The 70177-nt window shown below is 52.2% G+C and overlaps 2 protein-coding genes across 2 annotated transcripts; one reads left to right on the top strand and one right to left on the bottom strand.

The window, feature by feature from the left end:
• Positions 1–8432: 8432 nt before the first annotated feature.
• Ptges (prostaglandin E synthase) lies at positions 8433–19922 on the top strand. Its single transcript, XM_057755483.1, has 3 exons — positions 8433–8607; positions 11368–11450; positions 18721–19922. The coding sequence occupies exons 1-3, from the start codon at positions 8479–8481 to the stop codon at positions 18968–18970; spliced, it is 462 nt and encodes a 153-aa protein (XP_057611466.1). The 5' UTR covers positions 8433–8478; the 3' UTR covers positions 18971–19922.
• An 11935-nt stretch (positions 19923–31857) lies between these two features.
• On the bottom strand, positions 31858–69917 carry Prrx2 (paired related homeobox 2). The gene is made up of 4 exons (XM_057755500.1): positions 69583–69917; positions 34847–35034; positions 33517–33695; positions 31858–32264 (listed from the first exon to the last, which is right to left on the bottom strand). Exons 1-4 carry the CDS (start codon positions 69824–69826, stop codon positions 32129–32131), a joined length of 747 nt encoding a protein of 248 aa, XP_057611483.1. The 5' UTR covers positions 69827–69917; the 3' UTR covers positions 31858–32128.
• Positions 69918–70177: the final 260 nt, after the last annotated feature.

The raw sequence follows: 70177 nt of genomic DNA, 5'->3' as shown, positions 1-70177 counted from the left end.
AGGCAGATCTCTGTGAGTTCGAGACCAGCCTGGTCTACAGAGCTAGTTCCAGGACAGGCTCCAAAACCACAGAGAAACCCTGTCTCGAAAAACCAAAAAAAAAAAAAAAAAATTTTTGTTTTTGAGACAGAGTATGTAGCACTGACTGTCCTGGAACTCGCTCTGTACACCAGGCTTATAGAGATCCACCTGCCTCTGCCTCCCGAATACTGGGATTAGAGGCACAAGCCACACCTGGCACAACTGTATTTATTTTTAAATTCCATTTACAACATACTTTAATCTTTACGTTATTATTGTTATTGCTGCAAAATTTGGAAAACAATGTTAACAAAGTAGTTTTAGACAAAAGCTCAGGAGGCTATATTTAAAGCACAGGAAGTATGGTATCTCAGATATCCAACAGCTACAAACATGGTACACTGCATTAATAGGTGTTACTTCACTTTATTAATTTTGGACGAATCAAAAGTAAAATAATAGCCGGGCGATGGTGGCGCACGCCTTTAATCCCAGCACTCGGGAGGCAGAGGCAGGAGGATCTCTGTGAGTTCGAGACCAGCATGGTCTACAGAGCTAGTTCCAGGACAGGCTCCAAAACCACAGAGAAACCCTGTCTCGAAAAATCAAAAAAGAAAAAAAAAAAAGTAAAATAATGTTAGGGCCAGGCTTGGTGCTGCATGCCATTAGACACACAATGAAACCCTGTATAGAAAACCAACAATACACATGCGTGTGTGCACGTGCAAAAAAGCTACAACCCAGGCTTTTGATCAGTCACAATTGACTTTGAGACCACCTGGGATGGGATCGGGAATATTAATTGTGCTCACGTCTCTTGGGTGGGACTTTGCTGTACGCCTGTGAACTTCCAGCTGCCGGCTGACAACCACGAGGCTGGTGCGGAGAGCTCTAAGGGAGATTGGTTCTGCCCGCCCTTCCGCCCACTCTTTGCTGCTGGTGCTGCTGGCCTCATTTTCTCAGGGACACCAGCCATGGGCAGTACCCGTCGTACCTTGGGCCACTGGCGGCTCTTTCCAGAATCCTAGACTCTGCCTGTGTTCTCCTCCTCCGGGACTGTTGAGGGTGATGCAGTAGAGACACCTCAGTGTTTCTCTCCAGGACTGGTTGTGAATCTCAATGCTTGCTGTTGGGGCATGTCAGAGGTTAGCATGTAAGACGCAGTTACTTTGGCAACTTCCTGTTTTCCTGTTGGGGCTCAGAGAGGGCGCTGAGTGGGACCAAGGCCACACAGTCCAGCCAGATGCAGTGTCAAGTGGCTGAGATTTCTGGTTCCAACTCCAACTCTGGACAGGCAGCTTGGCTGTGTCCCCAGTGGCTTGGGAAGGAGAGACTTGCAAAGAGGGTATGGGTATCTGGGTCCCCAGAACTTGAGAACATGGCAGCCTCAGGCCTAGGATGCTGCCACCGCCACTACCTATAGCCAGTGTGAGGACAGGCGTCTCCAAGCGATGACAAAATGGATCCTCACAAGGCTGCCTTAGTGTTAGCACCTGCTCTGTGTCCAGAGGTGACCCACAGGCCGTGCAAAGTCGCTTTGTCACATTGTTGGTCTTCCTAGGGTGACAGAACCTGCCTTGAACCTTATTTTATCGCTGCCATTTTGGAGGCAGGTACTTCCTGCATCTGTCTGTCTTTCTACAGCCTGCTGGGTCACTGGGCCTTTCCTGGTGACTTGGGACCATCCAAAGACACTGGTAGGTGGAGCCATCCTGCCCCAAGGAGAGACTTCAACCTCTGTGCTGAGGATTATGATGTTGGGTCTTGTTTGGTCTGTTTTTTTTTTTTTGTTTTTTTTTTTGAGGCAGAATCTCAGGTAGCCAGTCTGGCCTTGAACTCCTGATCCTCTGGCCTCTACCTCCAAGCCGCCCCACTGCTGGGATTATAGATATGGAACCACACATCCAGTTCAGAAAGTTACCGGAGTTGTTGGGGAGGGGGTGCAGTACTGAGGACTGAACCCAGGGTGTATGCTGGGCAAGCAAGCGCCCTATCACTTTGTTTTTGGTTTTCTCTGTTATGGGTCACCAGTCGCTGTTTTTAGACACTGTCGTGCTCTGTAGCCCAGGCAGGTCTTGAACTAACAGCCTCCACCACCTGCCTCTACCTCCCTGGTGCTGGAATTACAGGCATGTCCCACCAGGACCTGCTCCTCCCTGCTGAGGTCTTGGGTTCCCTGCCCTCAGGCTGTCAGCAGTGACTTTTCTTGGTCATCCTGGCTGCCGCTGCTTCCAGCTGCCTTTCTGCCTCCCTGGACGTTGCTATGGGAATGAGGAGGCCCAGGGTTCTCGTGCACAAAAGTGAGGACGGACATCCAGGGTATGGTGGGGAGCGAGGTCATGGGGAGATTCAGGAAGGTGGAGGACATTGTCTAGAATGGCAGCCTCACAAGTAAGAGGGATACAGGCATGTGGGGGGGGGATGTGTTTGTGTCTGTCCCAGGCTACTTTCTAGCAGATGACTTGGTGCTCACAACTTGTTCCATGTCAGGTCTAGCCATCCTTCCACATAAACCAATTAAAAGTAGAAAACAGAGCTATGTGGTGGTGACAAATATCTATAATCCCAGCACTCGGGAGGCAGAGGCAGGTGGATCTCTGTGAGTTCGAGGCCAGCCTGCTCTGCAGAACTAGTTCCAAGACAGTCAAGGCTACATAGAGAAACCTTGTCTCAAACAAACAAATAAACAAAAAATCCAGCAAACAAGCAAGTAAACAAACAAACAAACAAAGTAAAAAGCAGAAAAGGGAGATTTATTCAATGTGGTCACACTGGGAAGTGGGAAACAGAGATCCAGCAAACCCTTCACGTCCACCTTTAGGGTCCCAAAGTAAGAAAAGGTTTAATGGAGAAAAGGATGTGAATATCCAAGCAGCCCACCTCTGACTCATCCCATTGGCTTTAGTCCCCACCCTGTATGGTGTCTCTGCAGTCTTTCAGAAAGACAAGTCCCCTCCCTCGCTGACACCCTTGCCTTACCCTGAATGAGATCGCAGGGAAGCCCCACTAGCCTTGGGCCCATTCTTTCAGCAGGCAAACACTCAGACTGAGAGACAGAAATGTGTCCTCAGAATCTGCATGTCTGTCAGACCGGCCACTGGCGATCAGGGTTTGTGAAGATGTTCTCCAGAAAAGCTGTGTGTTATATGATCTGCGATAGAATGTGGACAGGTCGAGGGAAACGTCTAGTTTTGATATGGGTGGATGCAAACATTTAGTGGGTTTCTTGTTAGAAAAACAGACCCCCCCAAAAAAAATGAAAAGAAAAAACAAGAAAAACAGAAACAAAGGAACACAGAACCCATGTTTAACAGGATCGACCAGTCAAATAAAAGACAGGAAAACTTACCAAGATGTTTGAAGATGGGTCTCAGTGAGTCTCAGGGATGTTGTGAGAGACACAGACTAAGGTTCATTTATCTTCAACAGCTTGAGGTGGTCCCCTAACTGTGGGGCTATTCCTGCTGGCTGAGCTGAGAGTCTTTACAAATTTATTTATTTATTTATTTATTTGGTTTCAAGACAGGGTTTCCCTGTAGTTTTGGAGCCTGTCCTGAAACTAGCACCTAGAACTCACAGAGATCTGCCTAACTCTGCCTCCCAAGAACTGGGATTAAAGGCATGCACCACCACCGCCCAGTTTACAAATTTATATAGTAAAGATGCTTTAATGTAAGCAAAGTCAAAACAAAAACAAAAAAGTTGCTAAGGGAAACTGCAGAGACCTAGTGGTGGTGGCGCACGCCTTTAACCCCAGCACTTGGGAGGTAGAAACAACAGATGGTTCCCTGTGAGTTCGAGGTCAGCCTGGTCTACAGAGTGAGTTCCAGGACAGCCAGGGCTACACAGAAAAACCATGTCTTAACAAAAAAAAAAAAAAAAAGAAAGAAAGAAAGAGAAGAATAGGGGGTAACCTTTAGTTGATATAAATGCTAAACGTTCCTTTGATTAATTCTCTAGTTTTGTTTCTAACTTAGCTTCTGCAGTTTTTAAGAGCTCTTTTTTATTAGGTGGTACCAGTTTTATCAGGGTTTTGCTGTTGCTGAGGAATAGTTTACATTTTAATTAAAGCAGGCTGCCTGTTTGTGGATTTTTTTTTTGTTTGTTTAAGGAAACAACTTGATTGCCTAGGACTTTGTTAAGCAAGCAAGATAAACCAGTTTGGGGTACTTACTTTTATATATTTTTTATTTTCCAAAATACCTGCAAGTTAATAATTTCCCCACACCCGGCCAGCTAGAGCACCGAATGGCAATTGGGCTTGAAGTATTTCTTCCTTCCTTCTTTGAAACCTTGTTCTCCACGTCTCTGTTTTCCTTTTCTCTGGAAAAGTTGCCCAGCTACGCTAGCTAGGGAATGTGTTTTGGATCAGATTTATGTGCTGCTTTTGGGATCGACTTTCTCAGTTTCACCCTGAGATGTCTTCTCCCACTGGGTCTTGGGGTATCCTGCACTGGGTGGCCGGTCCTAATTTGTGTTTTCCAGGTTGAGGCAGTACAGCTCCTTCCGACCCAGGCACGGGGAATGTTTGTTGGTTTTCCCTACAAGGCCAAGGCCATTGCGGGTCCTGGAGGTCCCTCTGACACCTCCACACTCTTGGGTGGGAGAGAATTTTGTTTTGGTGTCTTTTTTATCATCAGGCACCCATAAAATTCCTAGGCTAAAGGCTTTGACAGGTCACAGAAAAACAGAAGAAAAATCAGAGTTGTGCATCTAAGGAGGAATGTCAGGTGACAAAGGCGGGAAGATAGCAAGTGAAAACATTTCAAAGACACTGAAAACCAAGACAGCTAAAACAAAACCCAAAATGCCTTCAAAGTTCCAAAAAGTGAACAAAAGCTCCGGAAACAAGCTGGGCAGCCAGAGTCTAAAACACCTGTCGAGGGCCAAAGGCAAGCCAAGCGGTTCAGACCGAAATGCTTTCAGGGAAAATAAAGGAGATGCCTCCACCAAACACTCTGAAAGCAGACCAAAAAGAGATCTGTCAGAGTAGGAGCTCAGAGGGACCACGACCTGGGAACACAAATTTCACAGATTTAGGTAACCAAAAATCCCATGCTCCAGCAAGGAAGCAGTTTCATGGAGTTTGTATAGTTTTAAAGAACCGAGACAGCCATCCACTAAAGCAAGTTTAAAACGCATTAGCGGATACTTCAGGAAGGCAAGAACAGCGAGATGGCAGGAACTATCCCATAGGCCTGGCGGTAGGCCTGCGTGTTACCCGATGACGACCTTGGCTTTCGGGTTGGTAGGGGGTTGGTAGGAACTAGTTGCCGGCAAAGTCAGTAGATCAGGTTTTTATCTATAGTCACAAGACGGAGGTTCTGATACAGGTGATAAGGGATTCTAGACCAGCAACATTCCAACTTCTCCACAGACTCAGTTTCCAAAGACATAGGCTCCTTGGGGGGGGGGGGGTTTCCTTAGTCTGGCAGATGCAGCTTCTTGTTGTGCCCAGTCCGTGGGGACCCCAAAAGACTACCAGGGAGACAGACTCACCGAAATGCAAAAGCAAGGTTTACTGTGTGCACAATGCAAGTTGGCAGGGACCTCGTGAAAGCATCTGGCACAGCAGCAGCAAGAGGAGGTCCCCTGCCCTTCTAGAGGGCATTATTTAAAGGCAAAACACAGAAAAGTTACATTAGCAGGGTGTGGGGTGACGGGTTTCTAAGGTTTAGGACCCCTGATTGACTGACATTTGTCTAGGTTGTTATCGCTAGGTGAAAAGCGATGGGTGTGTGCTGCCCGTGATCTTATCTACAACGGTTGGAACATTGGGAATTTCCTTTGGATGGCCTGGGTAGTCTCAGTTTGTCATCTGTTTCTGAACCAGGTATTGCCTCAGGGTAAACTACGGAGACTCAGGCCTCTATTGAGCTTGTCATGACTGGGTCCTACACTTGGGGTCACGCTGTGCCTGACTCAGAGCATGTAGCTTGTTTAAGAGAGGGCCAAGCAAGGTGCAGCTGTCCCCCTGTCCCCCTGGCCCATGGAGGGTGCACACTAAAGGTCACTTCGGTGGGTCTGTTTATGATCTAGGGGACAGTAGAGCCTACAGACAGCAACCTCACGACTGAGGATTGTTTGGTTTTGTTTGGTTTGTGTGTTTGTTTGTTTGTTCAAGGCAGGGCTTCCCTATGTAGCCCTGGGTGTCCTGGGCGTCACTCTGTAGATCAGGCTAGCCGCCTCGAACTAGTGTGATTTTTTTCTGGTGCTGGAGTGGGAATCCAGGAGCCTCAGAAACATTGGGCAAGTGCTCTGATAGGGAACCAGGGCCCTGGCCTTTGCCTGGAGGCTATTCTTTTGTTGTTGTTGGTGGTGGTGTGTGTCTGAAAGTGTGTATAATGTATGTGTGCAGTGTGTGTACATGTGCTTGTGGACAGAGGTGCACACGTCTGTGTACAAATGAGTAGAGGATGGAGGAGAACATCATCTCTCACCACACCCAGAGCAGTGCCCCTCCTTGCCTCTCCCCTGCAAGCCCAGTGCCTCTCCTGCCTTTGCCCTGGACAGCACTGGGGCTACTTACTGGCCTATACATGGGAGCTGAGGATTTGAACTTGGGTTCTCGTGATGCTTAGCAAGTTCTCTGAGCCTTGTGTAGTCCAGGGTGGCCTGAAACTCAAGATGTTAGCAAGGTTGGCCTTGAACCTCTGATACCCGCCCTGGCCTCTACCTCTGGAGTGCTGAGATTATAGGTGTGTGCCACCAGGCTGAGTGTGTGTGCATGTGTGTGTGTGTGTGTGTGTGTGTGTGTAAGAATGCATGCATACCCTCAAGTACTACGGCACAAATACGGAGGTCAGAGGAGACCCCTCATTGCTGACAAGGTCTTTTACCTTTGTGAAGGTGGTTACCCGAAGCAGATCCCTAGCAAACAGAGCAGAAAGCTGGCTACCCGCTCAGCTCCCCACCCTGTAGCCACAGATAGATAAAACATGCCTCCTCCCCATCCTGTAGCCACAGATGATTAAACATGCCTCAGGACATGCAGACCACACCGTGCCCATTTTCCTGGGAGAGCTCTATCTGTCAAGAGCTCCTAAGCCTGGTGTGGTGACCCTGAACTTTGGAAACACAGACTCATCTTATCAAGCACTTCATTAGTTCTTACGTAAGGGGAAGCCTCACAATTTCCCACAGCAGCAAGGACTCCCCCTGCCAATCCAGCTGGGCAGGAACCATTATCCTCATTCTGAGGAGGGGAAACTGAGGCTCTGGGGCTCTAAGCAAGGGGTAGCGACTGCATGGCAGATGCTCTGTCACTGGGTCTTGTAGACAGAAGTATTTTACTGCTTTAATCCTTTTTACATTTATTTTATAATCTGTGTGTATGCTCGCGGTCAGACAACCTGCCTCAGTCACTTCTCTCCTTCCACCATGTGGGTCTGGGAACGAAGCCCACTTTCATGCTTGGTAGCAGGCACTTTTTCCTACTGAGCCATCTCACTAGCCCTCAGTTTTGAAGTAGGCTTTAATATGTCTCAGGCTGGCCTCAAATTCACTACGTTGCGGGGGATGACCTTGAGCTCCTGATCAGGCGCCTACATCTTGAGTGCTGGGATCACAGGCATACGTGATTTATGTGGTACCTGGTTTCTGTGGTGGCACACACCTTTAATCCCAGCACTCAGGAGGCAGAGGTAGGTGGATCTCTGTGAGTTCCAGGTCAGCCAGGGCTATATAGTGTTTGGGCCAATGAGACCTGAATTTTATCCCAGGAACTCACAAGGCATAAAAGAACCAACTATAGCAAGTTGGCCTCTGACTTTCACACAGCCTTGTGACGCCCGCGCTCACACACACACTAAATGTAATTTTAAAAGAAACTTAAAAAAAATAAATAAATAAGGTGGTGGGCGATTGAGGAAGTCATGTGAAGTCAGCTACTGGCTTCCACACACATTTGTACCCTCACCCACGTACACATGTACACACCCAGATGACCCCCCACACACACACACAGATTTGAACTGGGAAGTGGAGGTCTGTTCCTGGTAGATGGTGGAAGGACCTGTCTCACCATCCAGCTTGCAGAGGCAGTCCGCCTCCGTGACTGCGTGTCTAGCATCACAGAGACTTTAGCACAGATGGCCTGGTTCTCCTGCCCTCTACCTGCCCTCCTGCTTCGGAAGGTGGGCATGGGTCAGTGACAACTTCCACAGCCCTAGGTCGATGACCTGGAGTTAGGATGAGAAACAGATTAGGAAGTCTGAGGCCTTGCCAGGGAACAGTGGTCCAGAGCCAAGGATGGCGCGGGGGACACCTCCACTCCTCTGACTCTCCCAGCACTTGGAGCAGGGGGGCCTGCTGTGGTTTTTTCAGGGTGGGCGGGGAGTGGGCGGGGGGTGACCGCCTCCTCAGGGCTTGGCCCGCCTCCTCCTCCTCTCCACAGACTGCCTTGTGGGACAGTCTCAGTCTCAGTCAGTCCTGGAGTTGGAGCCCAGACCAGCTGAAATGCCTTCTCTGGGCCTGGTGATGGAGAACGGCCAGGCGCTCCCGGCCTTCCTGCTCTGCAGCACACTGCTGGTCATCAAGATGTACGCGGTGGGTGTCATCACAGGCTACACGAGGCTTCGGAAGAAGGTACGTGACCTGGGGTGTGTGTGAGCGGGAGTGTGTGAGGGGATTAGCACTCTGCTGGTTTTTCCCTGCAAGAAAGTCTGGGAACTGAATAACGTGGCGGAGATGTGTTTGCCAGAGTGCAGAAGTAGCTATTTCAAAGCTGCCGCCGCAGCCCTTCTGGATGCTGGGCTTTGGCTCCTGAACCTGCCGGCATGAGAGCACCCGGGGTTTCCTCTCTCAGCGCCAGGGGAAGCGACCTCCACCAGGAGACGCACGTGGAACACAGGAACTCACTCTGACAACAAGAGATAGGTGTTCTGACCTGGCGGTTTCCTGGCAGACAGGGAGGGATTCATATCTGGGTGGAGTGGGAACCGGTAAATCAGGAGCCCCAGAAGTCTTTCCGTGGAAATTCCCACTCCCCGTGGACGCCACACACAGACTCACGGCAGCCTCTGAGGTTTGGTCCTAGCCAGAGGGGTCACAGACAACACTCTGTGATCCCAGTCCAGGGAAGGAAACAGCAGCAAAAAAGCCCACACGGAGCTGGTGGGAGTGGCCAGGACACTCCGACCCATTCCTCCGCATTGGATGAATCCCTGGAAGCCGCTGGAAAGCAGAACTGCACGAAGTATTTGTTGCCTTTTCAAAACCAGCCTTTGTCCAGTCCAAAGGCAGCGTGGACAGGGTGCGGGTGGGGTCCCTGGGTGGGACTCTTGTCCTCCGGCGGGGTTCAGCCCCTAGGGCACGTACTGGTAGGAATAAAGACAAGGCCACCACTTACTGGCTGCCTCTGGTTCTCCTGTTTAGTCTGTCCTGGGATGCAGGACACAGATGCCAGGCAGAGATTGCTATACTCTGTCCTTGTCCCCTTTGCAGGGGCACCAAATCTGAGGCCTAAATTACCACCAGAGCCTGGAGGAGGCAGAGAAAGTTAGGTTACCTCAGTTTTCCCACGGGGCTGAGAGATGCTGTCTTTCTGGGGGCTCCCTCCATCCCCTGAAGCTTACTTAGTGTCTGGTTCCTGAGCCTCACTTCCTCCTGGTCTCCATCCCCCATAACTCCAGGGCCTTTGCTTTGGGCCCTGGGGCTCCTCGGGTGCCTCTCCTTTCTGCCAAGAGGGACCAGAGGATAACCCTCTGCAGAGAGAATGGGCACAGGCTCAACATCCTCTCCCCACAGGCCTGGGGACCTGGGCAACTGGGAGCTCAGTGTCCGGCTCTGCGAACCTAGAGACCTGAATGGTGAACGTGCCACCATTCTGGTCTGTAAGACTGCTTCCTGCTGGAATCTGATGTGAACAGCAGCCACGGTCCTTCCTGGGAGTCTATGCTCCTTGACCTACTAGAAGTGGCTCCCCGATAGCTGACCGCAGGGGCTCTGCTGGTGGCAAAGCCCGGCCCTCAGGGTTGGGGGACTTGGGAGCCAGCAGGGAGTAATTCTGGGTGGGAGTTCTCGGCCTTATAATGCCATGTTACATTTTCTTCAGAGCAGGGCAGGAGCAGGCCACAGCTGGGGCTCCAGGGACAGAGCAGAGGGAAGCACCATGTTTACCTCACAGTTTAGAAAAGTTGACTCAGCTGTCACCAGAGTTGATGGGGGGGGGGAGAATTTGCCTGGCGCTGCAGCAGGGAATAGCTGCGAGTGATTCATAAGTCCCCAAAGGCAAAAATGTGACCTTGGGCCTCTACTGTCTTTCCAGCCAGCTGCCCGGCTCTTCCATGGAGGCTCAGGTGCTCCTTTTTATCCTGAGCCTACAGATGACGACGTCCCGGAAGCCGGAAGCTGCAGAGCCTGGTGGTCAGGGAGGGGTTGAGTGTTTGATCAGGCTCTCGAACACCTCTCTAGCGTGTTTGTTTGTTTCTTTTTAATCTTTTGAGACAGGGTCTTACCACGTAGACCAGGCTGCCCTCGAACTCACAGAGATTGCTTACCTCAGTCTCCGGAGTGCTGGGATTAAAGGCATGAGCCACAACACTCTGCTAAATATTTTAAATTATTTTTTGAGATTCTGGGACTAGAGCCTAGGGACTCATGCATGCTAGGCAGACACAGTACTATGGATACATACCCTGAGCCCCTCCTGAGTGTGCTATGCTAGCTAGTCACCCTGAGCCCCTCCTGAGTGTGCTATGCTAGTTAGTCACGCTGAGCCCCTCCTGAGTGTGCTATGCTAGCTAGTCACGCTGAGCCCCTCCTGAGTGTGCAAAGCTAGCTAGTCACGCTGAGCTCCTCCTGAGTGTGCAAAGCTAGCTAGTCACGCTGAGCCCCCTAAGTGTGCAAGGCTAGCCAGTCACGCTGAGCCCCTCCTGAGCATGCAAGGCTAGCCAGTCACGCTGAGCCCCTCCTGAGCGTGCAAGGCTAGCCAGTCACACTGAGCCCCTCCTGAGTGTGCAAGGCTAGCCAGTCACACCAGCCCCTCCCGGGTGTGCAGGGCAAGCCAGTCACACCGAGCCCCTCTTGAGTGTGCAAGGCTAGCCAGTCACACCGAGTCCCTCCTGAGTGTGCAAGGCTAGCCAGTCACACTGAGCCCCTCCTGGGTGTGCAAGGCTAGTCACATTGAGCCCAAGATTAATGATCTCTTAACCTACAAGCCCAAGAGGCGGGCAGGAGAGTGCTTTTGCCGGCATAAGCTTGGTCCACAGCTCAGGAAAGAGGTTCAGGGGAGCAGGCTGAATGGTCTGTAGGGCATGTAGTATCTGTCCTGTTACCTAGCCCCTGAGCTCTGTCCTCGGACAAGGATCTCCTCAGGGATAGTGACCCTCAGCCAATGTGTTGCAGGCTTTTGCCAACCCGGAGGACGCCCTGAAACATGGAGGCCTCCAATTCTACAGGAGTGATCCAGATGTGGAGCGCTGCCTCAGGTGAGTACCCGAGAGTGTCTAGGACCTGGCTGCTACCTGTCTGGAGTCCCCTGTGTGTCTAAGGGCCTCCATGGGCCTGATTTCCTCGGACAATTATAGTTTACGCATTACATTTGCCTTGAAAAAAGAAAATCCTCACGATCTAGAATTAGAGTTAGTTCAAGGTTGCTGGTGTACGTCTAAGATGCCAGCACCTGGGAAGTGGAAGCAGGAAGCTCAACCAGAGCTCCAGACCAACCACAGAGTGAGACCATTTGAAGAAAGCATCAGATAAAGAAATACAAGTGGTATATAGTGGCTCACATCTCTGAGCCCAGCATTTGGGAGGAATGGGCAGGAATGTCGGGGGTTCAAGACCAGCCTCTGCTAGTAGAGAATCATCCCTGGAGGTGGATCTCTGACCTGTCTCCGTGTGCGTGTGCACTCCCTCACCCCAAATGTCAAGGTTTTAGAGTGAGTCTTAGATAGGTATAGTGACACACACCCATGACGCCAAGGCTGACACACAGGAGGATTGCTTTGGGTTCCAGGCTGGTATGGCTATGGGTAAAGCCCAGTCTCAAAAAGAAAAATAACCTTTAATCCCAGCACTCAGGAGGCAGAGGCAGGTAGATCTCTGTGAGTTTGAGACCAGCCTGGTCTACAGAGTGAGTTCCAGGACAGCCAGCCAGAGCTACACAGAGAAACCTTGTCTCAAAAAAAAAAAAAAAAAGAAGCAAAACAAAAATGTCCTGGCTGTGTAAATCTCTTCCAGACAAGAAAGCTGATTTTTAGCAGCTGGCTCAGTTTTTAGTTGGGGGGACATTTCTTTCCTGTCTCATCGGTGATCTAGAATGAGGAGGGGGCACTGGGGTGATGGAAGCAAGGAAGATAGGCAGCTGGATCTGGTGAGACGTGAAACAGACCACATACACAGCTCCCAGCAGATCCCCTGGCATCACAGGCCGGGATGGGTGGGGCTGTGCCATTTCCATAACAGAATTCCCCTCTGCAGAAAAGTTTGGGGAGGGTTTCCTTATTTGTGTTCGTCATTGTCAATAATGTACACACTTACAGCGCGGCCTAGGAAGTGAAACTCCAGGCCGCCCTATCCTTTCCAACGGAATGAAATATGTGTTTCGTCAGCCCATCGGCCATTCCTTGTTTAACGAGCGCCTTCTGTGGCAGGCACTGGCCTTGCACAACCATGACCCCATATTGGTGACTCGTGGTTGTCCGGGCCATTCTGAGGCACTGAGAGGGAAAGACTGAGTGGCCCAGGCAGCCATCCCAGCCAGCTGTCAGCAAGAGCTGACAAATTGTGTTTGTCCAGGGAAGACGAAGGAACTCTAAGGAACCCCAGTGGTCCCACCTACCCAGGAGGATTTTTCTCCTTCTTTTTAAATATTTGCTTTTATATTTTTTACTTTATGTGTATGAATGTTTTCCCTGCATGCAGGTCAAGGTACCCTTATGTGCCCATTGGATCCCCTGGAACTGGAGTTACAGATGGTTGTGAGCTTCCGCATGGGTGCTGGGAATTGATCCCAGTGATCCTCTGCAGGAGAAATAAGTGTGTCTGACCCCTGAGCCGTCTCTGTAGCTGGATTTGATTTCTTATACTCTCTAGTACTGAAGCTTAAGTGGTTGGTATTCAGTGAGCATTTTCTGAACATTCCTACCTAATAATGCTACTGTCCGTCCACCCGGTGAGGCTTCAGTCAGGACTTGCTAGGTGGTGGGGGGCAGCACTTGGGTAGCGAAGAACCCTCCTTACTCCATAGAACATCACAGACAGCTGAGGGTAGAAGATGAAGCCCAGGTTGGTAGATGGCTTGCATAAAATAGAGTTGGAGGCTAGCCTGGGCTACATGAGACCCTGCCTGACAAAATGAAGGAAGGAAGGAAGGAAGGAAGGAAGGAAGGAAGGAAGGAAGGAAGGAAGGAAGGAAGAAAGGAAGGAAGGAAGGAAGCTACTTGTGGTAGCATATCTTTTTAATCCTGGTACTTGGGAGATACAGGCAGGAGGATGTGTGTGAGTTTGAGTTCAATCTGATCTATACAGTGGGTTTCAAGCCAGCCAGAGCTGTGCAGAGATCAGACCCTGCACAGAGAAAGTGTGTCAGCTGAGGGTGCAGAACCGAGACTCACACCAACTGCCATCACTAGGAACTGGAGAGAGAGAGAGAGAGAGAGAGAGAGAGAGAGAGAGAGAGAGAGAGAGAGAGAGAGAACAGTTGAATATTAGAACCAGGGCAGGCGCGCCCTGGGCCACAGGGCTGTGAACACAGGAAGCATGTAGCCTGGATCCTGGGTCATGCATAAATCTGCCTTGTAGATTAGCACATGCTGGAGACAAACCAGGCTGGTCCTGGGGCAATCAGGAGCCAGGTTTAAGAATGGAACCCAGGGGGCTGGAAAGAGAGGGTCCTTAAGAGCATTCGTCACTCTTGCAGAGGACTCAGGTTCGAGTCCCAGCCCCCACAGGATGCCCTTGTCTGATGTCAGGTATTAGGCACACATGTGGTGCACATGCATATACGTGTAGGCAAAAGTACTCATACAGAAAATAAAATAGATAACTTTAACTTATTTTTTTTTCGAGATAAGAGTCTTTTTTTAAAAACAATAGGCAATTTTTTTAAAAAAATATTTTTATTTATTTATTATGTATACAATATTTTGTTTGTGTGTATGCCTGCAGGACAGAAGAGGGCACCAGACCCCTTTACAGATGGTTGTGAGCCACCATGTGGTTGCTGGGAATTCAGGACCTTTGGAAGAGCAGGCAATGCTCTTAACCTCTGAGCCATCTCTCCAGCCCTCGAGATAAGAGTCTTACTATGTAGCTCTGGCTGTCCTGGAACTAGCTCTTGTAGACCAGGCTGGCTTCGAGCTCACAGAGATCCGCCTGCCTCTGCCTCTCGAGTCCTGGGGGAAGAGTGGAACTGAGGCCACCTGTAGTGGCCTCACCTGGAATTCCAGCACTGAGGAGGTGGGGGCAGCAGGATCAGGAGTTCGAGGCCAGCCTTAGCTGTACAATATACCGTGGAGGCTCGTACAGCCTACATGAGGCAGGAAGGAGGCCCTGAGTGAGCATGTATTGTTGACATGGCATGACCGTGCCAAAGACTAAAGCCTCAGACCCATGAGGATGGCAAAACCCTCCTCAGGTGAGGCCCGGGGATGGCAAAGCCTTCCTTTGGTCCCAGTGTGAATGTTGGCAGGATGTATAAAGACTAGCAACTGTAGCCTCCTCAAGGGTTTACAGACAGAGACTGATTTGTTACACAGACCTCCTGACCCCTTCCCTGTTCTGTATAAGCGTCTGGTGGAGAGCGAGTGGCCCGCTGACCCCAGCTCTTCTGAGTGTGTGTGTCTCTTCTTCCCTTCATTCCCTTGCTTCCCCAGGCGGGGCCCAGCCTTGCTGGGCAGGTGCCAGCCACGTTCTTGTCCCCAGACACCTGCCTGCACTTGCAGCTGGAAATGTGTTCGCCTGCAGCTGTGTTAATTCGCACACAGGACTGCTCCCCCTGGAGGGACACCTGACCCAAATCTTATCTGTTTCTTACCGTTTGGGCTTTTAGCCTAAAGAAAGAAGCAGTTTGCCAAGAGATTTGGCCCCCCCGGTGCCGACTTCCTATGTTCTGAAAATGATATCCCGCCTGTCCATTTATCAGTAGGGGACATGGACTCAAGAGAGGAAGGGACACCTGCCTGTGGGCTCAGCTTCTTGGTGGCAGCCAGAGTTGGGGGCCTCTGGCGGAAACCCCATTCCTCACTAGGGTCAGCGAGGGCCTGTGACAGGTTGTCAGCCCAAGGAGAATGAGAAGCAGTCACAGTTGTGTCCGGGCCAGGGCTGGTGATTTGGGGGTGGCGATGATGAGGGTGTGGTAACAAACGTAAGGGTGCTTTTCCTTATTTTCTGGGTACCAACACCCACAGCACCCCAGCACTTCTAGGAGAGATGTTATCTATAGAGATAGAAGGGTGTGCCAGGGTCTGGCCCTGAGACTGTAACGCCTTCTGGCAGGAGGCAAAGCTTCAACCCTGGCCTCAGCCCCCACCCCTTTACGGATTTCCCTTCCCTTTGCACATCCGCCTTTGGCACCAAGCAGCCATCCTCCTTGCACCCTGACGTACATGTGCGGCATGGGTGATGAGCTGGGAGAGAGGGAACATGTTGCCGCCAGCTACTGTCACTGCCCTAACCCGGGGTCACCAGAGGTCTCTCCCCACTGAGCAGTAAGACAGCTCTGTTACAGAGGGAGGGTGAGGGGCAGGCCCGAAGCCACAGGGGGCTGTGCAAGTCTCCTCTGGTGGGAACTGGTTTTGGGTGACTTTTGCCTCAGAATGCTGGTCATTATTGGAGTGACACATTTCTCCCTGCCTCCCAGTACGTGACTCCTTCCACGCCTCTGTTTGGAGACTGTAGCAGGGGAGGAGAGGTGAGCCTTATTTTTTCAGCATCCGGATTTCCCCATTCTTCCCGGCCCCAGGCACCACCGTGGCATTGTGGGGCCCCATTGTAGTTTCTAACAGATGTGGGAGGGAGGCCCTGGGTGGGAGCTCCATCTGCTCCCGGCCACCTTTCCCACGTGGGCCACCCCTTTACTGCCTGGTGAGGAATCAAGGAGGTGGCCTGCCTCCCCAACCAGGGACCTGCCACAGAGCAGGGGTCATTCCTGTCCCTGCTCTTCAGGTTTGGTCACATTTGTTCTCAACCTGGTTTGGTTTGGTTTTTGAGATAGAGTCCCCCGTAGCCCAGGCTGGCCTCTAACTCTCCAGCTGAAGATAACCTTGGACTTCTGCCCCTTCTGGCTCTACCTCCTAAGTGCTAGAAATAGAGGCTTATGTCACCACTTCTGGTTTATGTGCTGCTGGGGACTGAAACCAGGACCTTTTAATTGCTAAGGCAAATGTTATACAGGCTAAGTCATATACCAAGACTTTTTAAAAAAATCATTATCTTTCCTTATGTGTATGGGTGTTTTATATTATATACATGCAGAGCCCAAAGGGACCAGAAGAGGGCGTCAGACAGTTGCGAGTCACCATGTAGATCCTCTGTAAGAGCAGCCGGTGCTCCCAATTGCTGAGCCATCCTCCGACATTATTTTCAGGATAGGGCCTTTCGTAGCTCCAGACTGACTTCGAAGCTACTAGGGTGTTGAGGCTGACTTTGAATTCCTGACTCATGGTAAACCTCCTGCCTCAGCCTTCCAAGTGCAGAATAAAAGTGCAAGCCAGCACAGCTGGCTCCTGACTCTCACTCTCTTATTTTGTAGGGGGAACAGGGAGGTTCAAGAGAGGGTGTCTCTCTGTGTAACCCTGGCTGTTCTGGAACTAACTCTGTAGACCAGGCTGGCTTTGAACTCACAGAGATCCACCTGCCTCTCCCTTCCAAGTGCTGGGATTAAAGGCGTGCGCCACCACCACCTGCTTTCTCTGTGTCCGGGTCACAAGTTCATGATCACAGTGAGAAGGAGAAGGAAGGGCATAGGGATGGGTCTCAAGGGGAGAGAGGCTGACTGCCATACCTGAGAAAGTTCCAGGCCTTGCCAGAAGAAGGGTGTGTGGGTGGCATGTGTGTGTTTGTGTGTGTGTGGCTGTAGTGTTTGTGTGTGTGTGTATAGAATCATGTGGGGGGTGCCTGTAGTGTTTGTTTATGGGTATGTCTGGTGTGTGTGTGTCTGAGAGAAAGAGAGAGAGAGAGAGAGAGAGAGAGAGAGAGAGAGAGAGAGAGAGAGAGACTTATACAGCCCAGGCCTGCCTCAACTCATTCACTAGCCGAGTATGACCAAGATTTATTTATTTTTATTCTACATGTGCTTACTTGCATGTATGTGTGTGTGCACCATGTGTGTGCCTGGTGCCTGGTACCCTCAGAGGCCAGAGGAGGGCATCAGATCCCCTGGAACTGGAATCACAGATGGTTGTGACCCTCTATGGGTGCTGGGGTACGAACCTGGGTCTTCTACAGACACCGCCGCTCTTCTCTGCCGAGCCAGCTCTCCAGGCCCTGACCTTGAACCCTTGGCTGTAGTTATTTTCCCACACACCCTGTTTTAAGCAGAGCTGGGGATAAGCACTCCACCTGCTAAGCTACATTCCCCCCCCCACACACACTTCTTAAGAATTTTTATGCCCTTGGCTGAATTTCTTTTCCTCCTGTTACCAGGCCTCTCTCCAGCTCACTTCCCTCTTGTGTGCTTCAGCAAACAGGTCAATTCTGAATTCTTGTGCTGTTCTTACCACTGGGCCTTTGTGTATGCTGGGTACTTCCCAAGAAGGTTCTTCCTCTGCCTGGCCAGTTTCTCATCATTTAGACTCTAACACATCTCTCCAGCCCTGACTACTGCCCCTGTCCCCTGCCACCCCACCTCCACCCCCGCAGCATTGGGGCGCTGGGTGCTCCAGGCCTCTTCCGGGCTCTACCTCTATTGCCTTTCACTGAGTAAGCTGTTGGTGGCTCTTGCTAAGACTCATTTTCCAGTGGTTCGTCACAGACGCGCTGGGGCCAGACTGGGCTCGCCAGTGGCCTGGTGCCGCTGGTCAGATGGGCTGCAGCTGGAAGCTGGAGTCCTCAGACTGAGCGATGGGGAAGGTCATGGCTCGGCCACTGTTTATCTAAGCGGTCATCGATGGCTCCAGGCATTCGCTGTTCCTAGTTGATGGGCTTTGACTGCCTGGTTCGTTTTTAAATGAGGCAGCAGTATAAACGGGACCATGGGAACTGAGTGACAGCCAGTGAGAGATTTCTTCCTTGGTTATTATTTATGGTAAGGTTGGATGCAGCCTTCCCACCACACACGCTTACGAAAGAGTAGGATAGCACGCGTGAAGGAGGGAAGGCTGGCCAGAGTCCTGTGCTTAGCGGGGCTGGTGAATGGAAGATGCTTAGTCCACTGTTGGGGCGGAAAGGGACAGAGGTAACCAGGCAGGGTCCCAATCCTTCATTCAGAGGGCGGGCATGTCTCAGCCCTGCCTCAGGGAATACCTGTCACTCACCCAACCCTATCCTCTGAGTCCTCCTCCCTTGGTGTCAGAAGGGACAGAGTGTGAAAGGTGGGATGGACTGGGCCCATAGGAGACCTATGGAGCTGTTCAGTGGGCTTTGAGCCTCAGCCACATCTGGGTAAAAGATCAGAGTCACTGCCCCCCCCCTTGACCCTACACATTCTAGCTCATGGGCCAGCAAGGGATTGGGGTGTCTGGCAGCCTCAAGAGGTCCCTGGTGGATTGGGAGTCCCAGAAGTAAGTCTGCTGACTGTACCCCTCTGCCCCCCAGAGCCCACCGCAACGACATGGAGACTATCTACCCCTTCCTCTTCCTGGGCTTCGTCTACTCCTTCCTGGGACCCGAACCTTTGATCGCCTGGATTCATTTCCTTGTTGTCCTCACAGGCCGTGTGGTGCACACGGTAGCCTACCTGGGCAAGCTGAACCCACGTGTCCGCTCTGGAGCCTATGTCCTGGCCCAGTTCGCCTGTGTCTCCATGGCCCTGCAGATCCTCTGGGAAGTGGCCCATCATCTGTGACCAGTGGCTGGAACCTCTTCATCTTACCACACTGTGGACAGAAGCCACCGAGGCTGAGCCTGGCGACTTGGTGTCCCTTCTAGAAGAGGGATGGGCTCAGGTCCCGGGTTCCTGGCCACCTAGGTGTGTTGAGTCCCTGAGCCCAATGTGTGTGCGTGTGTTTCTTAGCCTCTTGGGTTCTGGATGCCCAACTAGAACCACTTACAGATGAACTGTCACGATCGACAGAACGTCCTTGACTTCATAAAGCCTTAAACATCACCCACACCCCCCCTCGTGCCTCGTGGTGGCGCACACCTTCGATCCCAGCACTGGGGAGGCAGAGTCAGGCGGAGCTTTGTCAGTTCGAGGCCAGCCTGGTCTACAGAGCGAGTTCCAGGACAGCCAGGGCTACACAGAGAAACTCTGTCTCGAAAAACCAAACAAACCTAAACAATCGAGAGGACAGAGGATTCTCTAACAAAGCCATCATTCCGTCTAGGGCTAAAAATGAAGACTTCTCAAACCTACCCACAACTCTGGCCAGCCCAAAGAGAGACACCTGGCTGGTATGTGTCCTCACAAGAGGCCGAGCGGCGGCCAGAACCCCTCAGACTGCACAGCTAGGGCACTTGGTATTTTTCAGAGGTGGGCAGGTCTGCACGTCCCTGTTGACACCTCCCTGTCCTTTGTTCCAAGTGCCTTAGTACGGGCTGAGGAAGGGTGAGTGCTACGGTAAGCTCTGCCTGCCTGCTCAAGGCCTTAGCTCCTCCGAAAGGCAGTCGGTGATGGGCTTTGGCCAGCCAGCTACGGAAAGTGAACTTTGGGCTTGTTCAGCATCTATGAGGTTTGAAGATACCAGACGTCCACCCCTGTGGAAAACCTCACTTGTGTGTGTGTGTGTGTGTGTGTGTGTGTGGTCCCAGAGTCCGCCTGAGACCTGTTCAGGGTTAGTCATTAAACAGCAATGTGTGACCTGTGAATGCCCCGTGTTTCCTATTTCCAGTGTCCTTGCTGTCCCAGCTGGCCTGGTGCCTGCTGGGAATTTTTAGGGTTCTGGTGTTTGTATGTTTTGCTTGTTTGAGACTGGTTTCACTTAGCTCAAGTTGGCCTCAAACTTACTATGTAGCCGTGAACTAACAGCCTGCCTGTACCTCCAAAGTGCTGGGATTATAGTTCTGCACACCATGATGGGTTCGTTTCTGGCGCCCAGACAGCACAGACGGCCTATTTGTGGAAATCACACACCATCAGGCTGCTCCAGAGAAATCCCCTTCTTCAGTGGATCCCTGATAACGTGGCCTTTGGCTTGGGACCCAGAGATGTCCAAATCCTGTGCTGACAGGTGACCTTCCCTGCATCTCTGTCACCTGGATGCTGTTTTCCTGCTCCACAGGTGGAGACACGGGAGTGGCCGCCTGGAAGCTCAGGGGCTGCTCCAGTGGGTCCCATGCCCCTCCATGGTGAGATCTGCTTACTGAGACCTAAGGAAAGGCCAGCCAGCCTTCAGCCCCACCCCGCCACAGCGCGCCGGGAGTGGACAGCACTGCCCTCTGGTGGTGAGGGGAAACCTTTGCTCTTGGAGTGCTCCTCTAAGGAAAACAAAAACCATATAGATGGGTCCTCCGCCCCAACTCCCCTCCCTACACTCCCGCCCCTGTTTTGAGTGAGCATTAGGCTGGATGTACCTTCATATGTTATCGTCCCCCTCACCACCCCACTTGATACTTGAAATAATTTTAAGAAGGAGGCATTCCTGCATTTTAGACAAGATCGGGGGAGTTCAGATGGTATGGCCGAAGACTTCATTCCTGCGTTTTCATTTTATGCATATGGGTGTTTTGTATGAAGGCATGCCTGTATCATATGTGTGCCTGGTGCCCATGGAAGCCAGAAGAGGGTGTTGGATCCCTGGAAGCTGGAGTTAAAGATGGTTCTGAGGCACTATGTGGGTGCTGGAAATGGATCTGGGTTCCCAGAAGAGCAGCCGGTGCTCTTAAACACTGAGCCATCTCTCCAGACCCATTTTAGCATTTTAGCCGAGGGATTCAGGTTCCAAGAAGAGAGATGACTTGCTCTGAATTCCTGGGCTAGGACAGGAGAGAACTCAGCAAGGTAGGGCCCAGGATGGATGGAGGCCTGAGAGACCGAAGCAGGGCAAATGAACATCTGTCCATTTCTGTGTTTTTCCTCTTGAGGAAGGTGGGCCTGTGACTGCCAGGTGTTCTAGTAAGGAGCTGCCAGTGGCCTGGTGCAGGAACGTGTATCACCCACAATGATTGCATGATCTGGGGTCTGGGCGATGGAGCCAGCCCCTCAGAGGGGTCTGGGCGATGGAGCCGGCCCCCACGGAGGGGTCTGGGCGATGGAGCCGGCCCCCACGGAGGGGTCTGGGTGATAGAGCCAGCCCCTCAGAGGGGTCTGGGTGATAGAGCCAGCCCCTCGGAGGGGTCTGGGTGATGGAGCGGCCCCTCGGAGGGGACTGGGTGATGGAGCGGCCCCTCGGAGGGGTCTGGGCGATGGAGCCGGGCCCCCAAGGAGGGGTCTGGGTGATAGAGCCAGCCCCTCAGAGGGGTCTGGGTGATAGAGCCAGCCCCTCAGAGGGGTCTGGGTGATGGAGCGGCCCCTCGGAGGGGACTGGACGATGGAGCCGGCCCCCTCGGAGGGGACTGGGTGATGGAGCGACCCCTCGGAGGGGACCGGGTGATGGAGCGGCCCCTCGGAGGGGACTGGGTGATGGAGCCAGCCCCCTCGGAGGCCCTGAGGGTCCACTCCTGCAGTACTTCCTCCGTCCTGCCCCTTAGCACTGCAGTGGGAAAGACAGCATGGCAAGGGACAGTGCAGCCCCCCTCGCAGTAAGGCTGGGAGCACTGGTCAGGGGGCCGGCACTGCGATAGTGACACTGACATTGGTCGGGAACTGGGAAGAAATTTAAGTGGGCCGGGTGTGGCAGCGTACACCTTTAATTCTAGCACACAGGAGACAGAGGCAAGGGGATCTCTGAGTTGGAGGCAAGCCTGGTCTACAAAGCAAGACCTTCTCATAAAAGAAAGCCAAGAAATCCAACTGTGAGGGTGGGAAGAAGTCAGTCCCAGTGTGCTATGGTGTGCAGCTGGGGCTGGTGGGAAATCAGGGTAAAAGGCCCCAAGGGTGGCCAGGGAGAACACAGGGTGGGGTGGATACCTAGGCAAGTGACCTGGTGGGCCACATATGACCCTTATGCTTCAAGTGCCTTGGACAGTGGACAGCTATGCTCATGAGTAAGAGAGAGGTGGGGACAGTGGCTCCAGTGTGGTACCACTGGGCAACTGGCAGGAACCGAGAGACAGGACCTTGAGACCTGTTCTGTTCCAGCCCTCACGGTAGGGAATGCTGGGAATGGCCTCTTGACAGCAGCGTGGCTCCAGCCCACAGCACAGGGTAGAGCAGGTGCACTGCCCAGGGAGGCAGCTTGGCCAGTACCATCTGCTGAGCCAGCCAGAGGTGGCAGCGCCCAGTGCCTGAAGCTCCCTCCAGCCCTGGTACTGCACCAGCAACTCTTGCCTTCTCTTCCTGGCCTGGTCTCTTGTCTGAAGACATCCATTTCCCAAACTCCACCCAGACAGGACCAGTCCCTCCTCACCTAGCATCAGACACAGGGAAGGCTGGGCTTGGGGTCCTGGGGTGGAAGGGGCCGAGCAGCAGCCTGGAGCCTTAGAGTCCTAGACTTAGGAGCAGGGCAAGGACTTAATGGACCTCTAGGAGCCTGGGAAGCTGGAGCTGTCTAAAGTTGGTGCCCAGTGTCTTGGGAACATGCCCTAACCTCTGAGTGAGCAGGGGAGACCAGGGCCAAGATGGGGTTCATATAAACCCAAGGGACAGTAGTCAACTGTAATATTTTTTAAAAATATTTATTTATTTATTATGTACATAATATTCTGTCTGCATGTATGCCTGAAAAGGGCACCAGACCTCGTTACAGATGGTTGTGAGCCACCATGTGGTTGCTGGGAATTGAACTCAGGACCTTCGGAAGAGCAGGCAATGCTCTTAACCGCTGAGTCATCTCTCCAGCCCCCTGTAATATTTTTTTTAAAAAGTCTGTCTGTATGTATTCTTTGTGTACATGTGGGTGCATGTGTCATGGTACATATGTGGAGGCCAGAGGACAACCTGAAATCAGTGCTCTTCTATCTTGTAGGCCTAGGGACTGAACTGAGATCCTTAGGCAACAAGAGCCTCTACTTGCTGAGTTATCTTGCTGGCCCTTGAAACCTGTGGCTCCCACTCTGTAGATGAGGCTGGCCATGGATTTGCCTGAGATCTGGGATTACTGTCATGGGGCAATGACATTAAGTTTAGTGTGACCCTGCCATTCCACCTTCCTGGACACCTCACCATTCATTTAGCCAGCTCTGGGTGTCGGGTAATTAATTTCCCAGGGTGCACTGCATGTGCTTGCCCAGGTATCTCCACATCAATCCCTGCTGGAGTCACAGGTTAGTGCCCCCACACCAGCTCACATAGATTTCCTTTTTGGTCTCATCTTGTAGCCCAGGGTAGCCCTGTAACTCACCACGTTGCCTATGTAAGCCTAGAACTCAGTGTGGGCCAGGCTGGCCTCAAAACCAAACAGCCAGGCGTGGTGGTGCACACCTTCAATCCCAGCACTCAGGAGGCCGAGGCAGGTGAATCACTGTATCAAACAAACAAAAATGGAATAGTTTCATGTTTTTTAGCCTAAGCTTGCCTCCAGATTTAGGCATTTGAAAATCACAAGCGTGAGAGGTTTTCTTTTTTTTTAAAAATGATTCCGTGTGTTCTGAGTGTTTACCTATAGCATGGATGTGTACTGCGGTGGCCTGGTGACCGCAAATAACCAGAAGGCATCGGGTCCCCGGGGACTGAAGTTGCAGGTGGTTGTAAGCCATTACGTGGCACCACATTTGGGTCCTCTCAAAAGCAGCCAGCACTTTTAACCACTGAGCCATCTCTCTAGTCCCAGAAATGTTTGTTGTTGGTGTGTTTTGTGTTTTTATTATTTGTTTGTTTGTTGTTTTTAAGCCAAAGGTAATTAGCAGAGCAAGGACTCACATTCCTGAACCTTCCCTTTCCCAATCTCTTTGAAGAGATTAGCCAATCACATCAGATCGAGAGGTCCCGACCTCCCACCAATGGAATGAGCCACTGCCTCCACGAGGGATAAAGGAAGCCATACTGGCCCAGTTGTGTTGATAGCCTGGTTTTTGTTGGGGCCCATTCTTTTTGCAGAATGAACTGCTTGGCTGAATACGTTGGTTTTATTTGTGCGCGTTCCTTTGTGCTGTGTCTTTGTGATTATTTCTAATGCAGGCAAGAGTCATCATGTCCAGGTTTCTAAAGTCTGTTTGTGAGGCTTGCGGTACCTACAAGCACTCTCTGAAAAGATGGTGTTAATTTGGATAGGATACATATTTTTGAAGTCTTGTTCATCTTTGTCTCAGGGAAATTTACAAGGGAAATACAGAAAGGAGGAGACCACACACGGCCTGCCGCCCAGAGGAAAGAACTGATCATGTGATGGTTTTTGACTTTCCTTTTTTTTTTCTCTTTTGGGGGTGGTTTCAAGATAGGGCTTAGGGGCTGCAGAGATGGCTCAGTGGTTAAGAGCCTTGCCTGCTCTTCCAAAGGTCATGAGTTCTATCCCCAGCAACCACATGGTGGCTCACAACCATCTGTAATGAGGTTTGGTGCCCTCTTCTGGCCTGCAGACACACACGCAGACAGAATGTTGCATACATAATAAATAAATATTTAAAAAAAAAAAAAAAGACAGCCGGGCGGTGGTGGCGCACGCCTTTAATCCCAGCACTCGGGAGGCAGAGGCAGGCGGATCTCTGTGAGTTCGAGACCAGCCTGGTCTACAAGAGCTAGTTCCAGGACAGGCTCCCAAGCCACAGAGAAACCCTGTGGGGGGGGGCGGGGGGAGGGGAGACAGGGCTTATCTCTGTAGCTTTGGTCCTGGAACTCTGTAGACCAGGCTAGCCTCGAACTCACAGAGATCTACCTGCGTGCCACCACCGCCTGGCTTTTTTAAAAAAAATTATTGCAAATTTTAAGCACATTCTGAAATGCAACAGACAGGTTGTGTAAGACAGTGGCCCAGGCTTCGGGGCCCACTGGCCTCTCCTTAAAGCACACGCTCCCTTTGGCACGGTTTCCATTGTTGCTGCTGTAGCCTGGTACACAATGTTGGTAGCTCCTCCTCGCATCGGCACTAGCTGCCGATTTGACCAACTTCATCTTGCGAAGTTTGGATGAAGAAAATAATGAGGGGCTGCAGAGATAGCTCAGAGGTTAAGAGAGAGCACTGACTGCTCTTCCAGAGATCCTGAGCTCAATTCCCACAACCACATGGTGGCTCACAGCCATCTGTAATGAGATATGGCGCCCTCTTCTGGTCAGCAAGCATACATACAGACAGAACACTGTATACACAATAAATAAATCTTAAAAAAAAAAAGAAAATAATAAGGAGTCTCTATGAGATAGTTGTTGTTTTTGCTGACTTGACTAAAAGTGAGGGTCTTCTGGGAAGGGGGCCTCTCAGTTGAAGAAAAAGCCTCCATCAGGTTGGCCCGAAGGCGATTTTCTTCACTGATGATTGACCTTGGAGGGCCCAGCCCACCGTGGGCGGTGCCACCCCGGGCAGGTGGTCCAGAGCTAAGAACACAAGCTGAGGAAAGCTTGGGGATCAATAAGCAGAGTTCCTCCATGGCCTCTGCTCCAGGCTCCAGGCTTGAGTTCCTACCCTGGAGTCCTTTGTTGATGGACTGTGAGCTGTAAGGTGATAAAATCCCTTTTCTCCCCAGGTCCCTTTGGTGAGGTGTTTATGCAGGAGCTTTTAGCAGGAGAAAGCAAAGCAGGGCCCTTCCCCCTTCTGTTTACCAAACAGAAACTCACAGAGGAGGAATCATTCTGGGATTTTGTTGTTTGGTTGGTTTGGTTTTTCCAGACAAGATTTCCTGGGGCTAGAGAGATGGCTCAGAGGTTAAGAGCACTGGCTGCTCTTCCAAAGGTCCTGAGTTAAATTCCAGCAACCACATGGTGGCTCACAACCATCTGTAATGAGATCTGGTGCCCTCTTCTGGCCAGCAGGCATACATGCAGACAGAATATTGTATACATAGTGAATAAATAAATACTTTTTTAAAAAAGATTTCTTTGTAACTTTGGCTGGCCTAGAACTCACAGAGATCCGCCTGCCTCTTCCTTGCAAGTGCCGGGATTAAAGGTGTACGCCGCCACCACCCAGCATCCTGTCTTTTATTTTTGCTTTATTTATTAGTCTAGAAGTTGGCTGTTTTTCTTTTTTAACACACTACTTTATTAACCTTTTAAAAATTTAAATGTGGGGCTGGAGAGATGGCTCAGTGGTTAAGAGCATTGCATGCTTTTCCAAAGTTCCTGAGTTCAATTCCCAGCAACCACATGGTGGCTCACAACCATCTGTAATGAGATCTGGTGCCCTCTTCTGGCCTGCAGGCATACACATAGACAGAATACGGTATACATAATAAATAAATAAATAATTTAAAAAAATTAAATGTGTTTTTAATCATAATTATCACCCCTAACTCTTCCCAGATCCACCCTGCCTCCCTATTCTTCCTCCTCTTCCTCCTCGCCCTCCTTCTTCCTCTTCATAAAACCCACCATCCCTGAACCAGGTGTGAGGAGCCAAGCTCTCTAGACAGGGAGTTCATTCCCTTGTCCAGTGGAGTATCCTTCCTTCCTCCTCTCTCCCTTCCTTATTTCCTTCCTTTCCTTCTTCTCCCTGCCCCCCCTCAAGACAGGGTCTCTCTGTGTAGCCTACTTGGCCTGAAACTCATGTAGACCAGGCTGGCCTCAGACTCACAGAGATCTGCCTGCACCTACCTCCCAAGTGCTTGGATTATAACTGTGGGCTACCACGCCTCACAGGAAAAGTTTTTCAAGATTTATTTATTTATTTTTTGAGATTGTTATTTTATGTGTGTGTTTGTGTAGCACATGTGTGCACTGCCCATAGAGGCCAGAAGAGAGCAACAGAATGAGCTCAGAGAAACCATGCGTGTGTGCACGTGCCTCTGCATTAGAAAGCATCAGATCCCCTAGAGCTGGAGCTGGTTGTTGGACCTGAGCTCAGGTCCTCTGCAAGAGTAGCAGCGCCGTGCCGTCTCTCCAGTCCCGTAGAGGGAGTATTTTGACTTCGTCTCCCCTCACTCTGCTCCTCCGCAGTAAAGACTGCTGGACGTGTGGCTCAGCTGGGAAGGTACTTGCCTAGTTAGCATGAGCAAAGCCCTACGTTCCATCCCCAGCACCACATAGACCAGCTGGGAGGAGACCTGAAGTGCCTTGCTCAAGGCCCTGAGCCACAAACTGTGGTCTTTTGCTGATATTATTTTCAACTCTTTGTCTCTGTCTGTCTGTCTGTCTCTCTGTGTCTGTTGTAAGAAATAAAAGCAGACACAGTGCCCCCTTCCTTTGGTCAAATAGGCAAAGCCAAGGGAGAATAGAGTCCAAGTCCTCCTGGGCTAGGCTGGGGCCTCAGGTGCCTTGGCTGTGTAGGAAGATGATAGCCTGGGACGAGTGCCCAGGAAGCTGCTTGCACGCGGCTCCGCAGCCAGGCTCAGCAGGACGGCGGTGTTTAATGGCCTCCGCTTCGCTGAGAGGCCGGTCACCCTCCCCGGCTTCCTAGCGCAGCATGTGCAAACCATTAAGTTGGTTTATTTTTTCTAGAGTGCCAGAGTGGAAGTGACATAGACAGCCTCATGGTCACCCGTGGGAACATGACCTCCAGCATTTTCCGAAGCTGGCATTTCTGGGGCCCACCTTCCAGGCCCCCACTCAGCGGAACCCTGTGTCGACAGCGGTCAGGCTTCAGTTCTTTGTGGTACTTTGCTTTGGGGGAACTACAGAGTAGAAGTGGGCAGGGCTAGGTGTAGGGTGGGGTGGAGGGATGGTTCAATGTTAAGGAGATCTGCTGTTCTTGCAGAAGACCCAGCTTTGGTTCCCAGTGCCCACATCAGGGAGCTCACGACTGCCTGTCACTCCAGTTCCAGGGGATCTGACGCCCTCTTCTGGCCTCCACAGGCACCTGCCGCTCCATGGTACACACATAGAGAGAAGCACACACATACACATATAAATAAAAATAGATTTAAAAAATTTTAAATAGAAGGATGGGATGTGTCTCCAGTGAACTCTGGGTCCCTGACTTGGTACCCGGGAAGCCTGTTTCCACATCCACTCATGTTAAGCGAGGGGGAAAAGGGTATCTCTGCAGCCTGTGAGTTGGACTATTGCTGATACAAGTCCTTGGGTAAAGGGAGAAGCGACACTGTGTGCTGCAGACCAGTCAGGCATAGCCAGCTTCTAGTGACATCCTTGAGGCAGGTCCTATATTCAGGTCTCTCATCTCGGGTATCCTTGGCATTCAAGCCTCCCTTTGTTCCTCAGCCACCTAGTCATCCACGCAGGCCTGTCCCCCTTCTATGGCATCTTCCATATTTGCCCATACTGCCTCCATATGGTCTAAACCGCTGCCCAGGAGGAGGCCTGGACACCTACCTCAGTTTCTGACGAAGGCCAGAGGACATGTTCCTCTTCCCAGCACCCCGCTCCCCTGAACCAGTCTTGGCCCAAAGAGAAGGCCTGTTGTGCTCGCTGTGCCCCTGAGGCACTCCCTCATAGCCTTGGGCTAATGGTGTGCTTACTCCCGTATTGGATCACCCCTGGGGTTGCGGAGAATCGCCTGCTCTCTGCCCTAAACCCTTACTCCCCATCCAGAAGCTGGAGCCCATGTTGAGTGCGTCATAGACTCAGCGAATGAGTGACAGACAGAGGCCCAGGGAACGCACACCCAGAGCAAAAGACATGGCTCCGGGGTCTGGGACACAGTGCAGCGTGCAGAGAGCCCCGCATCCGACCTCCAGAACTACATAAACCTAGCGCCAGGCAAATCCCCGTCATCTCTGTACCTGGGAGACAGAGCCTGGAGAATCAGGAGTGTTGGGGACTGCGGACCACCAGACCCTGAATTTCTTGTCAACAACTTGTTTCCCTCTGCGCTGAGCAGCCTGCAGCTGCTCTGAGCACGAGACCCGATGGCAGGCTGGTGGGGCTGCAGCTGAACTATCCGAGACCGGGGCGTGGCCAGAGCCCTATAGAAGCTGCCCCCAGCACAATAAAGTGGGCATTCTTGGCATTGTTGTCTCAAGGATGTCCCTGTGGCCCCGTCTGTCTGTCTGTCTGTGTTTGGATGTTTTTAAATCTTAGTGCATAGTGTGAAGACGGAAGGGAACTGGTGTAGTTTTACACAGGAACTCAAGGCCAACCTGGAACTCCATAACACCCTGTCTCAAAACACAAAACATGAACATAACTGCTCATGCCCCAGCCCAGAGCACAGGCCTCCTCTGGCTTTGGCTGGGTCCTTACCAAAACAGCAGCAGAATGTCCGTTTCTCTGCCTTCAGTCCCAAACAAGCCCATATGACCGAGGTCCCTGTTGCCAAGGATGTAAGTCCTACCACATCCAGGCGTCCACCCTTCCCGGGAGTGCTGCACCTCAAAAGGCCATGAACCCACAAGGGCAAGGTCTCTGTGCCGGGATTCCAGGGGGAGTAGAGAAGAAAGCCGAGGGCTGTAATGGAGAGGGTGGACTCTGAACCCTCACTTCCCCTGGAATCTCCGCTCCAACCTTCCGAGGCATTTCCTGTAGCCCAGGCTGGCCTCCAACTCACTGTAGCCAAGGATGACTTTGAACTTCTGATCCTTCAGCCTTTCTCAACTGCTGGGATTCAGGTGTGCACTGCCATGTCTACTTTTAAATGATGGTGGGAGTGGAGTCCAGGACTTTGCGCATGCTGGGCAAGCACTCTATCAACAGAGCTACGCCCCCAGCCTTCTAGAGAAACACTGATGCCCAGGGGCTGAAGGGATGGTTTAGTGGTTAAGAGTGTTTGCTGCTCTTTCAGATGGATGTATGTTTGGTTCCTAGCACCCATATCTAGGCAAGTCTCCGCATATAACTACAACGCCAGGTGATCTGATGCCCTCTTCTGGCCTCTTTGGGAACTGCACTACATATGTATCTCTCGTGTGTCTCTCACTCTGTCTCTCTGTCTGTCTGTCTGTCTCTCTCTCTCTCTCTCACACACACACACACACACATCTGAGTGTGGTGGTTCATGACCATCACTCAGGAAGTGGAGTCTGGAGGACCAGGAGTTCAAGGTCATCCTGAGTTACAGTATGTCCTGGGTATAAAAACAGCCTGGTTTAGGCTATCTGAAGTGCCATGCTTCATGGAATATGAGCTAGAGGGGCAGATATGGGAAAGTTAGCCCACTGCACTAACCACATCTAGATGGGCTATGCCAGCATTCTGAGGGGTCCATCTCACCTGCCACTACTGGAACAAGTCATCATGGTGGGTAGGGGCTGTCCTGCTCTTAGGGACTGTCGTGGGATTTCTGTTGACTGAAAAGCTGTACTCTCCCCGGGGCTGGGGAGCCTCTGTCCCCCTCTTGTTGTCTGAGAACTTCCTCGATGATGACACTGGCTGGTAGCACATGGCCTCTGTCACCCCACTTCTGCCTGGATGGGAGGAATAGGTAGACCTTCTCATGGCCTCAGCTCTCAGCACTGGGACGGGAGTCTGTCTAGGACCTCAGGGCTAGGCCCGTCTGTGATTTTTTTTTTTTTTTTGGTTTTTCGAGACAGGGTTTCACTGTAGCTTCTGGAGCCTGTCCTGGAACTAGCTCTTGTAGACCAGGCTGGTCTCAAACTCACAGAGATCTGCCTGCCTCTGCCTCCCAAGTGCTGGGATTAAAGGCGTGTACCAGGCATGATTTTTGTTTAAGATTAAAAATCTTTTTTAATGTATAACAATGTGTATCTGTGTGTTCCAAATGAGAGCCCACAGAAGCCAGAAGAGGACACTGGATCTCCTAGAGTTGGAGTTACGGAGCAGCTTACTGTGTGTTCGGGTCCTCTGGAAGAGCAGCAAGCGCTCTTAGCCACGGAGCCATCTCTGCAGCCCTGTGATGATTAGCTTTAATTGTCATTTCAAGACATGGAGTCACCCCATGAAGAACTCTCAGTGAGGGCTGTCTGAATGAGGCTGGCTATGGCTATGCCTGTGGCAGGCCATCTTGATAACACGAATTGATGCGGGAAGACCTGTCCATTGTGGACGGCTCCTGGACTACAGAAGCGGAGAGAGGGAGCCGAGCAATGACATATACATTTGCTGCTCTTGACTATGGGTGTGTCCAGCCACTTCAAGGTCCTCGGCTTCATCACAGTGGTGGATGTCACCTGGAATTATGAGCTGAGGTAAATCCTTTCTCCCCTAAGTTGCTCTTTGCTAGTGTATTTTGTCCCAGCAATTGGGAAGGAAACTAGGGTGCTCTCCATGGCCAAATGACCAGAGAATGCCACACTTCTGCTCATGCTCAGTGGAAAGAATTTAAACCTAGCCCCAGTCCCCGCTCTCTAGGCGTGGCCACCCATCTGCCATACCTCATGAAGTGAAAGAGATATCCCCTGGCCATTCACCCAGCAGGACTCCTCCAGAGCCTCCAGGTGTCCCCATGGGCCTCAGAATGGGAAATGAAGCCTGGGGCAGGTTCTGCCTTCTGCCCCCTCTCCCTTCTGGGGACCCTGTGGAGTGACGGTGCCACACCTGAAGAACCATACAGTGCAGGCAGTGAGCCCCACCGAAGCTGCTGTATGAGCCAGTCCAGGCCCAGTGCCACCCACAAACTGCTACCTGTCAGGAGGGCTGTGATCCAGCCAGCCAAGCGCTGGCACCCTCCGCGGGCACCCACTGTGCCCTTCTGAAGTCTCGTGGAGCTTAAGAAAAATGGTTTTATTCCTTAAAGACAAAAGCTTTTTGGTTTTAATACATAAGTGAGTTCCTTGGCGGACTCCTGTTCCGCCTTCCGGCCAGGCCACTCCAGGGACCTCAGGCCACAGTCTCTGCCACCATAGGCAGAGAGATGTTCACCCGCGCTTCTAGCACCCAGCAGGCCTCTGGAACTCAGGAAGCTGCGGTGAAGAGAAGGCACAGGAGAGGCTGTCTAGTCTCCCTGGGGACAGATGCAGACAAGGCCACTTCCGTTGCTGCTGTCTGTCACTGGGTCAGGAAGGAGGCTGGACCCAGTGCACACTGTCAGTTCACCGTGGGCACCTGGCTGTGGTGCAGGCTGAACTCTTTGGCCTTGAGGCGCAGGCTGGCGATGCTGTTGGCCATGTTGACCCCAGGGGTGGCAGGACTTGAGCCTCCGGGGCTGTAGGGAGGCACAGAGCTGGGAAGACAGGAAACACAAGAACCCATTGGTGCATCTGGCCAGTCCTATTTCCTTTGATGAGCTCAGGGTGGCTCTGGCCAGGGTGGCAGGGTCAGGGGAGGAGAAAAATATCCAGAGGTAGGACTGGGTCAAAGGAGCCCAATGTAGTGGCTCCCACCACTATAGCCCTAATATCTGGGGTGCTGAGGCGAGAGGATGGCCTAGGGTATGGTGTGAGACCTGCACCTTTTATTTGTTGGCATTTCTCTCCATGGAGACCCTCCTGAGAGTGGGGCGTGTGCTCTCTGTCCCATGGCATAGCTCTGGGTAAGGATGGACCAGGGAGGGAGGCTGGAGACTCAGAAGCCACACAAACTAACCCACAGGTGAGGGGTGGAGCTGTGGGATATGACAGCCTGACTCCTAGCGCCTGCTCCTTTCCACCTGACCATCTTGGAGGAAGCCATTTTTTAAAAAGACGTATTTTCTTTTTTATTTATGTGTATGAGTGTCTGCCTACATGTATGTTATTATACCATATGATTGCCTCCATGTATGTCATTACACCATATGATTGCCTACATGTGTCATTATACCATATGATTGCCTCCATGTATCTCATTACACCATATGATTTCATATGACTACATGTATGTCATTACACAAAATGAGTGTCTTGTCCCGGTGGAGTGTAAAAGGTGTCAGATCACCTGTACCTGGACTTACAGACAGCTGTGAGCTGCCACGAGAGTGCTGGGAACCGAACCCAGGGCCTCTGCGATAGTAGCCAGCACTCTTAACCTCTGAAGCCATCTTTCTAGCCCAAAGAAGGAGTTTATTTTATTTGTTTGTTTGTTTTAAGCAACAAAGCCACTCCTCTACATGGCTCTAGACTGAGCCAGGATTACAGGACGGGAAAACTTGCCCTCAGTGTTCCCAGACTGTCTCCCGCCTGGAGGGTGGACACAGGTGTGGGTCTAGCTACCTCGGGGTAGAGCCCACACTTTGCTCTCCTCCAGGCAGGCCTGGCTTCTCCCCTCTTCACACGCAGGTACATACACACGTGCACATCAATGGTTGTGTGGACACACGCATGCTCATGATCCTGTGCATACCTGAGCACTCACACGCAGGCTCGTAAACACCCGCATGTACACCTACATGTACACCCACTTGTACATCCACACGTACACCCACATGTATACACCCGCATCTATACACCATGCAAGCTCTCCCCAGAGAGGTGGCCCCAAAGAGCCCCCAGTCTCACCTGTAGGGAGATGATGCTGGCCAAGACAGATAATCCGGGTTTAGCGCGGTAGGTCGGGGGGCCACCGGCTGCTCAATGGCAGTCTCCTGACCATAGGACTTGAGCAGCGAGGCAGAGCGGGTAGCCAGCATGGCGCGTTCGTTCCGGCGAAACTTGGCACGGCGGTTCTGGAACCAGACCTGAGAGGGAGAGCGTGGCAAGTGGGGTCCGGCAGATTTTGAGGGGACCTACATCTCCGTGGATCTGGGCACATAATGAGCTGTCCCAGCCCTGAGCTGGTGGCTTCACTCTCTGACCTTTGGACTCCTGCTCTAGAATGGGGGTGATCAACAGTGCCTGCATCATATACCGGGAGCAGGACATGTGAAAAAGAAATCAGTGGGCGGGTGAGCCCTTGGGTCCTGGGATAATGTGGGCACCCAGGTGGGCATCCGGTGGGCGCCCAGGACAGAGCTGGCAAAGGACAATAACTTCTTCTTTTATTGTTTTTATAGACAGGGTTTCTCTGTGTACCCTTAGCTGCTCATCTGTGTGTGTGTGTGTGTATTCACACGCACGCACTCACATACATGGCTGTGTGGACGTCTGTGGTCAATGACCACTATTGCATCTCTATTTTGCTCCACGATTTTCTTTTTCTTTCTGCTTGTTTGTTTATTGAGACAGCGTCTCCCGCTGAGCCTGGGCTTGCCTAGTCTAGACTGGCTCCAACGATCCCCCAGGATCCTCCTGTCTCCACCTCCCCGGCATGGCATTACAGGTGTACAGTGTCTCTCCCAGCTCTTTAGGGTGCTGGGTATCTGCGCTCGGGTCCTCATGCCACGGCAGGCACTTTGTCTGCTGAGCCGTCTTCCCAACCCCGCTCTGCGTTTTTTGGTTTTTTTGTTTGTTTTTTTTTTTTTTTTTTGGATTTTTCGAGACAGGGTTTCTCCATGGCTTTTGGTTCCTGTCCTGGAACTAGCTCTTCTAGACCAGGCTGGCCTCGAACTCACAGAGATCCGCCTGCCTCTGCTTCCCGAGTGCTGGGATTAAAGGTGTGCGCCACCACCGCCCGGCCGCTCTGCATTTTTACACAAGCGTCGGCTCCCTGGATGGTAACAGCCTGCACTTTTTCTAGGTGCACCTATTCATTTGCAGGGAGAAATTGATCAGGGTTAGACATCTTGCTCCTTCCACGTCACCAGCTGTAGCGAGGCTTTCATCTGAACTTCCGGATGCTCTGAGCTCACCCTCACCTCTCCTGGCAGTACCTGCCCCCCTGGCCCACCAGTGGCCACCAGTCTGGATGGCCATTTCTTCTTCTGGGAGCCTCTGGATGGGTCCCACTTACCTGGACACGTGCCTCACTGAGGTTGACGCGCCGGGCCAGCTCCTCACGCACAAAGGCATCGGGGTAGTGCGTTCGCTCAAACACTCTTTCCAGTGCCTGCAGCTGGCTACTGTTGAATGTGGTTCGGTTCCGTCGCTGCTTCTTCTTTCGCTTGGTGGCACTGCCACGGCCCGGGCTGGGACACTCACCTAAGGAGAGATGGAGGGTCAGCAGACTGGCTGCATGGTGCCCACAATGTCCCTTGTGACATATGGGGTCCCTGTGGCCCTGTCCAGGGATGTCCACAGTATCAGCAATCTGTTCCTCTTACACTGGCTTTCCTGTGTCTACTCTGCAGATGGCCTCAGACCTGAGGGGTGAGACATATCCTGCTACCTTTTGCCTATGTTTATGTATCACTCACCCACCTGTTAGTGGTAGGAATGAACTACCCATTCACACATCCATCACCCATGTATCATCCATCCATCCATAGATCCATCTACATATCCATCTACCTGCCTGTCAATTCATCCATCCATCCCCCCACCCATCCATCTGTCCACCTCTTCATATATACATTCATCCTTTATCCATTTGTCCATTCATCCATATATCAATCCACCCACCCACCCACCTACCCATCTGTCCATCCATTCCCCTCTTCATATATCCATCCATCCATCCATCCATCCACCCATCCACCCATCCACCCATCCACGATTCAGTTCTTTGAGACAGTGTCTCTCTAGATAGACTTTGTGGTCAGCAAGCTCCCCAGGATCTGCCTATCTATACCCCCACCCTGGTGCTGCAGTTACAGGTACCCAGGCTTTTCACATAGCTGCTGGGAACCTGCAAGCTTACATAGCAAGCATGTTGCCCACTGAGCTACCTCCCAGCTCCTAAAATGTGTGCTTTAATAGCCAAGAAACATCGTCCGCCACAGTGCCATGTCGAACCAACACAGGAGCCCCAGCTTCTCCATCCTGTGCCCCATGGTTCACACGACTGCAACACACAACCTTAAAGGCCAATATGCATGCTGCCATGCCACGCGTGTGGGGCTCTGACTGGGTTGTTTTATTTACTAATATTCTGGAACCTTCCATCTCTACACACTTGATTCTGTTTTCCCTCTTGTTTCTCCCTCTACCTGCAGGAGCCAGTTTTTTAATGAGCTTTTTTTATATTTTATTTTGTGTACATTGGTGTTTTGCCTGAGTGTATGTCTGTGTGAGGGTGTTAGATCCCCTTGAACTGGAGTTATAGACAGGTGTGGGCTGCCATGTAGGTGCTGGGAATTGAACCCGGGTCCTCTGGAAGAGCAGATCTTAGCCACTGAGCCATAGCTGCAGCCTTTAATTAGTTTCTGCCCCACCCCTCCAGTGCTGCTCTTGTTTTTCAAGTATAATAAGATATGTGTGGTAGAGGAAGTGTCGCTCGCACTGATGATGCCCCCCCCTTAGCCTTCCTGGGGCAGCTGGTGAACGGGACCGTCTTCTTGCTTCTCTTCACGGCTGCATGCTATTTACCCCTTCTGCAACTGTGCTGTAGCTTGTTCACAGGGTCCTCACGATAGACACTTGGTGTGTTTCCAATCTTTTAAAGCTAAAAGAATATTATAGTTGGGTGGTGGTGGTGGCGCACGCCTTTAATTCCAGCACTTGGGAGGCAGAGGCAGGCGGATCTCTGTGAGTTCGAGGCCAGCCTGGTCTACAAGAGTGAGTTCCGTGACAGGCTCCAAAGCTACAGAGAAACTCTGTCTTGGAAAACTAAAAGTAATATCACAATGAATCCCCATGCAAACAGGAGCATCTGTTTTCGCTGCATCTTTGCTACAGATGTGTAGAGGTGGAGTAGTGGCCAGTGTGCAGGTGTGGCCCAGTACCCTATAGGTCTGTCCTGTTCATTTCCCCATCACTGCCGCTTGGGAGGCCTTGGTGTCTGCTGCTCAGTCATCAGAGCCTGCTGTCAGGCCATCTTTGGGACTTTGATCCGTACTTTGTACTTTATTTCTTTTTTTTTTTTTTTGGTTTTTTGAGACAGGGTTTCTCTGTGGTTTTGGAGCCTGTCCTGGAACTAGCTCTTGTAGACCAGGTTGGTCTCGAACTCACAGAGATCCGCCTGTCTCTGCCTCCCGAGTGCTGGGATTAAAGGCGTGCGCCACCACCGCCCGGCTGTACTTTATTTCTTTAATGACACATTCCTCCCTGGATTTGATACTCAAAGGAAACCCGTAGCTCGTAGCTTGGGAGCAGAGCGCTTGCCTGGCAGGGGGAGGCTCTGGGTTTTGTCCCTAGCACTGCAGAAGAGAGCGAGTGTGTTCCTTGAGGGAGAGGGAGATGAAGAAGGGCCGGCAGGAATATTCAGTGGTCAAGGGCACTTGCAGACAAGCCTGACTGCCTGAGTTCAATCCCCAGGACCTGGCAAAAGGCGAGAACTGAACTGTCTCCCGTGAAAAATGTCCCCTGACTTCCACGGGAACACTAGGGCACATGGATCCCCCACCCAACTATCCACACACTCACAAAATAAATACAAGTGTAATTTTTCCTTTTTGAGAAATGGTTTCTCTGTATAGCTATAGCTGTTCTGGAACTCGCTTGGTAGACCATGGTGGCCTCGAACTCACAGCGATTCTCAGGCCTCTGACTCCTGAGTGCCGGGATTAGAGACCACTATGTCCAGCCCCTAATCGATTTACTTATTTTCAATACTGGGGGTGGAACCAGGGTCTCGTGCTCGACACTGAGCTACAGTCCAGCCCTGCAGACAGCCCATCAGTGGTGCTAGTGGGACTAACGGCAAGTTAGGGATGTCAGTCAGGGCGCTCCAGCATGCAGGCCAGCCCTGCCCCCATGCCCAGGCATCCTCTGCTCCAAAGCGCAGCAGCTGACTGAGCAGGAGCTAATCTCCAGAGTGTTCCCGTTTGGGGAAATACTTGCAAACATGAGCCGAAAGTAAGGGGGAGGCAGTGGTGAGGGAACGCGGTATAGCTGGTGCAAGCCGGCCTTGTCACCTGTTCCCTTCCCCTGCCCCCTTGTCACTCCACACCCCTGTCTGATCTTATTTGAAAAGGCTAAGATGGATGAGCGTGCTTGGTCCTGGGAATGGCCCCATCCCCACCCTACCCCCACCCTCCAACCCCTGGACAGGAAAGAAATCCTAAACCAAAATAACTAAGCCCGGGTGCTGAAAGAGTCAGGTGGTGAACAAGAGCCCAAAAGTAGAGATGGAAGCTTCGGGAACATGAGCCATCCCCAGAGCTGACTTCTGCCCTCCTTCAGGCAATGCCACTTGGGCATACACCCAATGCAGGAGGCATTTCAGCCAAAAAAGGAGAGTTTTTCTGAAAGTTTCTGGGCGATTGGAAACTGGGGGTGTTTAAATGAAAAGCATTTTTGCAGGCTCCCTCACTGAGGGACTGTGGGAAGAAACAACGACACTTGGGGCCAGACATGCTGGTGGTGACTTACAGCAAAGGTTCCCAATGCCCAGGCCCCTTCCCTGATGCCAGCAGGGGTCCATCAAGGGGCTTTAGCCATTGCCTCCCCACCCCCACTCCCTGGGTCACGACAGCAGGTCAGTTGGATGCAGAGCTTTCCAGGAAAATCAGTCTGCACAAGAAATGATCTTAGGGGGGCTGGAGAGATGGCTCAGAGGTTAAGAGCATTGCCTGTTCTTCCAAAGGTCCTGAGTTCAATTCCCAGCAACCACATGGTGGCTCACAACCATCTGTAATGGGGTCTGGTGCCTTCTTCTGGCCTGCAGGCATACATGCAGACAGAATATTGTATACATAATAAATAAATATTTAAAAAAAAAAAAGAAATGATCTTAGTATCTTCACACCAAAGTCCAGCATGGCTGTGAGGTGCTGAGCCACTTCACACACGGGGAAACTGAGGCTCTCAGGCCTTCTCATTCAAGGCTGTGCAGTTCGAGTTGGGACCCATGTCACCTGAAAGGCTCAGTAGCCCCATTCCCATACGGGCCCCTTCCACAGCCACCTCACTCCCGGGGACACTGTCTGTCGCAGCTCTCAGAGCCCATGGTGATAAGCCTCTAGCCTCATTGTCTCAACCAATGCAGAGATCCAGAGCCTCCCGGACAGAACTAAGCAGTGTCTGGTCCCTAGAGGAAGTCTCCATAATGGGAGTTTAGGGACAATGGCTTGCTTTAAGACTCAAGCTGGTGTGAGTTGCAAAGCGTCCTTAGTGCAAGAGCACAGAAAGCCATTGTGGTGGAAGGATGGGGACTCAGCCACCGCAAAGCCCAGGCAGCAGCCTCCCGAGTCACAGCCTTGAGCCCACGGCTCTAGTGAGGGTCACTGTCTTGCCTGCTTGTCACAGGTTCCTGCTCTGCCTACTGAGAACAGGGATTCCCTCTGGGCTCCAAGCTTGGCTTCAGACATTTGGAAAACAAATAAATTCTCTCCAGGCCCCAGTTGGTGTGCAAGTCCTGGCTCATCTGAGCGACCCTCCTTGGCTGGTATTCCCTGGGTGGGCTGCATCCCAGCAGAGCCGTGGGCAGTTGCCTTTGTTTCCAGGACCACTCTCTGCTTTCCGCGTGTGACTAATTACACACATTTAAAGATCCCTGTGAAAGATCACACATTCAAGGGCAGCCTAGGCTACAGAATGAGTTCAAGATCGGCCAGGGGAAGTTAGTGAAACTCAGACTCTAAAGGAAAAATAAGAGGGCTTGAGGATGCGGCTCAGTGATAGAGTACTTGCTACCCCCAGAACAAAAACAAAACAAACAACAACAACAAAAAACAAAGGAGCAGCTGGGTGGCAGCGGCGTGCGCCTGTAATCCCAGCACTCCAGTGGAGGCAGAGGCAGGCGGATCTCTGGGTTCGAGACCAGCCTGGTCTACAGAGCAAGTTCCAGGACAGCCAGAGCTGTTACACAGAAAAACCCTGTTTGAAAAACCAAAACAAACAAAAAATAAATCCAAAGAAGCATGCAGAGAATCCAGGACCTTGAGACAGGAGGCCTCTGCGGCTTTTGGTCTCATAACCTAAGTGACACTGTTCCCAATGATATCACTATGACTAAGTGATGGGCACACACACCATTTATTTGCCTGATTGTGACCCAAAGACATTTAAAAGCCATGCTTGCTGCTAAACACCCAGTGTCCCTCTCCACTTGTATGCTCTTATTCCGTGTAATTTAGGGTCTAAATAGCCTGGGGGAATTCACTGAGAATTCTTCAGAAGACAGATAAACTCGGTCTGGCCATCCTGTCTTTCTCAAGCGCTGTGGACACTTCAAACAGTCGTTCGCGCCTGACCTTTGGGCTGCGGCGAGCTCCAACCCAAATAAATAATTTTTATTAATTAGCATTCATTCTGACCAAATAAGCACCATCCCACGTGATCTCTGCCAACATGATTGGAAAAATAAACCACTGGTCCCGGGGACCTAGACGCGGATTTAACAAATTAACAAGAGACTGTCCTCAGGGGGCGGGAGAGGGGCTGTGAGAAAAGTCCATATTATAGCCAGGGACACAGCAGGCAGGGACAGGAGGGGACAGAGTTGGGGGCTGGTTGAAGTTTCAGGAGCTCCATGGTAGAGACCAGGTTTCCTCTGGAGGGCCCCTGAAGAAGAAAGGCTCGACCCCCAGAGCCACAAATTGAGCCAGAGAGGCAATGGGCTGGGATTGGTCGTCAGCAGTGTTGCTTAGCACACAGGAAGTGCTGGAGCCCCCCGGGAAGACCACTCAAACCGGGTGTGGTTGTGTACACCTGCCACCCCTGCACCAGGGAAGGAGAGGTTGGAGGATCAGAAGTTCCAAGTCATCCTGGGCTACAGAGTGAGTTGTGGCCAGCCTGGGCTCCATGAACCTTAGTTTCAGAAACTAGAAAAGAGGGGGCTGGAGAGGTGGCTCAGCAGTTACGAACACTGACTGCTCTTCCAGATGACCCAGTGTCAATTCCCAGCACCCACATGGTGGCTTTCAACTGTCTGTAACTCCAGTTCTAGGGGACCTGACACCCTCACACAGACGTGCATGCAGGCAAAATACCGATGCACATAAAATAAAAATAAATTAAAAAAAACTCAAAACTAGTGGGGAGGTTGCAAGATCAGAGGACAGATATGAAGGAATGGAGCAATGAGTGGGATCAAGAGGCATAGTAAGAAAGGCACACAGAATAAATATAAAGAAAGAAAGGAAGAAGGGAGGAAGGAAAAGAAATGTAAAGAAAAAAGGAAGGAAGGGAGAGAGGAAAGAAGGAAGGGAGGGAGGGAGAAAGGGAGGGAGGGGGGAAGAGACCCAAAACTAGAAAAGGACAAGAGTGAGCGCAGTGATCTTTGGCTAAGGAAGGGGACCTCAGGCCGAGATCTAGATGCTAGGCCATCACTAGCAGCACAACCGGCTCTGCCGTGCAAGTCCTTTAACCATCCCCAGCCCTGGGATCAGATTTACAAAGTGGGAACAAGTCAACTCTTTTAACCCCACACCAGCCCTTCACAGGTGGTTCTTGGCACAAATTTACATGTGGGGAAACTGAGGCACAGTGGGTTAAGTGACAGGCCGAAAGCACATGGCTGTAAATGCCAGAGCTGGGGTTCCAAGTTAGGGACCAGCTCACAGGCCAGGGTTTTAATCATCTCCAGAGGTGGTTGCGTGACAGACCCCCTCGGCAAGAAGGCTACGGAGTGCTCACGGGTCTCTCTAGAAAACCTATGTACAGAGGAGGGAGGGGGACGAGGCAGGCAGCTCTGCTTCCCAGATTCAGAAAGCTGCAAGGGAGGATCCCTGTACGGGGTACACAGGCCTGACTGTGAGGCCACCCTGGCGCCCAGAGAAGAGGGGAAAAGAGAAGGGAGGAGGAGGAGGGACTGGGTAACAGGCTCAGTGAAGGAGATGCCAGGGTTCTGAGGGCTTCCTACCCCAGGAATCAGCTCCACTACACCTGGGCTCATAAGCGAATGTCTCAAACCAGAGACTTGATCCTCAGGCTGAGCTGGCCTCTGTCCCCAACACTTAGGACCAGGAATAAGGTAGAAAAGGAGGGTCCTGGGTTCCCTGGTAAGACACAGACTAACTTCCCACCCACACCTGGGCCTCTCTGGTGACAGAGGCCTGTCTCTTAAAGGCACACATTTCTTTCCTTTCCTTTTTTCCTCATGTTTTGTTTTCCAGACAGGGTTTCTCTGTAGCTTTGGAGCCTGTCCTGGAACTCATTCTGTAGAAGGTGTTTTTCTCCCTGCTTTCTATGCTTACACCTCGTTCTGCCCTTGCCAACAGGGAGGTGAGATGCATGCGAACCAGGGAAAGAGCTGAACTTGCCAGGTGGTGGCATGCACTGTAGTGTGGGCACTGGGGAAACTGAGGCAGGAGGCCTTCGAATTCAAGACCAGCCTAGGCTGTACAGACAGACCCTGCCTCCAACAACCCCCGCCCTCATGCATGGCAATCAATGTTGTGAACATTACTGAAAGAGGTAGAAATACAGCCCACAAAGTGGACTGGGGAGGCAGCTCGGTGGCTGAAATGCCCCCAGTAAAGCCAGACAACGTAATAGCCACCGGTAATCTCTGCAACCCCATGGTGGAGAAGCAGGGGCAGAGCCCAGAAGACCCCTGCAATTACAGACCAGATGCCCTGGCACACACAGTGGGAACGAAACATCATGTCTCAAACATGGCAGAAGGTGAAGTTGCTTTCTGACCTCCAGCCAGGCACCTTGTCAAGTGCACAGCCTCGCTCACGCACAAACACATACGTAGATCTCTCTCACACACAAATATATATATATATATATAATATTATATATTGTATTGTATGACATAAATGCATTATATGTCATCTATATTACACACATATAAATTATATCATATATGATATATAATATTATATTATATGAAATATATATATGGGACAAGGGAAAACTCGGGTTGGGAAAGAATGAAACAAAGGTGATGGCTATGAGTCTCCCAGGCTCAAGGTGCTTAGAGAGGGGGTGTCAGGGAGCAGGGGTAAAGTCGAAGGCAGTGAGGATGAGAACATGGCCCAGTGGGAGAGGTCTAAGTGCTCCTGGTACTCTCAGACAGAAGACAGGGAGCATCCTGTGTGGGTCAGCCACAGTGACTAACTCAAGGAAGCCAGACACAGGCAAGGCCACGCTCCTGATGCCATGAGGGACAGGGAGGTGCCACCTGACAGAGGACTCTGCATGCTGTTCTCAAGCACAAGAAACACCAGGTACACAAAAGTCGCCACAGGCTTGAGGCTTCCAGTGGGGTACCAGTGCTATGCCACCGAGACCTACGGGGTCACAGACCCCCGCATACCAGGTCTCCGTTCCTGTGACCCTGACCCTAAGCTCTGAAGAGTGAGGCATCTGACTGTCGCTGAAGCATACAGGGACCAGGGAGGCTGTCGGGGAGAGGAGACTGCCCCAGTTCCAAGTCCAGTCTGAGAGTTTTAACCTATGGCTGACAGCCAACTGTCAACTTGGTATAGAACCTACTTTTTTTTTTTTTTTGGCTTTTTGAGACAGGGTTTCTCTGTAGCTTTGGAGCCTGTCCTGGAACTAGCTCTTGTAGACCAGGCTGGCTTTGAACTCACAGAGATCCGCCTGCCTCTGCCTCCGAGTACTGGGATAAAAGGTGTGCCACCACCGCTGGCAAGGACCCACATTTTTTTTTTTTTTGTGGTTTTTTTTGGTTTTTCGAGACAGGGTTTCTCTGTGGCTTTGGAGCCTGTCCTGGAACTAGCTCTGTAGACCAGGCTGGTCTTGAACTCACAGAGATCCGCCTGCCTCTGCCTCCCGAGTGCTGGGATTAAAGGCGTGCGCCACCATCGCCCGGCTAAGGACCCACATTTTTTTTTTTTTTTTTTAAGATTTATTTATTTTGTATACAACTTTCTGCCTCCATTTATACCCACCCGCCAGAGGAGGGCGCCAGATCTCTTTACAGATGGTTTGGAGCCACCATGTGGTTGCTGGGAATTGAACTCAGGACCTCTGGAAGAGCAGACAGTGCTCTTAACCACTGAGCCATCTCTCCAGCCCAAGGACCCACATTTTAATAAAGGCTATCACCCACTAACCACCTCCTGACCAGGACCAGAGGCTATGGGCCACGGATGCTTTCATCTCCCCTTGATGGGGCCTCCAGACTACAGCCAGGAGGAGGGTGAGGTGAGAGCCAAGACCAGACACCAAGGCTGTCTGATTTTGTGTTGGGTTTTTGTTGTTCTTTTTCTTTGTTTGCTTGTTTTGGGCAGGGTCTCATGTGGTCCAAGATGGCCTTAAACTCAGTCTGCAGCTAGTGCTGGTATTACAGACCTGAAAGCCACCACGCTCAATTTCTGGGGGGCTTCTTTATTTGTTTACTTTTGTTTTCCCAGACAGGGTTTCTCTGTGTCGTCCTGGCTGTCCTGGAACTCACTCTGTAGATCAGGCTGGCCTTGAACTCACAGAGCTCTGCCAGCCTCTGCCTTCCGAGTGCTGGGATTAAAGCATGCGCCACCACACACTTGGCTATCGCATCCAGTCTTTTTGTTTTTTGTTTCTTCCGAGACAGTGTCTCACTGGGCTGTCTCGGAACTCACTAGATAGACCAGGTTGGTCTCAAACTCACAGATATCCACCTGCCTCTGCCTCTCAAGTGCTGAGATTAAAAACATTCGCCATTATCTCCGGGTTCAGTTATTTTATTAATATTTAATTTTATTCTTAAGTGTATATATGAAAAAAAGAAGTGTGTATATGTGCACTATGTGTGTGGGTGCCCATGGAGACCAGACAAGGGTGTGTGAATCCTTGGAGCTGGAGTCACAGACAGCTGTGAGCCACTGGATGTGGGTGCTGGGAACTGAACTTGGGTCCTCTAGGAGATCAATGAGTGCTCTTAACTACTGAGCCATCTCTCCAGTTTTTTATTTTGCCATTTTGTTTGAGAAGTGTTTTCCTCTAAGCTCAGACTGGCCTCAGAATCATAGCGATTCTCCTGCCTCAGCCCGACTACAGACGTGAACCTAATGCCTGGCTAGGTTTGGTTTGAGCAAATCCACAGGTAGTTCTGGGGACCCTGGCCCAGCATCCATCCTCTGAAGGACTCAGAGCCCGAAGAGGTCTCAGAAGTCACCAACAAAGAACCTCATCTGCAGATGGAGAAACTGAGGTACGATGAGAGAAGCGACTTGGCCAAGGCTCTCCCAAGGAAGTAGGGCCCCCATACTCTGTTTTCCTGGACACTGGCTGCAGGAAGCTGAGCTGGGCTGGCAACTGAGCCAGGGTGCAGCTGGCTACCATCCAGACAATAAATGCTGCCCCTTCCAGAGCATTCAAGAAGGGGCTAGGAGAACCCTCTTCAGATCCTGGGTTTCTTCTGCCTTCTGGGACAAGCGGTATTCCCACCTCCTTTTCAGGCATGCAGGGCTTTCCTGCAAGCTTGCTGAGTTGGGGGGATACATCCTAGACCCCACCCCACTTCCCTTTCCCCAGGAAAACCTGTTTGCAGCTGGCTAGTACATTGCCCATTCTCATCACAAACCTCCGGACCCTCCCCAGGACCCACTCCCCAAAGCTGTTTCTGGCCCCGGGGAGCCTGTTCTGGTCCAGCTTGATCTCTGAGAGTAGCCCAGATATGGCATGCCTGTCACTCTGTCCTCCCATCCCAGGCCGGTGGGACCTGCTGTGACCCTCCAAGCTCCAGGCCACAACTGGAGGTTTCCATGACCCAGCTGTGAGTCCTACAAGGCGGAAAAATTGCTTTGCAAGCTTGGCCCAGTCCTGCTAGGCGAGGCTCCAAGAGCTGTCTCCAGCAAGACTTTCTGCCCCTGCCTCCGACACAGCAGGGGGCCTGCGGTCGGGATTGGACTTCTCCCCAACCCTGTTTTCTTGGCTTTTGCCTCCTCCACTTTCATTACACTCTTGATGCTGCGTTATGAAGCCTTTCCTTCTAAAACAGGAAGGCCTTGCTATTAAATCCAGTTTGCAGAATGGGACGGTGTGGATCAGAGAGGGAATGTAACTAACTCGAGCCACACAGCACTGGTATCTTGTTCATTTTTTCTGTCCCCTGAGTGACTAGTAGCCAAAGGACATCTGTCTTGGAAGAAGTACAGAGGCTGCTGCTATGCTGGCCCCTTCCTCCTGCATGGAGCCAGCAGGTAGCACGCATGCTAGGCCTTCAGCACGCCCAGTAGTTGAGTGCAGTGGGATTTCTGCTGCTTAACGGCCATTCTCTACTGTAGCAAATCTGAGCACTCGGCCGATTCACCGACCCAGGTAGCCTAGAAATGCCTGTCCCTGCGGCGTGCCAGCAGGATGGAATACCTGTCTCCAACAGAGGTCTACCTAGGACCTAGGACACCAGCATGGGGGATGTGCAGAGTCCGGGTCCACGAAGCTATCTTCCAACATCTCTAACACATTCCCAGCACAGTCTCACAAAGATCCGCCTGTCTCTGCCTCCCGAGTGCTGGGATTAAAGGCATGCACCACCACCGCCCGGCCACCCTCCTTCTTGAATGCTCCCACTCAGCCCTGATCCATCCTCCCTGTGGGATCTCCCAGTGACACTGAGTTTATGCTAAGAGACACTGTGGCACCTGGGGACTCTGCTTCCCAAGATCATCTAGTTCACTCTTTTGAGACAAGATATCATTGTGTAGCCCTGGTTGTCCTGGAACTCACTCCATAGACCAGGCTGGCCTGGAACTCACAGAGATCCGCCTGCCTCTGCCTCCCAAGTGCTGGGATTAAAGGTGTGCGCCACCACCACCCAGATTCACTCTTGGTTTTAGAGCAGGGCCTTGTGTAGCCCACGATCCCCTCCAACACACTATGTAGCAGATGGCCTGGGACTTCTGGTCCTTCTGTCCCCACCTCCCCAGTGCTAGGACTGCAGGTGTGAACTACCAAGACTGGTTTCTGTGGTGCTGTGGCTGAAACAGGGCTCATGTCTGCCAAGCAAGCACTACCAGCTGAGCCTTATCCCGAGCCCAACTTCATTAATTCTTTTTGTTTGTTTGTTTGGATGGTTTTGTTATTTTGAGACGGGTTTTCTCTGTGTAGCCCTGGCTGTCTGAAACTCACTCTGTAGACCAGGCTGGCCTCGAACACACAGAGATCTGCCTGCCTCTGCCTCCTGAGCGCTGGGATTAAAGGTGTGCGCCACCACTGCCTGGCTATGCCTTTTTTTTTTTTTTTAAAGATTTATTTATTTATTTATGTACACAGTGTTCAGCCTCCATGTATGCCAGAAGAAGATACCAGATCTCATTACAGATGGTTGTGAGCCACCATGTGGTTGCTGGGAATTGAACTCAGGACCTCCAGAAGAGCAGTCAGTGGTCTTAACCTCTGAGCCATCTCTCCAGCCCCTGGCTATGCCTTTTGTTCACCCCTAAAGCAGCTTTCCTAGCCGTGAGTCAGGCCCTCAGCAGCAGGACTGATACTAAATCTTCCAGATTCTTCCAAGGCACACAGGCAGCATTGGGATGTACCAATGCTATTCTGCTTGCCAAAAAAAAAGCAACCTTGGAACAGAGCGTGGTGGCACATGCATTTAGTCCCTAAAGGAAGCAGAGGCAAGCAGATCTCTGAATTTGATGCCAACCTGGTCTACAGAGTTCCAGGACAGCCATAAAAGCAACCTTTGGGCTGGAAGATGGCTGAGTAGGTAAAGTGCCCGCTGTACAAGTCTGGGTTGCAGCACCCAGGTAGAAAACTCCGAGTGGTCATGCATGGCTGCCACCCAGTGCTGTGGAGGGCAGAGAGAGGAGGATGAGGATATTGATGCCTGATGCTACAAGCACTGGAGTACAAATTCTCATTGATCCAAGAGAGGAAAGAACGCCAGTGTGTCTGCATACATCTGTGGTCCCAGAACTCAGGAGGCAGAGACAGAAGAATTGGGAGTTCAAGGTCATCCTCCTCCACATAGAGGGTTTGAGGCCAGCCTGGGCTATATGAGGTCCTATCTCAAGATGAAACAAACTAGGGACTAGAGAGATGTCTATCCGATTAAGATCATTTGCTGCTCTTCCAGAGAACCAGAGTTTGGTTCCTAGCGTCCACTGGTAGCAGGGATCCAGTGCCATCTCCTGGTCTCTTTTGTCTTACTCTCTTTTGTCTTACTGAGGTTGATAGCTTGCTGAGATAGATCAGCAGTTAAGAGCACTTGTTACTCCTGCAGAGGACCTGGGTTCAATTCCTAGCACCCACATGGTGACTCACAACCATTCCTGACTCCAGTTTCCAGTGTCCTCTTCTGACCTCCACAGGCATCCAGCGTGCACTTGGGCATGTATCCTCGCAGGTGAAATACACGTAAATTAAAATGAATAAATCTAATAAAATTTTAATTAACTAACTATTAATTAAAACCAAGAATGCAAACCTTATTCCTCCACTGAAAAACAGCGAATGTGTCAGTAGCCATCTGTGGCCAGGACTATACGGGACTGAGAGAGAGGTTTCCATATTTACAGAGAGCAATGGAGAGAGGGGCTCTGGAGATGGGAATTCTCCTCTTCAAGAAAAAGAAACAACAGACAACAGTGGAGCCTCTCTATACATCCCTCACTACAGTAAATATTTGTTTTGTTTTGTTGGTTTTGTTTTGTTTTTGGAGACAGGGTTTCTCTTTGTAATTACTCTGGCTGTCCTGAAACTCACTTTGTAGACCAGGCTGGCCTTGAACTGCTGGGAGACTGGAGTCAGCTATGGGTGCGAGCTCCAAGCTTCAGCCTAGCAAAGAGGGCAGTAGAACCCATGTTGTTCTTAAAACAGTGCCTGGGGCACAGCACTCCACAGTTAGGGCATTTATTTAGCTGAAGGTGATGTGAACCCATTCAGAGTCCACTGTTCCTCCAAGTAAAACAGCCACCATCTTCAGCACCTCAGCTGTGCCCACTAACAAGAACAGAGGTTGGGCTTGGCCGCTGCCAGTGCCTTAGAGGAGGACCACCTCACCTGAGTGGTCCAGCCTGCTGTCCCAGCTGTTTGCATGCAATTTTGCCCTAAGAGTATTTGGTCCTGGGGACTCCAAGAGGTGAGGAAGTACCTAGATTGGAAGAGGTTAAAGTGTGTGTGTGTGTGTGTTGGGGGAGCGGGGAGAAAGGGAGAGAGAGCGCCATCTAATGGAATCTATCTATCATCCTTGTCTGGTGAAAATTTCCCAGTGTGGCAGCTGGGGGTCCCCCATTCTTTTTTTTTTTTTTTTTTTTTGGTTTTTCGAGACAGGGTTTCTCTGTGATTTTGGAGCCTGTCCTGGAACTAGCTCTTGTAGACCAGGCTGGTCTCGAACTCACAGAGATCCGCCTGCCTCTGCCTCCCTAGTGCTGGGATTAAAGGCATGCATCACCACCGCCTGGCGGGGTCCCCCATTCTTGTAAGCAGCCTCTCGCCTGCGTTCCATAACTAAGCCCGATATACTCCTTGGCTACCCACGGTGAACTTTTGTGAAATGGAGCTTATGAGGAAGGGGTGGGTGTTGCTTTTATCTCCCCCTAGGGAAGGAATTCCAGAAACACCCACATTTGCCATGCTGTCTGTGCAACCTTTATGCAAGTTTCTTTAACTGCCTTCTCTAAGTGGATGTTTCTAACTTGGAATTTGCAGAGAAAAATGTGCTTGGGACACAGAGGTCACCTAGATGGCAGCTCTTAGCATCTCAGAGATCAGCTCTCTGCTTCCCAGGACACTTCATGGCCAAAGGAGTGCAAATGCTGACATGCACATGTGTATGAGTGCGCATACGCGAACACACACACACACACACACACACACACACACACACACACACACACACACGGCAGGGCCCGCAGGTGTATCGATAGAACAGGCTTCAATGAGACCCTTGTGCTGGTCCGGTGGATGACAGACAAGTCCACAGCAGAGTCAGAGGTTCAAATCTGCACCCGCTTCTCTCATCCCCTCCCCAACTGATAGTCCTTGAGGTGACTCAGCTTTGAAACAGCTTATGCAGGACTTAAGCAAACAAACTGGGGGCGGGAGAGTCCACAGGGTCCCCAGCCCGCAGGGAGCAGGCGCGGTGGGAGACTGGTTTTCGGGGCTCCCCTTTTCTCAGCTGACTCCAGGGCCCAGTCCCCGCCACGCCGGCCTGGGGTCGTAGGGCCCCGGGGACCGCACCCGCAGCCGCCCGCCATGTGTGCGCCAGGCCGAGCGTGCGAGCCGCCGGGGCGGCCAGGGCGGCGCCGCCACATCTGGTTCCAGGCGCGGCCCTGGCGCCGGCCTCGCCGCAGCCCCGCGGCCCAGACACCGTTAACAGCCTGGCGCGCCCCGCCCTGTCGCATCCCGGGTACCACCGCCACCCTCCCCACCCCCCACCACGGCCCAGGCGGGGAAACTGAGGCTGGAAGACAGAGGCCATATGGCGAGAAGAAGCAGTAAAGACCCCATCCTCGGCTGTAAGGCATCTTGTACACCCCCAAGGCCACCCCAAGGTGGCAGCGGTGCAGACTCTCCTTCTCCGGGACCATTAATTAGTCCCTGCACCCTGGGAATGTAAGACGCTCCAGGATCGAGGGTGACGCACCGCCATCCGGGTCCCAGCCCAGCAGCTGGGCAAAACCAGATTCACTGGTGCTCCTGAGGGCCGCGCTGCCTACAAAGGCTTTTGTGGACGTCAGGAGAAGGAGTAGTTGGTTTGTAGAGAGGACTGTGACCTTTAGGGGTAGTCCCTCACACTCCAGTATCTGGTGATAGATTGGAGTGAGCTACAACGGGCTACTAAGTGGCTGGCAGTTCCTGGCGCCTCCCGCTCCTCCCAGTTACACAAACGTGCATGCAGATACTATGGCTTCTTGGCTCCGGAGCTTTTTAAGGAGATGGACCACATCGACGCCAGCGCTCACCTTTTTCTGAGCTGCGTTCTAGCAGGCCAGCAACGGTGCAGAACCTTCCCACTCATACACCCCAAATCGCTCAGCCAGGTATCATCAAGTCTGAATTGTAGAACAAAACCAATTTGCTGACTTGTAGCGGGTGAGATGTCTGCCAAAGACTGTTTAAACCCCCAGCCCTGAGAGCAGCATGCAGACAGACACTTTCCTACTTTCCAACCGAATTCACCGGCAGGTGCGGAACTGAAAGGGCTCATTTTCTCTCCTTCAGGGTGGGGGCGGGGGAGGAGCGAGACAAGGCTGGGTGATAAACCAAACAAGCAACTGACCAGCAGGGACTTGAGAGCCAGGATCATTCTACAAGATGTCTGTCACTTCTTCAGTCTGGCTCTTCAGAAAGGCCACTTCATGTGGTTTCTGGGGACCAAACTCAAGTGATCAAGTCTGTGCAGCAAACACTAACATTCTGAACACTGCAGAGGGCCCCTGGCAGACTGTGGCCACCGGACTCTATCACCTTGCCTCATCTCCATACCATGCCCGTGTTCTAGTCTCCTAGCCTAGCTCCGAAGTTCTCATGGGGGCACGGTTGGTTAGCGCCCTTCTGTACTGACGGCTGAGACCACCCCTTGAGACTTACAGAATGACCTTGGGTCTTCCTGAGTTCCAGCCAGGACTGGACCTGACCACCTGCCACTGTAGAGTGTTGAACATCTCCATGGGTTGGAGGGTCACCCCAAAAGCTCCGTTGTGGGTGCTGTGGCCCTACCCTAGATCTCTCTGAGCTAGCCTGAATGTGCCCCATCTTCTTGGCACACCTTTGCTGGAACAACCTGAGTTCAGTTCCCAGAACCCACAGTAAAGAATGGAATCAACTCCTGAAGTTCTCCTTTGACCTCCATACACACCCCACACCCACACTTGCTTTCTCTCTCTCTCTCTCTCTCTCTCTCTCTCTCTCTCTCTCTCTCTCTCTCTCCTCTCCCTCCCCCTCCTCTCTCTCACACACACACTAATAACAATAAACGATAATCTGGGATGGGAGCTGGCGCTATAGGTAAGACTGTTCGCTGTGCAAACTCTATCACTTCAGGTGGATCCCTATTGTCCACATAAAAACCCACAAGCACCAGTGTGCGCCTGTAACGCAGCCCGAAGGCTGAGACAGGAGGACTGAGTCGGGGGGGGGGGGGGCTCACAGGCCGGCTTGAGTACACAAGAGAGACCCTGCCTCAGCTGGGTAGAAAGGAGAGACCCAACTCCTGAAAGTTGCCCTCTGACCCCCCACATGCACCGAAGCATGCGTGTTTCCACACTCACACACATAATTAAACACTTTGTTTTGTTCTTACTATGAAGCCCTGGTTGTCCTGGAACTCACTATGCAGACAGACTAGCCCCCAACTCAGAAGAATGCTCCTGCCTCAGACTTCCAAGTGCTGAAATTACAGCGTGCACTTCCATGTCTGCAACTTTTTTCTTTCAGAGTACAAAAGACAATTTTATCAGATAGATCGCAAGGGAGCATGAGTGGGGTGGGGGTGGGGTCGGGGAGGGGGTCTGGCAGCAGCAGAACTCCCAGCCTGCAGGTTTTTCTGGTTTTTCTCTGGACCCTCTCACTGCCATTTTCAGATGACACTCTGGCGGATATCAATTCCAGTGCGCGGAAGTGTCTGTACACACCAACACCTGCGTGAGGACAGTCACAACGTCATGAGCTACAGCCACTGGCATGTCCTCCAGTGGGTCTTGGACAGCCCACGACAGAGGGCTATCACTCACACTGAAAAGGAGGCGGTATTCTTCCACGTATTGTGGGGTGCACCCACAATCCCTGCACTGCCAAGGGTCATCCTGGGCTAGACAGTGTGCTCTAAGCCAGCCTGAGCTACACAGACCATGTCTCAAAACATAAACATAAAAAGTTAGCTGTGGCCTGGTGAGATGGCTCGGTAGGTTAGCAGCCTGAGGACCTGAATTTGATCCTTGGAACCCACATAAAGGAGACAGCACCCATTCCCACAGAGTTGTCCTCCGGCCTCCATACTTTTGATGGGGCACACATACCCACAACAATAACAATATTTTAAAATTCAAAAACCAGTCACGGTGGCAGACTCTTGTAATCATAGCACAGAGGAGGTAGAGGCAGGAGGATCATCACAAGTTTGAGGTCAGCCGGGGTTATATAGCAAGACCTGTCTCAACAAGGAAGCTGACACAGGTCAGGAAAGATAGCTCAGCAGTTGAGAGTCCTCACAGCTCTTTCAGAGGACCTGAGTTCAGTTCCCAGCAACCATGTCTAGAGACTCCCAGGGCATCTAATTCCAGCTTCAGGGGATCAACACCCCTGGCCTCCAAGGACTTGCACACGCATGCAAAGCAAACACACATGTACATAAATAAATAAGTAAATCTTTTGAAGAGGAGGAAGAAGACGGCAATGACATCGAGGAAGATGTATATGCATCTTCATATCAGAAAGAGAAGAAAGCCAAATGTGAAAAAGATCCATCCAATCTTCAGTGCGAAATAATATCAAACCGTGCAGACCAACCCAGACAGTGGTTCCTGGGAAAGAGGAGAGGGAGGGGAGGAGCCTGGGCGCAGAGGGTTCCCAGGTAGCTCTGCTAGAATAGCAGACACTGAACAAGCCCACACAACAGGTGGCCCCTTCTGACTGTAGACACGGGGGTCGGTGGCGTTTGCCTGTGAAAGTCAGCTGATCATAACTAATGCTCCACCCACCCTGGCAAGGCGTATTGAGGGGGCGGGCAGGAGGGTATGTGGGAAATCGTTCTTTTCTGCTCAGCTTTGTGGAAATTTTAAAATGCCTCTAGAGAAACAAAAACTCTGCTTGGAGGCAGAAGCAGGACGGACAGGTGTTTTAAGGCAAGCCTGGGCTACATGAGAGACTCTGTCTCCAAAAGGAAAAGAAAAAAGTCCATTTAAAAGGGGTAAAAAGAGGACTACTGTCTAGCATTGTAGTTCAGTGGCAGAGCACTTACTCAGCATGCCCGAGGCCCTGGGTTTCATTCCCAGCACACTAAGGGAAAAATTAAAAAAAAAAAAATACACTCTTAGCGTTTTCATTACTATGAAGAGATACCATGACCATGGCAACTCTTATAAAGGAAAATATTTAATTGTGGTGGCTTGCTTACAGTCTCAGAGGTTCAGTCCAATATCATGGCGGAGAGCACGGTGGTGTACAGACAGATGTGGTGCAGGAGCTGAGAGTGCTGCATCCTGCAGGCAACAGGAAGTCGACTGACTCACACTGAGGGAAGCTTGAGCAAAAGAGACCTCAAAGCCCGCCCCCCACAGTGTCACACTTCCTCCAACAAGGCCACACCTCCTAATAGTACCACTCCCTTTGAGGACCATCTTCCTTTAAAACACCACAAACACAAAACATCACAATCTCTTGCCTGGCTCCCAGAAGCAGGGACACTAAATTAGAAGGATCGCTACATTTCTGGAGCCTCAGCCCTCCCACCACCACAGACTCCAAGCTGACATCATGAACAGAACTTGAGCCTATGGAAGCCTATGGAAGCCTCCATTCTGTCTAATGCCCTGCACGAGGCTGTCTGTGCTCCTCACCCACCTACACGGGTAGGCTGTGCAGGTTAGACTATCTGTAGCCTTGGTCTCCACCAACCCTTCCAGCAAACCCTCAGCCCTTAGCGGGGAAGGCAGGAGAGGGGGAAGAACTGTCCCCAATCAAAACCTATGAGAGGTGGTACTTATTTGCATAATTTGCCTTTTAAAGGCCTGGCCCCTAAACTGAGCCCTCTGATTTCATTAGCATGTGCCCAGCTCCTCTTTAAGCAAGAAACCCCAGCCTCCCTTCTCCAACAATCCATGTTGGAAACATTCCAGACAGAAGGCGCTGCTGGATGCCACTCAGGTTCTGAAGCTCTGGATGAGCAGGGACCTCTGTCCTGCAGGCCTGGCATGACACTGAGTGCCCAGCTGCCACAGGCTCCTAAGGTTGACCTAGCACAGCCCCGAAGTCAGCCATTAGGCCCCCAGCATTGGCAGCTGCGTGTCAGTTTCCTCCCTTCCCCGAGCTGTATAACAAGTTCGCAGCCAGAGTGAGAAAGAGCTGGGGAGGACCTGAGCAGATGAGCTTAGGCAAAACCAGAGCGTGTAACTGGGAAATGTGGGCAGGTGGTGTGAGGCATAGCTGGGCCCAGATTTCTATACGGGCCTTTCTGTCTCTGTTTCTGTCCTTTCCTACAGAGGCAGGTCATACAGAACCGTGTGCAGCCTTGAACTTCTGGCTCTCCTGTCTCCACCTCCCGAGTGCTGGATTTACAGCTGTGTGCTACCACATTTGGTTTATGCAGTGCTAGGGTGGAGCCCAGGGTCTCCTGCACACTCCACAAGCGCTCTGCTAACTGACACACTATCTCGGTCCTTGAGACAGATTCTGAGTAGTTGTAGGTGACACCCTGATCCTGCCTGAGCTACAGCATGCTAAGGCCCTTGTCCCCACCCTGACGAGATGAGGGTGGTATGCCTCCACCCCTAGAACAACCTTTGTATCTAATCTGTGCAGAACCACACCAAATGGACCCGCTTTGGGAATGCTTTCTCCTGGGTGCCCAGTCCTGTCCGTGCCATATGCCAGTTGGTGGGTCCCTCTGGTAGCTGCAGGGCATATGGATCTTTGCAGCCTGTCCTGGTAGCAGGGGCCCCTAAGACAGAGACTATTAACTACTGTCACAAAGCAGGGTGCAGCTGAGACTCCATGCTGACCGAGACATCACCCGGAGATCTCACAGTGGCTCTGCAGGCCATGTCATAGGAGCTACTGGAAGGGAGGTAGGGCTCACGACCTAAGGTCTGCACCTGGAGCAGGGAACCCTAAGATGGAGCCCCCCCTCTCTCTTCCAAGTCTTTGTGTCTATCTGCTGTACAAGAGGCTGAGGGCAGGACTGGTGACCCTGTAGCTGTCCCCTGGAACAGGCAAAGCTCTCCTGCAAGGGTGGACTCACAGCTGCACCTCCCACGTCATCTTGGCCCCCAACCTGCCAGGCAAAGACCAGCTAAACAGACCCTACTCTCCCTGCCCCGCCCCAGGGTGGGCTGGAGGCAGAGGGACAGTTTTTGCCTTAATATGGAGTTGGTTTGGGTTGGGACACTCCCTCATCCCTATGCTGAGAAGATGAGGGTCCCTTGGGACCAGCAGCTGCCAAGGGTGTGTCTGTGTGCACAAAGAATTCTCTCTTTCCAACGCAGGCGCTGCCAATAACAGTCATGGAAGTAAGAATGATGGCAGGTATGGACGCAACAAGCTACGGGGCGTGAGTTTTTTTTTTTATCACAACCCTCACCTCTGGGGCAGGTGTGGCCACCACCTCACCTTCCCCCTGAGGCTCAGAGAGGGAAGCCTCTGGCTCCAAGGAGCCAAACAGTACCAGCCTCCCTGGACCTCCTCTTCTGGGGACTTAGACACACAGACAAAGCCCTGGGCCGACAGCCCCCTCGGGGAGATACTGCTCTCTGACTCCACCCCCAATAGCCACATCACATCCATCTTCAAAAATTGGGACAGTGGAGGGAGGGTCACTTCAGGTCTCCAGGGTGGCCACCAAGCCGAGAGCTACGACTGAGCTCCCCAGAGACCAGAAGTCTTGTGCGTGTGTGTGTGTGTGTGTGTGTGTGTGGCTCTGAACTGATCCGTGTGTGTTGAGGGGCACCCTTCCCACACCTACCCTCTTGGGAACAGAGCTGGTCTGGCATGCCTCCCTGCCTGGCAGAGTTCCCACCTCGCCCATCCATCCTGCCTCAGACCTCACTTTGACATCTGGTTCTGATTTGGAGGTTGCGGGAAAGAGGTGGCCGGGGAAACCAAGAGTAGGCGAAGGAGGTTCACCTGGCCCTTTCCCTTTCTTCTCTGACGCCCCTACTCTGTGTATTCCCTCTGTCATCTGCTCCCCAAACTCTGGAGCTGCTTATCTCTGCAGAGGGGAGCCTGCCCTGATCACTACTTGGACCCTTGAGTCCTGGGTAAAGAAGGAATCAGGAAGGGAGGTCAGCACCCCAGTGAATGCAAATACTGCATTGACCAACGGTGCTGGCCCCCAAGGCATGTGTATGGACATATGCGCATGCATATTCTAGACATGGTACAATGCCTCGTGCAGCTCTGGGGACACACGTCGATCCAAAGCCGTCTTATCCACAGATCTGGAAACGGCAATTAATCTCTAATTTGAATTTTTAACCTCAAACGCCACATTATAAAAATAGTTGTGCTGTATTTTAGGGATGCCATTTGTCATGAAATTAGCTACGGTTACATGGATGCCACGGAAAATAAAGCACCATGCCTCTGTCTGCATGGGAGCAACGAGCAGGCCCGGCCTCAGCCAAGCAAGGGGCTGCAGCTCAACAGCGCTGTTGCTTCTGGGGGGACCCGGGCCACAGGGCAAGCTAGGCACATCCAGTGAGAATGTGTCCTGTGGGTGGAGACCCTGGGCTGGGAAGTCAGGCACTAGCAAAGCCACTGGGCAGGTGTTGGGAGCAGCAAACATCTTCTCTCTCAGCCCCAGCCACCCACACAGGTCTCCTGGCGCCTCTGAGGGTCCCTGACATGGGGGCGCCACACTGCCCTCCTGTCTCAGAGCAGGGCCAGGCTGAGCTGGGCTTGTGAACAGCCCCTCCCAGAAGGCTCAGGGTAACTGTGACACAGCAGCTATTTCCACATCAGACCTTTGTTAATTATGGGAGTGGTTCCCACACTTCAGAGACCCACAAATGTGGGGAAGTATCCCCAATACACATACACCAAAAGTGGGAATTTTTGATGAGAGAAAATGAGAAAAATCTTCTCTCTGTTCTCTCTCGCAGCACTGAGGGCAGAAGTCAGGGCCTCGGCCTCCACCATAGGAAGGGCTCTACCATGGAGCTACATCTCCAACCCTTACACAGGACCTCATAAAATGGCCCACACAAACCTTGAACTCGAGATCCCCAGCCTCTAGAGTAGCTTCCACTACAAGTCTGTATCATCAGGCATGGCTCTAACAATGGCCACTCTTGAAGGATATGCTCTTGGGACATCTGCCTCTCGTTCCTGCTTCAGAGACAGTCAGGCACCTTCCCCACCCGAAGCCTCTGTATCTCTCCTCCCTCCCCCAGCGCCTTCAGGACCCCTCTCTTGCTCCCTCACTCTGGCTCTAGGTCCCTTCTGAGATGCTACCCTCCTCTAGAACAGCTCCCTCAATTGTCCCTGCTGGTGATAGCCAGGCAGTTCCTTCACTGCGGGACCCAGCATGGGCTTTGCATGAGTGAGACACCCAAGACAGGCAAGGAAGAAGGGACCGGTTACCAAGGCACTGCCCTCATTTCCCCTGCCTTGATACAGAAACTAGACCGCTCTAGACCCCCTCCATCTTCTCCTGCCAAATCTGCAGCCCCAGCAACAGTTTTCTTTAAATAACGAACTGCTTTCAGTTGCTATTAGATCTGAGCCTTCTCTTTTTCCCTTCCCAATGAAACCAGAGTGGCAGTTTTAACTTGTTGTCTTCCGTCATTTCCCGCTTAGAGGCAAGACACTCTCCTCCCTGGGTTGTGGTGCCCAGGGAACCAGCTCTGCGGGAGAGGCTGGTCTCCCAATTAAAACAGGATGTCTCAAGAAACTCATCACCCCTTTCCTCCAGTCCTGCACACCCCCAGCCCCAGCCAGGCCCAGCCAGGGAGTCTAGCAAATCTCTCGAAAGCAGATTCTTGGCGGAAAGAGGGCAGATAGAAATCCAACCCCGACAGGGCCTGGGCAACATCAAAAAGAGGACGTTGTAGCAACCTGGCCATCTGCAGCCATGCACAGAGGGGCACGGCCACTGCAGTCCCTAGGAAGAGATGCTGAAGTCACTTTGGGTCCCTGAGCTGTAAATGGGGGGGGGCAGTGCTCCACCTCACCACAGGCTGCCAGGACAAACCAGCCATAGGTAGAGTGGCAGGGAATCTATGCTACCCCCTGCTGGACTCCAAGCCCTCAGGGGAAACATATGGCCAGCTCACTGGCATATAGCAACAAGGTGCCTGTGTGCAGAATGAATAAATGACCAATAGATGAATGCCACCTAGCTTTCTTTTTTATTTAGTTTACGTATGGGTGCTCTGCATGTATACTTACAGGCCAGAAGAGGGCGCCAGAACCTATTACAGATGGTTGTGAGCCACCACGCGGTTGCTGGGAACTCAGAACTTCTAGCTGAGCAGCCAGAGCTCTTAACCTCTGTGCCATCTCTCGAGGCCCCATCTAGCTTTCTTAAACGAGAGGGCAGAGCTGATTGTGGCAAGGGAGACACAGTCTCGCATCGTTGTCTCTCAGGGGATGGCAGAGATTCTTTGTGTGGTTTGGTCACGAAGGGAAGTGAAGCAAGGTGCCAGCATGCAGCTAGTGCTGGTATGTTCCCCAGCCCTTTTCCCCTTGGTGTGGGATGCGGGCCTTCCTTCTCCACATTTGAGCTGTGTGCCTCAGACTTATGATTCTGGAGGGTACGTGGCCTCCTGGCCTCCAACTTTCAATAATGTGTGCAGCAAAGGACCTCTCCGGTTTCTGGGGACTAGAGCTGGTGGTGGAGGGAGCTTTTGCAGGGCATCTAGCCTCTATAAGAGCAGGAGGTTCATTCTCCCTCTCGCTCTGAAGACTAGGCTGGACGTGTGTGTGTGTGCGCGTGCGTGCGTGCGTGCGTGTGTGTGTGTGTGTGTGTGTGTGTGTAGGGGGGTAGCAGGAAGCCCTCTGAGCAATGCAGCAACATCACACCGCTGGCTCAGGGCCTGGGCCAGGACTCAGACAGGGTTTGTAATTGTAGTTCTCTGAACCCATATCGCTCCTAAATGTCAGGGTTGTGGTGCCTGTCAGCCAGTGGTCCCACCTCCTTGCATACAGACCCTCAGATTACAAATCCTTATCAGTGAGAAGGGAGGGTGAACGGCTAAGCCTGAAAGATACAAAGAAAAGGAGCAGGATCTTGGTCCCACGGCTGTAGGATGAGGTCAGGCAGGGATGCCATAACCTGCACCCTGCATTCTGGGTGCCCACTGGCTAGACCAGCCACCGGCAGCCCATCTTGAGAGCATTAGGGCTGCTGTGAACAGATGTTTTCTGTTACGTGTTATTTGTTAGTCTAATGAAAGGAGGTGCGCTGGCTTTCAAGACCTCGCTGGTCTGCGGGGGTTTTATGTGGGAAGCCTTCGCAGAGCTCTGGCGGCGGGAAGGCTGCAAGGCCCCTGCCAGGCGCACCCGCCCCGCGGCTCTGCTTTGATTCCGAGGTTTGCAGCCATCCGAGTGGTAATTCCAGCCCTGGTTAAATGTCATTTTTAATAACGCCATCCCCTGGCATGTGAACGGCTGCGCCCAAGGCAAGAAGGGAGGCTGGCATGGGGGAACAGTAGTGGGGAGGACAGACAGGGAGGAGGGGGTCGAGGGGCTGATGAACAAAATCTGGAAAGAAATGGCTATGCCACTGGGGACTGCAGATACTCATGCCCAGGGACGGCCCCACCCCCCACCCCCTGCCAGGAGAGCCACAGGAGGTGTGATGGGCAAGACAGGGAGGGTTGCAGAGAAGCGGGTCTTAGGATGATGGGCAACAGAGTGCCAGAAGTGATGAGGCTTCTAACTGAGCCCAGCTGCCCCCCCCTCCCCGGGCACCACAGCAGGAGGTGGGAGCACAGTCAGGACACTGGGGGTGGGGATCCTTCCAGGACTCTGGCCCATCACAAGCTTTATCCCAACCTCTCAGGGTGCCTTGGGCAATGCCAAACACAGTGGGTAGATGCAGCTATCCCGGCTAGATCTTGGGACCCTTTCTCTCGTGCAGTCACCCCTCCAGATCCTTCGACTTCATGTTTCCATGGCACCCTATGCAAATGCTCCATCACCAAGAGGGCTGTTTCTCAATCAGGAAATGGAAGTGATAAGATGCAATTGGTTCTGGAAGATCAGTCATTAGCAGGGTACCAAACTCATGTGGGGGTCGGGGCTGTATCTCAATTGGTGGGTGCTCTGCCTAGATGCACAAAGTCCTGGGTTCAATCCAGGACTGGGGTGGGGGAAGCAGGAAGATGAGCAAGCATTCAACGTCATCCCTGGTTATATAATGACTTCCAGTCCAGCCTGGGCTACACAAGATCATGGTCCTAAAAACTAAATCAAATTAAAATAAGCACAAAGTCTTGCAGAGAGGAGACTTGCATGCATGCAGACTCTGATTCCCGAGTCTGTAAATACATTTCAACCAGCTTCCCAGGTGAGTGCTGGAATCTCATCAAATATGGCCCGAAACAGATGGTACAACTAGCTCATTTCATACACAGGATGCAGAGCCCAGGCTCAGAGGCAGTGCTGGGTAGGATCAAGTAGACACTCTGACTTTCTGGCCCTGTCTAGGGCCCCTCTTACATCTTTTTGGGCAGCAATGTCATGGAGATGACATGCTCTCACCGCCACATTCTGAGCTACAGAGGATTTTGTTCTGCTCTGGGATCAGAGGGAAAAGTGTCCCCCTACGGAAGCTTCCAGGCCACCCAGTCCCCAAGCCTGACGCTCCTCTGCTGTCTTCCACGGGGCTTTTCTTTGAGGACCACCTCCCAGGACTCAGCTCAGCCCCTACCTCTGCTTACCCTTTCCTGCCACTAAAGACTAAAGACATCCTGGCTGCCCATCCCACACACAGGCAAGCAGAATCCATCTTAAAGAAAGCCCCAAGCTAATCTCTTCCAGAGCATGCTTCATTTTTAGGGCACAATAAAAAATATCATTACCCATAAAGGGCCCCATGTGGATGGCATCCTGTCATCGCCACCACCCCACCCCCTCCTGAGAGTCAGTCAGGGAACAAACAGATGTGGGAGGAACCCAAGCTATAGGCAAGCAGGACACCGGTGTTTTCAGATCTCTGGGGAGAATGGAGAAGCAGTGGTCACAGCCTAGGGGTTTCTCTGCTGTGTTTGGGAAACCAGTAAGCCATGGAGACTGTGGCCTCTTATGTGGTAGCAGGAAGCTATTCCTCTCAGTCTGGCAAGCCTTGCCCTCTCTGATGGATCAGTGGGTGCCAATGGTGCCCAGTCTGTGGTCCTGACCACCACAAGAGGATATGGAGGCATGCCCACCCCCCCCCCGGCTCTCTCTAAACAGAAAGCCCCACAGCTCTCTCTTACTCAACACCTCATAAGAATACTTAACCCTTGGTCCATGTAGCCAGCCAGGTAGCTCTGCCACTCTATGGGGACCAGAGCCAGCCTCGTCCAAAAAGCCTAGTAGGATTATTTGGGCCTGCTGGAGCCTCACTGTGGGTGTGTGAACATGCACACACCAGGTGGGGCATGTGTGTGCGGGTCTGTGTGTCACTCTGCGACTGTGAGTCCAGGACAGGCAGCTCACCATGTGGTCCCCAAATGCTAGCAGGTGACGACGTTCTCACCCCTAAGCTACAACAGAGAAAAATGGAAGGGCAGCTGGTAAATTTCTGTTAGCTGGGGAACTCTCTCTACTGTAAGCGAAAGGCTCATTCCCGGATGGAAAGACGGTGCTTTGGGAGGACGGATGCTGGAGTCGGTCTTTTCTTGAAAACACTCCATCTGCTCTAAGCCAGCTCCTGAGAGCATGGCTGAAGGACTGGATCTGTGGGCAGGCCGAAGATGGGTGGATTGGGTTGATGGACAGGAACTGGGGAGCTGGGAGGGGGACCTCCTGCCACGCTCCTGCACTGGAACCCTCTACAGCTGTCTTGGGTCTGTGTCTGGAGATGGGTGTTAGGAAGGGAAGAGACAGCAGGCTCCCCACTTTCTCATCTCTAAACTCCCCCAAAGCCGGGCAGCCGTCACTCTCCCTCATGCTCATGTCACAAGGTTGGATGTGCTCCGTTCTCTTTCCCTCCCTGAACTACCTCATGGCCTCCGAGTGTATCCACACCTGTCAGGGGATGTGTGGCAGTCCTGGGCCTGCATTTCAGTACCTCCAAAATGAGAAGGATGATTTGGGACTGATCAAGGGCTTTGGGACAAGACACACCCAGGTTGGAATCTCATGTAGGACTAGTGTGACTAACGTTGTTACATAGTTCTCTGAGCCTCGATTTTCCTCTCTATAAAACGGGGGTAATCAAAGGACCCATGTCACAGGGCTGGAGGGAAGTCAAGGCAGGTGAGAACCCTGCCAACACACAGCACTTGACTGAGGTGCCTGTGGGATCCTAGCCATTCTCCATGTGCCTCACACCGTCTTCAGCTCCATCTCCACGTCGTCCTGCTTGCCCTCTCTCAGCCTCCCAACCAGGCATCCAACAGAATCTGCCCCCCTGTGAATGCACGGTTTCATGTAGCCCAGGCTAACCTTGAACTCACTATGTAGCTGAGAATGATCTTGAACTCCTGATCCTCCGGTATCCACTTCCCTGATGCTAGGATTACAAGTGTGCACCCCCGCTCGGTTCTATGTGGTGCCTGGAATTTAATGCGAGCTTTGTGCTAAGCAAGTATGCCACTCACTAAGTTCCATCCCCATCCCCCTAGGATTCCTTCCTTATGACATTTTCAGGAATACACCAGCTTCCCTTAAGTCACCCTCCAGTCTGCCTCCACCTGGAGTCAGCCACACTTCTTTGGAATGGAGGCATCATGAAGCCACAGAGTTCTTTCTGGTCTTCCCTGACATCTTCCCTGACTTCATGACCCCTTCCCTTCCCTTCCCTTCCCTTCCCTTCCCTTCCCTTCCCTTCCCTTCCCTTCCCTTCCCTTCCCTTCCCTTCCCTTCCCTTCCCTTCCTTTCTTGAGACAGGGTTTCTCTGTGTAGCCTTGGCTGTCCTGGAACTCTCCCTATAAACCAGGCTGGCCTCGAACTCACAGAGATCCTCCTGCCTCTGCCTCCTGAGTGCTGGGATTAAGGGCATGCATTGCCACCACCCCTGGCTATCATTCACCCTTTCTATCCAAGTGCTCAGAAACCCCGTCCTGCACACAGGTCTCTACTCATCAGTCCTCCAGTCTCGTCCCCCACCTCCTCACCCCTTCAGCTCCCAAGCCTCATAGCCAGTCTCCCCAGCATCCATGGAGATGCTATTCCTAGCTTCTCCCACCCACATGCTGGGCTGTGTTGGAGAAAAAAATGCCTGAACTTAGAATCCCAATGCCAGCCGGTCGTCTGTCCCAGCTGTGAGCAACCTTGGGCAGGTGGTTCCATCTCTCTGGGCCTTCAAATTATGAGAACCATAAGCCTCAAGAAGTTGCCTGGAAACTCTGCATTGAGTGAGCACCTACTACGTGTCACAGAACTGCTTAGGACTTGCTCCACCCCCATAAGGAACACCCCTTGTTCCCATTCTACAGATGACAGGCTGGCAAGATGGCTCAGTGGGTTACAGTGCTCGCTTATGAACCCGCCAACCTTAGTTCAATGTCCAGACTAGTTTGATGTCCATATTGGTTCCTAGAACGCACAGTGAAAGGACAGATCCAACTCTCTGACCTCCACCCAAGAGCCATCAAACACACACACACACACACACACGCACGCATGCACACATGCACACACACACACACACCAATAACAACAAATGAATTAAGCTGCAAGCCCACTTTGCAGATGGCTGCACTGAGCATCAGGGTTCTAGCTAGACCTTGAGGGTGGATGTGAACATGTCAGACCGAGGCACCAGGCAGTACTTCCAGCACCACCCCTAGGCCTTCCTAGATGGAGGAGGACGAGCACCCTGAGTCTAGTGAGGAGCTACTCAGTAGGTGCTGTCCCTGAAGACAAAGGGGGCTGATCCCTGTCCCAGCTGCCCTGACAGTCGCTGCAAGTCCCTTCTTTCCCCAGCCCACTGCAAGTTCCTCTCCACGCTCCGGGCACACACCAGGCAACCTCCTCTCCTGCCTGAGGTCCTAGGCACCAGGCCCAGCTCAGGGCTGTGTCCCAAAGAACAATGACCACAGGACTTTTTCTAGCTTGGACAGAACTATGGAGAGGGACCCCACAACTATCCATGTGCATCACCCACTCGTGGTTCCAGTGGGGACCCAAAGGAGATGGTGACTTGTCTGGAGTCACTCATGGCAAGAGCAGTGAAGGCCGGGAGCTGGACTCAGGTGTTGACATTCCAATCCTGTACTTTCTGAGTGCAGTCCTTCAGGAAATGGAAGAATGGCTTGGGGGGGGGGGAGCAGCCTCAGAGCAAGCTTGCCTCTCAAAGGCACATTTCTGAGAAAGCCCTTTATCCCCCCAGCCCCGCTCCTATCTTACAAGCCAGTTTTTGCCAGTACCCTGCCCCCAAATCAGTTATGAAGAGACTGGTCAAATTCTGTTGTGGAAAACGTCATTACAATTTCTTAGGAAATTAAACGTGAGAGGCGGGTGAGATGGCTTAGTGGGTAAAGAGCTTGCTATGCAAGTGTGAAGACCTAAGTTCAAATCCCAAGAACTCATGGAAAACTGCATGTCCAGTGGAGACAGGGGAGTGCCTACAGGCTGGAAGGTTAGTGAGGCTGGTGTGCACTGTACCAATGAAAATCTGTCTCAAATAAGATGGGAGGTGAAGGTGGGCACCCAAGGCTGTCCTCTGACTTTTATATGCATGCCTGCACCCCCACGTGTGCACGCACACACACACACACACACAATTTTTAGAATATTAGCTATGGCCATCAGTGCTAGCAGATGGTTTTATCCCAGAACTCAAGGAAGCAGAACTATGTGAGTTCGAGGCCAGCCTGCTCTATAGAGTGAGTTCCAGGACAGCCAGGGATACATAGAGAGACCCTGTCTCAAAGAAATCAAACATGTATATTAATCATGAATTACCACATAACCTAATAATTCCATGAGGAGAAGTACACCTTAAAGAATTCAAAGCAGAGACTTTTGCAGGTTTACCCATGCTCGCAGAAGCACGGCCCATAATCACCGTCCACTGTCAAGTGGACAAGTGAACTACGGTCCAGTCACACAGTGGAACACCATTCAGCCCTGTAAAGGACAGGAGTTTGAACCCATGGCACATGGGTGAACTCAGAACGAAATAACCAGACACAAAGGGACAGACGCTGTAGAGGGACCTCATGTGGTCGGGTTCATGGGAAAGTAAAATGGGGACTGGTGCGGCAGAAAGGGTCCTCTGCAGTACAAGGATATTCCTGGAGTGTGCGCTTACAAATGGGCCATGGTAAATCCCAGACTAGCCATGTGTTAGCACAGCAAAGATGAACTGAAGATGGGGCACAGTCCGTGCCTACAACCCCAGTACTCGGGGTGATGGAAGAGAATAAGGAATTCAAGGCTAGTCTCAGTTATGTAGCAAGTTTGAGGCCAGCCTGGGCAACATCAGACAGTCAGAAAACCAAGATAAAAATGAAATGAAAATTGATAGATTGGAAGTCTACCATCTCTGAAACCCAGTGATACCTCAGCACTTCCAGCTGGCCCTCTGGCCCCGTTTAGCGCAGAGAAGTTGCAGGTCCCCCCAGTTACCAGCTGCCACTCAGCTTACAAGGGCCCAGCTCCCCCAGGACCTTATCGGATTGCAGGTGTCCCATCACCCAAAATGTACCCATACAACCCTTGTGAGATCCACTTAGTCTCCCTGGCAACCCAGCATCCTAAGCTTCTCCAAACAGGTACCAACACCAAGCAGGGCCCAGCCTGCCCTGACTCAGGCCTCTCCACCTAGCTCCTGGGGCCATGTTTATTTTCTCAGCGTGTCCATGGCCTGGTTTCCGCCTTGTCCACAGGAGGGAATGCTTTCAAGAAACTCGAGGTTATTAATGTGGTTTCTTTTGTTGTATGCCATCGCAAAGGCAGAGAACGAGGGTTTATTTTCCTAACGTGCTTGGCATAGCTCAGCATTTGGTTCGGGAGGAACTTGAGACCCCGGTTTGTTCTGAGTCACTAGCGAAGCCTCAGCCTACTCAGCCAGTTCTGTGGGGAGCAAGGGCTTGGAACGTCATTGGCAGACATGGGCTGGGGCTACCAGTGACTTTCAAAAAACAAAAGGATTTTAGTTTGTTGCTCAATTGGTTGGTTTGGCTTGGTTTTTTTTAACTGGCAGGATGAAAACAAGAGTTCTCTCTCCCCCCACCAGTAACCTGTATGTTTCTATTATGGGGCATCTCCACCCTGCGGAAGCCACAGGGAGATTGGCTTTCAAGAGTGCTTGTGCCCTGGAGGTGCCAAAGGCTCAGGATTGGAGTTAAAGCACAGCCCGCTGCCCACATGTGCTGCCCTGCGGGGGAGTCCTGGCACCCCAAGGTCTGTCTATTTTCCTCCCATCCTTCCATGCCCCCTTCCTTCCTCTCTCCCTTCTAGTGCTGGGGATGGAAACAGGGCCTTGTGTACTCCGGGCCTCTAAGCTCCTCCTCCAACTGGTACCCTCTTTCCACCGGTTCCAGCCATTCAGGCTGGGCTCAGAGGGATGTGGAAAGGACAGGTCCCTTCTTCCTGCTCTTTGGAGGCCTTGGGACTGTGAAACCAAACCATCAATGTGGAAAGGAACAACTAACCAAGGGGACAACAGGAAGTCACCTCAGCCTCCTTCCTCTACCTTCTGTCTGTAGACTCCAACCCAGAGGGACACTTGGCAAGGTAGCCCTGAACCACTGCTGTCCCAGGAGCAAAGACTGGATATAGTTTCCAAGACAAGGAGTGATTTCTTGAGCCCAGCCTTGGATCTCCCACCTGACCCCACACCCAGCATGTCATGTGTCCTCAGACACCCCAGTGTGCAAGAAGCTGCACCCCAGGAAAAGTCTGGCAGCTCTCATGAGTTTGGCCAGATACCAAGGCCACAGGGGGCACCCACTACCCACCCAGCTTCCTAGAGCTGCCAATGGCACCATCTGGGCACTCACACACTAGCTGACACTGGCAATCTGGATTCTCCGGGGTGTGCATGGGGGGCGGGTCCATTTAGGGACCTTGTAAGACCAGTGGTTCTCAACCCTCCTCACACTGCGACTCTTTAATATAGTTCCTCATGTTGTGGTGACCCTGACCATTAAATTTTCGTTGCTATTTCGTAACTGTAATTTTGCTACGACATGAATCATAACGTAAGTATTTTTGGAGATAGAGGTTTGGTGAAGGGGTCATAACCCACAGACTGAGAATCTCCGTGGTAGGCTATGTGACAAAGAAATCAGAGCCTGTCTCCTACGAGGGCCAGTACCTCCGTCCTCTTATACCAGAATGCCAGTGTGCTCTCCTTCGTCCCCATCACCTTGATTTTATTCTTCCCTTTGTCCCATGCCACAGCCTCAGTCATCAAGCTGAAACCAGAGAACACGGAGCATATCACACCTCACTTTTCTTCTGGCCGGAACTGGCCCTGTTCCCTCTACTTTTCCATCCAGGATCTAAAACCCGACTCCAGGGACTGTCAGCTCACTCATCATCCATCACCCAACACCCGAGGGAAGAGAGCAGCCGGGCCCCTGCGAGTGGTGGGAAGTGGTCACCAGCACCAAAGGCAGGGACCTCCTGGGGCTGAGCGCCATGCATGGCTGCCCAACCCGGTCTGGCCACAGTGGATGTTATCAGGCGGTGTTTCCTGGATGTCCCAGGACACACATCTTCACAGGCTTGGTTTCAGAGAGCGCCACCGTCATCTCTGGCTTCCAAGGATGCCCTCTCCACTGAAAGCAGAGGCTCCCAGCCTGCCTGAGTACCCCTCCCACCCTGAGTCTAGCACAGGAAGTGAGTGTTTAGGGTGGGAGGGGAGGTGGGGAGATGCCAACTCCTCTCTCATCACCTCTTCACACACTGGGGATCTATAGACAGTCAGGTGTCTCAGCACAGCCAGCAGGACAGTAAAGTCCCAGAGCTAGGGGACAGAGGTGTTAGCCTCAGACACCCCTCTCTAGCACCTAGGTGGTTTTGGTGATTCTGGCCATCCCCCCCCTGCCCTGCTCCTCACCGGCAGGGTCCAGACTGGGACTTTTGTGTCATTGGAATCCTTCATTCCCAGTCGCCCCTCCCCCAAGCCTAGCCCCACATCTTTATTTCCCACCAACGTCTCCATCTTTTTTGAAAAACAGAGCTGAAGACGCTACAATCCTGTGTGATTGTGTGTGTGTGTGTGGGGGGGGTATTTGGATGGGTTGTTTGTTTTTAAAGCCCCTTCCAGATGACCTTTAACCTTTGCAGGGGAAACAGGCCTAGCTGGCTATCCTACTCTGAGAATTCCTCCACCCCGAACTGAACCGAAGGGTGTGGTTGTGCAGGCAGGCCCACCCCACAAACCATAAGACCTGTCTTAGCTCAGAGGGGCTGAATCGAGTTTGACTCAGTGACTTGACCTTTTCACAGCCTCAGTTTCCCCAACAGCACCAGCTTCTGAGGGTAGGTGGGTATGGGATGCAAGGGCAGCGAGTTTTCATAAAGTCACACGACTGTAAGTGGATCTGATTCAAAGAGGGTCCCCTCCGAAGAAGGAGCTTTTGAGACAACAGCAGCTCAGCACTGGGCAGTACCTTCTGGGACTGTAGCTCCCGTTGTGAACAAGCTAACAGCTGGGATCCCGCAGGTAGCGGGTTCCTGGAGCTGGGGCCCATTGCCACAGTATCGTAAAACGTGTGTCCCACATCCCAGTTCCACAGTCGGGGTCCCGCAGCTCAGGGATCCTGTAAGCCACGGGTCTCTGTAGCTTCGATCTAGCAGCTGGGGGTAGGGGGTCCCAGTATCCGAGGGTCCCATAATCTTTCCTCAGCCTAGGAGTCCCAGAGACTGGATCCCCACAGGCAGTGAGTCCCTCCGCCCTCCCCGGAGTCCCGCAGCCCGGGGATCCCTCAGCCAGTAAGCCCCACCGCCCGAGTTTCTCAGGGAAGGGATCCCGGTAGCTCCCAGTCCCGCAGACCAAGTTCGCAGCCCCCCCGGCTGGTTCCCACGCCGCACACTCACCGTCCTGCGGTGCCGCCTCGCTGCCACTGCTGCCCCCGGACGGCTCACGCGTCGCTCCCTCCCGCGCCTCGGGCCCCGCCACCGGCCCGGCAGCTCTGCGCCCGGCCGCCGCCACCTCCTCCAGGTCCAGGAGGTGGCTCACCGAGAAGTTCTTGCGCGCCTGGGCGCAATCACCGGGTGCGGGCGGGGGCCCCGGGCCGGGCGCCGGCGGGTCCAGGGCGAAGGCGGCGGGCGCGCTGTCCATGCCCCGGCCGCGCCTCTGCCGGCCGCCGCCGCCTCCCGCTGCTCGCCGCACCCGCGCTCAAGTCCGTCGGTTGGGGACGCGAACTTTCTGCCCTCCCCTACTGGCGGACGGCTCGCTAGCCAGCGGCCCGGGCCACACGCCCCTTCTCGGGGCGGACCTCGTCCCCCCTCCCCGGCTCTCCTCCCCGCGTCCTGCGCCGTCCGGCGGGAGGCGGGGCCAGGACGAGGTCCTCGGACTCCCAGACTTAGTTTAGGGTGGCCGAGTCCCGCAGGGGGGTGTCTCTTTAAATCCCCCAACCAGGGTTCCCGGAGGTGATGGGTGGGGAATCCGTCTCTGTATGTTGCACGGGGC

Source organism: Chionomys nivalis, chromosome 22 (genome assembly GCF_950005125.1).
Source record: "Chionomys nivalis chromosome 22, mChiNiv1.1, whole genome shotgun sequence".
Lineage (NCBI taxonomy): Eukaryota > Metazoa > Chordata > Mammalia > Rodentia > Cricetidae > Chionomys > Chionomys nivalis.
The sequence above is the reverse complement of the archived record's forward strand: the minus strand, read 5'-3'. Positions and strand labels throughout refer to the sequence as shown.

Excerpts from the sequence above, each read along its gene's own strand:
- Ptges (XM_057755483.1), top strand. The coding sequence starts at position 8,479 with ATGCCTTCTCTGGGCCTGGTGATGGAGAACGGCCAGGCGCTCCCGGCC. Across the intron at positions 8,608-11,367 it reads ACACGAGGCTTCGGAAGAAG|GCTTTTGCCAACCCGGAGGA; the intron begins GTACGTGACCTG and ends AATGTGTTGCAG. Across the intron at positions 11,451-18,720 it reads GATGTGGAGCGCTGCCTCAG|AGCCCACCGCAACGACATGG; the intron begins GTGAGTACCCGA and ends TCTGCCCCCCAG.
- Prrx2 (XM_057755500.1), bottom strand. The coding sequence starts at position 69,826 with ATGGACAGCGCGCCCGCCGCCTTCGCCCTGGACCCGCCGGCGCCCGGC. Across the intron at positions 33,696-34,846 it reads TCAGTGAGGCACGTGTCCAG|GTCTGGTTCCAGAACCGCCG; the intron begins GTAAGTGGGACC and ends TCTCCCTCTCAG. Across the intron at positions 32,265-33,516 it reads CCAGCATCATCTCCCTACAG|CTCTGTGCCTCCCTACAGCC; the intron begins GTGAGACTGGGG and ends CTGTCTTCCCAG.